This window comes from Camellia sinensis, chromosome 7, assembly GCF_055761805.1.
Source record: "Camellia sinensis isolate YWXY chromosome 7, ASM5576180v1, whole genome shotgun sequence".
Classification (NCBI taxonomy): domain Eukaryota; kingdom Viridiplantae; phylum Streptophyta; class Magnoliopsida; order Ericales; family Theaceae; genus Camellia; species Camellia sinensis.
This window is the reverse complement of record NC_138967.1, coordinates 69,850,458-69,922,546: the sequence shown is the minus strand read 5'-3', so window position 1 is coordinate 69,922,546 and position 72,089 is coordinate 69,850,458. Positions and strand designations below refer to the sequence as shown.

General features: G+C 38.4%; 2 protein-coding genes and 1 pseudogene across 3 annotated transcripts in view; 2 read left to right on the top strand and 1 right to left on the bottom strand.

Moving 5' to 3' along the window:
- LOC114299443 (uncharacterized) overlaps positions 1-438 on the top strand; it is a 12,110-nt pseudogene extending 11,672 nt beyond the window's left edge. Inside the window, exon 3 of the transcript XR_014335470.1 lies at positions 114-438. The product of XR_014335470.1 is annotated as an uncharacterized LOC114299443 (transcript). The remainder of the gene's footprint in view (positions 1-113) is intronic.
- Positions 439-33,949: 33,511 nt separating this feature from the next.
- On the top strand, positions 33,950-54,580 carry LOC145795878 (UDP-N-acetylglucosamine transporter UGNT1-like). Its single transcript, XM_082880805.1, is given in 7 exon segments — positions 33,950-34,040; positions 34,286-34,362; positions 45,597-45,758; positions 45,866-45,927; positions 52,593-52,665; positions 54,238-54,384; positions 54,473-54,580. Coding segments are annotated over 7 exon segments (720 nt in total).
- LOC114299447 (chloroplast stem-loop binding protein of 41 kDa b, chloroplastic-like) lies at positions 48,326-50,406 on the bottom strand. Its single transcript, XM_028244179.2, has 5 exons — positions 50,276-50,406; positions 50,000-50,086; positions 49,761-49,898; positions 49,440-49,505; positions 48,326-48,421 (listed from the first exon to the last, which is right to left on the bottom strand). The coding sequence occupies exons 1-5, from the start codon at positions 50,336-50,338 to the stop codon at positions 48,326-48,328; spliced, it is 450 nt and encodes a 149-aa protein (XP_028099980.2). The 5' UTR covers positions 50,339-50,406.
- Positions 54,581-72,089: the final 17,509 nt, after the last annotated feature.

The following is a 72,089-nucleotide window of genomic DNA, read 5'->3' as shown; positions in this document are numbered from 1 at the left end:
AATTTATTTCATTCATTATATGATGATTTATGATCCAAGAAGTTGGACAGTATCCTTCTTCTCTTTTTTTTTTTCCTTTTTTTAATGTTCATTTGCAACTCTTGATTTCAAAGGTGGAATAAAAGAAGGGTTCATAAGGAGAAGATTCAGACATCAAGACTTCAATCCAAGTACATTCAATAATGTCCTAAACGTTGCATTTGAGAGCTTTAACGTTTCCAATTTGGACCAGTCGTCTACTTCTCTGGCGGCTAGCTTGCATATTGTGCTCATTCTATTTTTAAGTGGGAGTGGCTTCAAAGGTTTAAAAGGGATTAGCAACTGAGATTGAATATTTATTGGGTTCTTTTTGTAGAGTTGTTCCCCCAAATAATTTATTAGTATATAGTGGATGGCATTTGTTCTATTGATCTTCTATTTACACGGGTCATTTTTTTTCTTTAGATGTTCTAGTGCATTGTGCACTCAAATTATTGAAAATAAAGAATAATATTTTCTACAAAAATGTTATGTGCGGCTGCTTGTTTATTACGATTTTGTATCACCGTTTACATAACCACTCATGATTAGTTACCTTATTTGCAAATAATTATTAACAAATTAATAAAGAAAAATGATATCTTGCCACATATTCTGATAATATAAAAAAACGAAAATAAATGTTAATATATAGCAATTCTCTACTTTTCTAATGTTGTTGAAAATATAAATAATAAGAGTAGTGCTACTTGAATCTAAAAATTAGATAAATTTTTTCAAACTTAATGATATGATAGTCTATTAGAATATCTAAGGTAATACTCTATTTCATATCTTCTCATTAGCTAATCATTCTTTCACACATCACTAGGTATTAAAAATAAATCTAGAAAGTAGACTTCTATATATCATTTTCCAAATAATAAAGACACTCATCTCTTTAATGATAAGATTACCGAGTCATCATCAATTGCATATGATCAAAAGGCACAGCAGAGCTTATGCAGATGAGTACACAGCATATCAAAGCTTCCATTAGTTAATATAACCATATTTGTTATATCAATTGAGTTTGTCATAATATGTTAGATATAGAATAGATATAGTTGGTTAGGTTCTACTGATGTATAAATATAGATGTGGTGTAACAGATTCATTCATTTGAATAAGATTTTGAGAGATTCATATCTTCTTTATGGTATCAGAGCATCAGCTCTAATGAGCTTCAGTTCTGGAAGTATCTTTAATAGCGTTTGTGGAGGAGTCTGTACCTGCTCTTCCTCCTTATCTCACACTTTTGATTTCAAATGTGAACTCGTTTGTTATTGTCAAATTGGATTTTTCAAATTACATCATTTGGAAAAAAATCAATTCCAGAGCATACTCCGTGCTACAAATCTCTTGAGTTTTGTTGATGGCTCTAGTGATTGTCCCTCTGAATTTGTGCTTGATCTACATGGTAACAATGCAATCAACTCAGAATTTCTAAAATGGAAGCAGATCGATTCTCATTTGCTTAGTTGCATCACAGAATCTCTCACATCTTCTGTGTTTACCTCTGTCTTTGAATGTACAAATTATAGAAAGGTTTGGTCACTTATTGCTAAGAGATTTACTTCTCTCTCTCTCGTTCACATATTCATCAACTCAAGAATCAGTTGAATAACATAGCAAAGAAAACTTCAACAATGGAAGCATATCTTAGTCAACTTAAGACCATCTCCGATCAGTTGGCTCTTGCCTTTTCACCTATACCAGATGAAGATCTTGTTCTCATTGCTCTCAATGGCCTTCTTGCTGAATATAATGCCTTGAAGACTACCATTCGTTCTCGAGTTGAACCTATCTCTATGGCAGATCTTTTTTCTTTATTATGTTCTGAGGCTTTACATATGAAAGGTGTGTCTTCAGTAGTCTCTTCTTCCTCAGATCTTACAGTAGCATATGCAGCCATCACAGATCAAAATGCTTTTAAATCTCATTCATGTGGTTTTCGAGGAAATCGAACCTCTTATTCACGAGGAGGTGGTCACAGAGGTAGTAGATCTTTTTGTGGTTCTCCTAATAGAAGAGGTGGTCACGGAGGTGGTAATGGCAGCCAGTAATATAGCCAGCACTTTTCTCAACAGTTTTCTCAACCCTCCTATCATTCGCCTTCATCTTTAGTTTGTCAAATTTGTGGCATGCCTAATCATATTGCCCTTACCTGATGGTATAGATTGGACATTTCATTTCAGCCTTCATCTTCTTCCTCTAAACCTGCTTTTGTTGCTTCTTCCACCTCCAATTCCTCATCTCCATCAGCACATTGGTATGTGGATTCTGCTACATCATCTTATGTGAGTTCTGATTTGAACACTTGCCAAAAAGATCAACCTTACTATGGTCAAGATCATGTCACCATTGGCAATGGTCAATCCCTTCCAATTCAACACACAGGTCAAGGTATCCTTCCTACTCTTTCCTTTCCTTTCAAACTAACTAATATTCTTCATGTTCCCTCTATTACTTCTAATCTCTTGTTTGTCCATCAATTAACTTCTGATAATAATTGCACTATCACATTTGATAATCAATCTTTTGTGATTCAGGACAAGATCACCAAGAAATTTCTCTATAAAGGTGTTCATCGTCATGGTCTCTATCAGTTGCCTTCTAGTTTTCCATTATCTCCATAACTTGCTTCATCTATTTCTCCTGCTTTTGCTGCTACACATTCTGTCTCTCCTGATACATGGCATAGCAGACTTGGCCATCTTTCATCTTAAAAGATGCAAGTCCTGCTGAAGAAATTTAGTTTACATGTTTCTTCTACTTGTAATAAAACTCAATTGTGTATTCATTGTGTTGTGGCCAACAGTCATCGTTTACCTTTTTATTTGTCTACTAATACTGTTAATACACCATTGTACCCCATCCACAGTGATGTTTAGGGTCCTTTCTCTTCTTCTACCTCTCGTATTAAGTACTATGTTCTTTTTATAGATGATTTTAGCAAATTCACCTGGATTTATCCTTTTCTTTACAAAAGTGAAGTTTTCTCTAAATTTCAAGAATTTAAGGTGTTTGTTGAAAATCAATTTGATACTCGACTTAAAATTTTTCGCACCGATGGTGGTGGTGAATTTACCAATACTCAGTTTGAATTGTTTCTTAAAAACCATGGTATTTTGCATCAACTTTCTTGTCTGCATACTCCTCAAAATGGAGTCGCAGAAAGAAAGCACAGACATCTCATTAGCACCACCATTGCTCTTCTTCATCAGTTAAGTCTTTCACTGTCCCACTGGTTTGATGCTTTAGCCACATCTTTTTTTCTTATCAATCGTTTACCTAGTTCCAAATTGCATAATAAAGCTCCTTTTGAAATATTGTTTCATCAAGCTCTAGATTCTGGTTTTCTCAAAAGCTTTGGATGTCAGTGTTTTCCTTGGATTAAACCCTATAATTCTCACAAACTGCAACCTCCTTCCTTGCCTTGTATCTTTATTTGTTATCATCCTTCCATAAAAGGCTATAGATATCTCGATCCTCTTATAGGTCACATTTATGTGTCAAGACATGTTGTGTTTGATGAATCTCTATTTCCTTTGGTCACTTCTGATACACCATCTCTTTTCTCTGGTTTTGTTCCTTCTTTTGCTCAGCTTTATTTTTTCTTTTGGTCTACTCTGCCATCTACTCCAATAGACCAATCTACTCTCTCTGCTTCTCTGTCTTCGACATCTATAGCGATCCCGGTTGTCCCTTTACTGTTCAGTTGTATTCCGGACTCGGTTCCGTGGAGTTGGTAGTTGTAGCTATCTTGTTGTCATCCTTTAAATCCATTTGTTTGAGCTTTAGGATGTGTTGGGCTTGGTTGTTACAGGTTGGTAGAGCTTTGACTCCCATTATTGTTGCCCAGTTTTTGAATAGTCCGCTCGAGCGGGTCATTTTGCGCTCGAGCGGGGTTTATACTCTTCCAGCATTTCGTGTCCCTGCAAAACTTCTGCAGGTGTGTTTTCTATGCTCGAACGGGTTTATTGCGCTCGAGTGGGTTGCGCTTGAGCGGGCTTGTTGGCACTCGAGTGGGTAGTACCCTTTTGGTGAAAGTTCTAGGAGATGAAAATCTACGCTCGAGCGGACTGGTCTTACACGCTCGAGTGGGTGTACTTTGTCTTTGTGTCTTGGAGCTCATGCGGGCATTCTTATGCTCGAGCGGACCCAGTTTTCTGTTCCTAACACTCGAGCGTCCTGTTATCTGCTCGAGCGGGAGTCTCGTATATCAGTTGGCAACTAGGCATTTTAAAATCACTTTTTACATTCTCTCTCTCTCTGTCTTACTTTCTAAAAACATCTTTGAGAGCCTCTCTCTCTAGGATCTCCCTTCTCTCTAAGGTTTGATCTAGTTAGAGTGTTCCCCTATCCTTCGGCCTTTGAAAAAAGTGTGTTGATCGTCGAGGGTTTCGTTTTGATCCGTGGATCTTCGTATTTGGAGCATTTTGGTTTTCTTCAACTTCCCCGTTTGAGCTCTAACTTCGAGGTAGGGATACCCTACTCCTCTTTATGAGCTTTGTCTTTGAGTTTTAGCATTTTGATATGTTGGGGGTTGTTGGGTAATTTTGAGAAAGTTTGGATCTTTGTGCAATTTTAAAAAAGATGGGGTTTTATTTATAATTAAACCTATATGCATGTTTGGCATAGAGAAATGATATAGATGATGAGCTTTGGATAAAAGTGGAACCTTGGGGTTTCTTATGTCAATTATGGGGAAATGCCCTAATTAGTTGGATAAATTAATTTATATAATTAATTTTGAGAAATGAGAAATTGAATAGGAAATGTTCAAATTAGAATGGTATGGAATTAAAGGGGTGTAGTTGGATCATTTATCACTCACCTAGTCGAAATGTTGATATTTTATCCATTTGGTGCATTTATTTTCTGTTTAGAAATAACTACTTTGGGCTATCGGTGGAGGATAGTCTTGATTGTTGTAGACAATGCATGATGATTAGGCAAACTAAAACTAATCAATTGAGTAAGCCATTGAATATGGTGGTTGGTACAATACAGCACTAAAATGTGTATTGATTGATAGAATTTGTATATGATAATTGTTTCTATACGTTGTATTGTGTGGGAGAAGATAGGGGATGTACTCCACGGTTTATTGGAAGATGGGGGACGGACCTCTAAACCGGATTGTGTGTGTGACATTGATACAGCACTACAATGTGTATCAAGTGTTGATTATGGAAGTGTTTGAATTGATTTGACATAGCACTAAAATGTATATCGTTATCAATTGTGAAGTATAGAAGTATTTCTATGTTATATTGATACAGTACCAAAATATGTATCGTTCATAAAGTATGAAAGTGGTTTGTGTGTTATTGATACAGCATCAAAATGTGTATCCATCATGAATTTCGAAAGTGTTTTAAAGATGAGTCTCAATCTCATTAAGCTGTTTGGCCAGGTTCTGAGCCTTGTTTTCAAACTCAAAGTTGGAAAAAAAGTGGGAAATGAAATGTAACATGGACTTGAATGTCATGAAACTGTAATGTGATAAGTGGGAATATAAGTGTGGACCATCTATCAAATGCTGTCCTTTTAGTCATTGTTCATAGCTGGTTTAGTGTATTTCTGCTGGGCTGTGGCTCACCCTTTATGGGACATCATTTTCAGGTACTGGTAACATGCCACCTCCAAGGACATAGCTTGGGAGGCTATAGGCAGACAGGCTTCTTTTGTTGTTTGCTTTTTTTTGTTGTATTACATGTAAATTCAAGCCAAGGGCTTAATATGTATTGAGTTAGCACTCTTCTTTTTGTGAGCAAGTGTTAACTTTGAAAGCTGTAAGCCCGTAGGGCATTTGCTTTTGTTGTTAACATGTAATACTTTTGTAGGGACTACTCTGATTAATGGAAAGATGTTTATTTCTCTTATATCATTGCATGTCTAAAATGATAGGTTTTATGTTTTATTTTGAGGGCGTTACAACTTGGTATCAGAGCGTACTAGGTTCGAATACTTTGGGTATGTGGGAAGTGATTAGTATCACAATGGGTTTGTCTCGCTTGTTAGAGACTTATGTGTGACATTATGTGCCTATTTGATAACATGTTTATGTGACTACTTGGGTATGGGATTTAGTTTCTAGGATGTTGATTGGATCCTTGGGTTTCTGTGAGTCTTGTTGGAAAAGCACTTGATCAATGCTGTTTCTAACCGGAACTCTAGTAACGCCTCGGGACTATCATTATCCAGAAACGAAATTTGTAAGTGCTTATGTGTTTATGTGCTTTCATGGAGTGAATTACAGTTGTCCATGTATTAGGACGCGAGTGTTTAGTTTTGGCACATTTATGAATATGCTAATGTTCTCCGTTACCTTTATTAGGATGTCAGGACGAGGCAGACGTGGCAGACGTGGTAGGCAGGAGATGCCTTTACCGGATGATATTCCGGCACAGCAGGAGGGTGTTGGCCAGGCCAACGTGGCCGAGCCAGCAGGTCAGGAGGCTATGGGCGCCTTAGCCCGAGGAATAGCCGATGCTTTGAGGGAGTCAATGGGAATTCTCAGAGCTGAGAATCCAGTTCAGGCTCCAGTGCAGGCCCAGGTTGTTGAGGCAGGGCCTTCCTTCTTGAAAAGGGAGTTCTTCCGGTCTAACTCGGACGAGTTTATTGGGGATTCGAAGGAGCCACTGAAGGCTGACGAGTGGCTAGAACAAATGAGTAAGGCGTTCAAGATGCTTGGCATTGAGGATGGAGCATTGAAAGTGACCTCGACATCCTTCCAGCTTAAAGGGGGTGCGGGTCAGTGGTGGAAATACATGAGGGGCCGTATTGCTGGCACGTGGAAGGCTTTTGTGGAGGCTTTTCAGGAGAAGTATTTGTCTCCAGCAGTTAGGGAGAAGCTTAGAGACCAGTTTTGTCAGCTTTTGCAGTTGAGTTCTTCAGTGGCCGAGTATGAGGCTGCTTTTACTAGTTTGTCCAGGTTCGCACCTGAACTTGTGGCGTCCGAGGAGCACCACTATATCGAGTTCGAGAAGAGGTTGAGGCGCGGCCTCAAGATGAGAGTTTGAGGTTCCATGATCCGAGACTATGGGCATTTGGTTGATGTGGCAACCCATATGGAGATCATGATGCAGGAGGAGGAGGGATAGAGAGGCTCCAAGAGGAGCCAGGATAGTCAGAGTGATGGCAGGAGACAGAGGGGTGCTAACCCTCAGCAGTCTCGGGGGGGTGTTGTTAGATCGACCTTTCCAGTGCCGAGTGCAGGCTCGGGGAGAGCAATCAGGGAGATTTCACCTGTTACAAGTGTGGTCAGTAGGGCCACAAGGCTTTGGTTTGCCCACAGAAGGGAGGAGGTCAGAGAGCTGCGTCGTCTTCAGCTAGACCGCAAAGCCAGAGTCAGGGTAGGGGCCAACCCTTGTCTTGTTATCAGTGTGGTCAGCCTGGGCACCTGAAGAGGTTTTGCCCACAGTTGAGTGCCACTTCGGGCGCGTCTGGTTCTAGGCAGACGCAGGGTTTTCAGCCAGCTCAGTCTGTGCAGGCCTCAAGGGCCAATCCGGGGGCTTCGTCGTCCCATTCAGTGCAGCAGTCGTTTGCTCCGAGGGGTGAGCAACTGGATCAGGGGCCTACAGGGCGTGTGTATGCTGTTACCGCGCAGGATCTTGCACCTGCTCCATCAGTTGTGAGAGGTACCTTCTTGTTTTGCAACTCAGTTACTAGTGTACTGATTGATACGGGTGCATCTCATTCTTTCGTATCTGCTGCATTTGCATCTGTTTTGGAGTTGGAGTTGGCACTATTAGCATCTCCTATTTGTGTAGTATCACCTGTTGGGGGTGAATTGATTTTGAGGCACGGATGTAGAGGTTGTGATATAGAGGTCGCCGACCGTAGGCTTCCGTTTCCATTTATGGTTATGCCCATGAAGGGCTTTGATGTTATTTTGGGTATGGACTGGTTATCGTCATACCGGGCAGTTATCGATTGCTACCGCCAAAGGGTCACTGTATGTACCTTGAGCGAGGAGTGTTTCCATTTCTTAGAGGACCGGGTTGGTAGTGTGTTGCCACCGGTGTATGATCCGCGAGGGCGGAGTGAGCTTAGTGTTCTTCTCGCTGGCTTTATGAGTGGTGAGTGTGATGAGACCCAGATTATATTGCTGAGGGTGGTGTGCGAGTATTCGGATGTCTTTCCTAAGGATCTTGTTAGTTTGCCACCTCACCGAGAGATAGAGTTCTCTATTGATTTAGTGCCCGGCACGGCGCCAATTTCTATGGCACCTTACCGTTTTGCCCCAGCCAAGTTGGTTGAGTTGAAGGTTCAACTCCAGGAATTACTGGATAAGGGCCTTATTCGCCCTAGTGTTTTGCCGTGGGGAGCACTGGCCCTCTTTGCTAAAAAGAAAGATGGTGCCTTAAGACTTTGTATAGATTATCGAAAGTTGAATCGGGCTACGGTCAAGAATAAGTACCCTATGCCCCATATAGATGATCTGTTTGATCAGTTGAAGGGTTCCCGTTGTTTCTCTAAGATAGACTTGAGATCGGGTTACCACCAGTTGAGGGTCAGGGAGGAGGATATTCCGAAGACGACATTCCGTACGTGGTATGGCCACTATGAGTTTCTGGTGATGCCGTTTGGGCTCACCAATGCACCGACAGTCTTTATGGATTTGATAAATCGGATATTTCGGGAATTCTTAGATCGCTTTGTGTTCGTTTTTGTGGACGACATTCTCATCTATTCACCTTCAGAGGAGGAGCACGAGGAACACTTGAGAGTAGTGCTCGAGTTACTTAGAAATCATAGGTTGTATGCCAAGTTTGGGAAGTCTGAGTTCTGGCTAGGAGAAGTCAAGTTCTTAGGCCATGTGGTATCCGGGAAAGAGGTGTCTGTTGATACATCCAAGATTGAGGCGGTACAGGATTGGGCACAGCCTAAGAGTGTGTTTGAGATCCGCAGTTTTCTAGGATTAGCTGGGTATTACCGCCGGTTTGTGAAGGATTTCTCCAGGTTAGCTTCACCATTGACTAGATTGACTCAGAAGGGAGTCAAATTTGTATGGAGTGAGATTTGTGAAAAGTCGTTCCAGGAATTGAAGGTTAGATTGACCACCGCTCCGGTTTTGATTATTCTAGAGAGAAGGTTGGGTTATGCAGTCTATTGTGATGCCTTACGAGAGGGTTTGGGTTGTGTGTTGATGCAAGAGGGGAAAGTGGTAGCCTATGGCTCACGTCAGTTGAAAATACACTAGAAATATTACCCTACACATGATCTAGAGGTGGCAGCAGTGATCTTTGCCTTGAAAATCTGGAGGCATTACCTTTACGTTGAGAGATTTGAGGTGTTCTCGGATCATAAGAGTCTGAAATATCTGTTTACACAGAAAGACTTGAACTTGAGGCAGAGGAGGTGGATAGAATTTATTGAGGATTACGACTTCGAGTTGCACTGTCATCCAGGGAAGGCCAATGTGGTGGCCGATGCCCTTAGCAAGAAATCCATTAGTGATGTAGCTTGTATAGCCATCTGGGAGTGGGAGATGTTGGGTGCTCTTGGTGAGTTTGATTTGCTTCTGGGCGAATCTGCTGAGGCTGCTGCCTTGTTTTCTGTTGTTGCGCAGCCTACACTTGTGACTCGAGTGTTAGAGGCACAGGGAGGTGATCTTGGGGCAGAATCCCTCTGAGAGAAGATCTCCAGTAGGAGGGTTGAGAAGGGTTTGACGGTGTATCCCGACCAGAGTGTGAGATACCGAGACCGTTTATTTGTGCCGGAGTCTTGCCGAGATGAGATACTCCGAGAGTTCCACCATTCACGCCTTGCGATGCATCCGGGAGGCACTAAGATGTATCAAGATTTGGGTCGTCAGTTTTGGTGGCGGGGTATGAAGAGAGATGTGGCGGTTTTCGTGTCTAAGTGCCTTACTTGTCAGCAAGTAAAGGCCGAGCATCAGAGGCCAGCGGGTTTGTTGCAACCCTTGCCTATTGCCAAGTGGAAGTGGGAGCATGTCACTATGGACTTCGTTGTAGGTCTTCCGAGGACTCAGCGGGGTAGTGATGCTATTTGGGTGGTTGTGGACCGGTTGACTAAGTCGGCGCACTTTATTCCTATGCAAGTGAGAGATTCAGTAGATCATCTTGCCGACTTGTATATTCGGGACATAGTGAGGTTGCATGGGTCCCAGTGACGATCGTCTCAGATAGAGATCCTCATTTTACTGCCAGGTTGAGTTTGCAGAGTGCCTTGGGCATTAAGTTGACCTTTAGTATGGCTTATCATCCTCAGACTGACGGGCAGTCCGAACGTACTATTCAGGTCCTTGAGGATATGCTTCGAGGTTGTGTCCTTGACTTTAGCGAGACGTGGGAGAGGCACTTGCCATTGGTAGAATTTGCCTACAACAACAGCTTTCAGTCTAGTATCGGTATGGCACCGTTTGAGGCCTTGTATAGCCGACTGTGTAGGTCTCCAGTTTGTTGGGCCGAGGTGGATGATGCATCTTTGTTGGGTCCGGAGTTGGTGAGGGAAACGACGGAGAAAGTTGAGCTTATCCGTAGGAGGTTTGGTACAACCCAGAGTCGTCAGAAATCTTATGTCGACCGTAGGAGGCGACCTTTGGTATTTGAGATGGGTGATCATGTCTTTCTAAAGATATCACCAAGGCGGGGATTGATGAGGTTTGGGAAGAGTGGGAAGTTGTCCCCTCGGTTTATTGGCCCTTTTGAGATCCTTAAGAGGATTGGCGAGGTTGCCTATCGTTTAGCTTTACCGCCGCAATTGTCCAGAGTACATGGTGTGTTTCAAGTGAGTATGCTTTGGAAGTACGAGCCGGATCCATCGCATGTGCTGGATTCGACCGACTTGGAGATAGATGAGGATGCCTCGTATGAGGAGAGACCGGTTCGGGTCTTGGATAGGCGGGATCAAGTCTTGCGAGGCAAGACCATTCCCTTGGTAAAATTTTTGTGGAAACATCACGGAGTGGAGAAAGCCACTTGGGAACGTGAGTTGGAAGTCCTTGAGAAATATCCGGACACGTTTATTGATGTGTAATCATGTATTTGGATTTTGTAATATTGTTGAACTTAAGTTGTGAAACATTGAAAATGTTTTGGTTTATTGGAAGAATTTTGAAACTTGCCTCGAAATGGAAGTTTAGTGTAACATTGTATATGTTGAATATATTGTAGAAATGGAAATGTATCATGAACATTAGTTATGATATGAGATTGATGGAATTGGAAGGAAAATGCATAATGTTAATGCAGGTTGAAATATATGTTGTTTTGCATATTGTGAAATGCCTCTTGATAAAAAATGAGATTGACCGGTAATGGGTTGGGTTGTTTAATATTATGTAATAATATTGTTGGGAATTGAGGAAAATTTGTTTTTGAAAACTTGTATTTAATTTCGGGGATGAAATTCTTTAAGGGAGGGAGGTTATAGCGATCCCGGTTGTCCCTTTACTGTTCAGTTGTATTCCGGACTCGGTTCCGTGGAGTTGGTTGTTGTAGCTATCTTGTTGTCATTCTTTAAATCCATTTGTTTGAGCTTTAGGATGCGTTGGGCTTGGTTGTTACAGGTTGGTAGAGCTTTGACTCCCATTGTTGTTGCCCAGTTTTTGAATGGTTCGCTCGAGTGGGTCATTTTGCGCTCGAGCGGGGTTTATACCCTTCCAACATTTCGTGTCCCTACAAAACTTCTGCAGGTGTGTTTTCTACGCTCGAGCGGGTTTATTGCGCTCGAGCGGGCTTGTTGGCGCTCGAGCGGGTAGTACCCTTTTGGTGAAAGTTCTGGGAGATGAAAATCTACGCTCGAGCGGACTGGTCTTATACACTCGAGCGGATGTACTTTGTCTTTGTGTCTTGGAGCTCATGCGGGCATTATTACGCTCGAGCGGACCCAGTTTTCTGTTCCTGACGCTCGAGCGTCCTGTTATCCGCTCGAGCGGGAGTGTCGTATATCAGTTGGAAGCTGGGCATTTTAAAATCACTTTTTACATTCTCTCTCTCTGTCTTACTTTCTAAAAACATCTTTGAGAGCCTCTCTCTCTAGGATCTCCCTTCTCTCTAAGATTTGATCTAGTTAGAGTGTTCCCCTATCCTTCGGCCTTTGAAAAAAGTGTGTTGATCGTCGAGGGCTTCGTTTTGATCCGTGGATCTTGGTATTTGGAGCATTTTGGTTTTCTTCAACTTTCTCGTTTGAGCTCTAACTTTGAGGTAGGGATACCCTACTACCCTTTATGAGCTTTGTCTTTGAGTTTTAGCATTTTGATATGTTGGGGGTTGTTGGGTAATTTTGAGAAAGTTTGGATCTTTGTGCAATTTTACAAAAGATGGGATTTTATTTATAATTAAACCTATATGCATGTTTGGCATAGAGAAATGATATAGATGATGAGCTTTGGATAAAAGTGGAACCTTGGGGTTTGTTATGTCAATTATGGGGAAATGCCCTAATTAGTTGGATAAATTAATTTATATAATTAATTTTGAGAAATGAGAAATTGAATAGGAAATGTTCAAATTAGAATGGTATGGAATTAAAGGGGTGTAGTTGGATCATTTATCACTCACCTAGTCGAAATGTTGATATTTTATCCATTTGGTGCATTTATTTTCTGTTTAGAAATAACTACTTTGGGCTATCGGTGGAGGATAGTCTTGATTGTTGTAGACAATGCATGATGATTAGGCAAACTAAAACTAATCAATTGAGTAAGTCATTGAATATGGTGGTTGGTACAATACAGCACTAAAATGTGTATTGATTGATAGAATTTGTATATGATAATTGTTTCTATACGTTGTATTGTGTGGGAGGAGATAAGGGATGTACTCCACGGTTTATTGGAAGATAGGGGATGGACCTCTAAACCGGATTGTGTGTGTAACATTGATACAGCACTACAATGTGTATCAAGTGTTGATTATGGAAGTGCTTGAATTGATTTGACATAGCACTAAAATGTATATCATTTTCAATTGTGAAGTATAGAAGTATTTCTATGTTATATTGATACAGTACCAAAATGTGTATCGTTCATAAAGTATGGAAGTGGTTTGTGTGTTATTGATACAACATCAAAATGTGTATCCATCATGAATTTCGAAAGTGTTTTAAAGATGAGTCTCAATCTCATTAAGCTGTTTGGCCAGGTTCTGAGCCTTGTTTTCAAACTCAAAGTTGAAAAAGAAATGGGAAATGAAATGTAACATGGACTTGAATGTCATGAAACTGTAATGTGATAAGTGGGAATATAAGTGTGGACCATCTATCAAATGCTGTCCTTTTAGCCATCGTTCATAGCTTGTTTAGTGTATTTCTGCTGGGCTGTGGCTCACCCTTTATGGGACATCATTTTCAGGTACAGGTAACATGCCACCTCCAAGGACATAGCTTAGGAGGCTATAGGCAGACAAGCTTCTTTTGTTGTTTGCTTTCTTTTGTTGTATTACATGTAAATTCAAGCCAAGGGCTTAATATGTATTAAGTTAGCACTCTTCTTTTTGTAACCAAGTGTTAACTTGGAAAGCTGTAAGCCTGTACGGCATTTGCTTTTGTTGTTAACATGTAATACTTTTGTAAGGACTACTCTGATTAATGGAAAGATGTTTATTTCTCTTATATCATTGCATGTCTAAAATGATGGGTTTTATGTTTTATTTTGAGGGCGTTACAACATCTCTGCCTCCATCAGGTTCTATTGCCACAGTTCCCTCTACTACTGCACCTATTCTGTGTCCTACTACTGTAACAGTTCCTTCTACTACTACACCTGTTATGTGTCCTACTACTATCCCTCAAACTGTGGCTTCTACCAGCCCTGTTTTAGCTACTCCATCATCTTCTACTATTCCTATTGGCTCTCTTACTGTTGATCTCAGTCCTTATTCCGGTTCAGCTCCTCCTTCAACTCATCTTCCTCCTCCTTGTCTAGCTCCACCTCCTACTTAAGCTCCTCTTAACTCTTATCCCATGGTTACTAGGTCCAAGGCCTCTCATTTCTCTTTTCTTACTTCTACTTCTTTTTCTCCTGATATTTTGTTGTACCTCATTCTCATCATGAAGCTCTTCAAAACCCAGCCTGGACTTAAGCCATGAATGAAGAATTTCAAGCTTTGTAAAGGCAGGAAACGTAGACTTTGGCTCCTCTTCCCACTCATAAACACTCTATTAACTATAAATGGGTTTTCTGTCTTAAGAAAAACTCTGATAGAACTATTGCTCGACATAAAGCCCACCTGGTTGCTAAGGGTTATTTGCAAGAGAAAGGGATTGATTATCATGAAACCTTCAGTCTTGTTACCAAACAACCTACTATTCTAGTGTTTCTCAGTCTTACTCTTCATTTCAATTGGTCCATCAAGCAGTTGGATATTTCTAATGCTTTTTTGCATGGTGTGCTTGATGAAGAGGTTTATATGGTTCAATCTCCAGGGTTTGAAGACTCTAATTTCCCTTCTCATGTGTGCAAATTAAGTAAAGCCTTATATGCTCTTAAACAAGCTCCCCGAGCTTGGTATTCCACTTTCTCTTCTTTCTTTCTCTCTTCTGGTTTTGTTAACAGTAAATGTGACTCCTCTCTCTTTATTCATCATACTCCTCAATCTATCATTTTGTTTTTGGTTTATGTGGATGACATCCTGATTACTGGCAATGACTCTCAGCAAATTGCTACTTTGATCAAGCACATGCATTCAACATTTTCTATGAAGGAATTGGGTCATATTTGTTACTTTCTTGGCATCTTTTTTCACTCCACTATTGATGGCTTCTTTTTATCTTAGCACAAGTACGCAATTGAGATTGTTGACAAGGCTGGTATGACTAATTGCAATTCATATTCTTCTCCCATGGTCACCAAGTCTTCTCCTTCTCATGACACTCTAGTTCCTTTCTCTCAACCCAATCTTTACAGAAGTTTTGTTTGAGCTTTACAGTATCTCACCATTACTCGGCCTGAGCTCTCCTTTGTTGTGAATCATGCGTGCCAATTCATGCATTGGCTTGAAATCGGCCGATTTCGTGCCTACAGCCCAGGTGATTCGGGCATATGACAATACAAGCAAAGAGGTGATGGAAACAGTGCAAATCAGAGTTCAAGTGGGCCCATCTCAACAAGATATTGAGTTTCATGTCCTGGATGTTCCAGCCACTTTCAACTTACTACTTAGGCGACCTTGGCTGCACCAAGTGAAAGCTATCTCTTCCACTCTTCACCTAATACTGAAGTACCCCCACGGAAAAGGGGTGGCCATAGTCTTTGGGAATTCATCTATTCATCATCCGCCAGAGGTCACTACTCCTGTGCTAGAGATTATACATGGCGAAGATGATGTTTTCCTTTCAGGGTTTACCTTGGCTGAGGCTCGGGTAGTGCAGAATATCTTAGTTGTTGATGAGGGCTTGTATGTTAGTGCCTAATTTGTATACTTCATGAACAAACTCCAACATATGCCAGGAATGGGGTTGGGAAGGAGTGGCCGGAAAGGCGTTACTGCATTGGCCGATGTGCCACATAACCTGCATGCTTTTGGTCTTGGCTATATGCCCACCAAAGAGGATTGGATTAGGAAAGGGAAGGAAATGGCAGGAAGAGCCAGAGCTAAACAGGCCGGCAAGCGCTATAAACTTGTGCATAGACCAATCCGGGGAACCCTGAATGGTTATTTTGTTCGGGAGGGTGAAGACTTCCCATTCTGTGGTTTCCCTGAACCCTGGTTCAACTCTGAATGGCAGCTAGATCCTGGCTTTGAGATTTTCTTTGACTTGCAGCTGCAAGACAATGATATAGAGAAACAGACTGAACTAGCTGCTAAAGCTAAAAAGAGCACAGAAAGTGATTCCAACAACAGCGAGCTTGAAGTAGGAGCAGCACTAGCATGTCTCTTTTCGGATCCTCTAATCAACTTAGAGAGCTTGGGGGATAACCTGACTATTTCCATGATCGAGAACCAACCGCGTGTGAACCCTTCTAGCAGCATCTTGGACGCATCTAACACACCATCCCTCATTTGGCAGCTAGAGAAAGGCTATCTATCTAGTAGTTCTGAGTCAGGTAGTGAACCAGAATCAGATTTCACAGTGTCAGTGGAGTCAGAATCAGATTTTGGTTCTTCTAAGTTTAGGTCCGGTATTTCTTGGGGTTGATAACCCGGATGCCAAGGTTTTGTCCAGCTCGTCTTTTTCTTTTTCCTTTAAGTCGATTGTAACCAAGGAATTGGATGAGATTGACCTTGTGAATGAGAATGCCACTGCAGATTCTGAGTATTTCTCTGTCTCTCTTATTTATTGCATTGGTCATGACTTTCAAAATTTTGATGAAAATAATGAGGAAGGAATTCCTCTGGTTTTCAAAATTTTCATTAATCGAGAGGAGGAAATGTTTGCAAAACCCCTCGCTGATGAAATCATTGCTCTTAATGTGGGTACTAAGAAGGATCCGCGTCTGTTCCAAATTAGGTCCACGTTGTCTTCGAATGAGCGCAAGTGCTTAGTCGCTTTATTAAAAGATTTCAAAGATGTTTTCGCGTGGTCCTACGAAGACATGCCTGTAATTTATCTTGAGATTGTATAGCATTGGATCCCTCTTGACCCCGAGACCCAACCCATCAAACAGAAGTTAGGGAGAATACGTCCGGATTAGGCTTTGAAGATTAAAGAAGAGGTCACCAAGCAGATAGATGCAGGGTTCTTACTAGTATCTGAGTACCCAACTTGGTTGGCCAACATTGTTCCAGTGTCAAAGAAAGATGGCAGAATTCGAGTGTGTGTGGACTTCAGAGATCTAAACAGAGCCAGTCCGAAGGATGACTTTCCTCTACCGCACATCGATGAATTAGTGAACTTCACCGCAGGTCATGCATTGCCTTCCTTCATGGATGGATTTTTCAGGTATAACCAGATTCTGATGGCACCCGAGGACAGAGAGAAAATCGCCTTCATTATGCCGTGGGGAACCTACTGCTACAGAGTGATGCTGTTTGGGTTGAAGAATGCCGGGGCTACCTATCAAAGGGCTACAACCACAATTCTGCATGATATGATCCATAAAGAGGTCGACGTGTACGTGGACGACATGATTGTCAAGTCCAAAGAAAGAGAGGGCCACTACACCGCTTTGAAGAAGTTCTTTCAACGGATCAGGGAATACAGAATGAGGTTGAATCTACAGAAGTGTACTTTTGGCGTAACAGTAGGGAAAATGCTAAGTTTCTTGATCACATAGAGAGGCATTGAGGTAGATCCCTCTAAAATCAAGGCTATCCTAGAAATGCCACCACCAAGGACTAAAAAGAAGATACGAGGCTTTCTGGGTAAAGTGCAATTCATAAGACGGTTTATTTCAAAATTAACCTTGACTTGTGAACCACTTTTTGGTCTCCTGAAGAAAGGAAAGAAGTTCTGATAAGATGATCGATGTCAATTCGCTTTTGAGCAAATCAAACAGTACCTTTAGAATCCGCCTGTGTTGTCGCTGCTAGAACCGGAGAAGCCTTTGATTTTGTATCTGTTAGTAATAGAGACAACGATAGGATACATGCTTGCTCAGGAATCTGAGGATATGGTGGAGAAAGCCATCTATACTTGAGCAAGAAAACGCTGGATTACAAGACTCATTACACTCCCCTTGAAAAAACTTGCTTAGCCTTGGTATGGGCTACCAGGAAGTTGAGACACTACCTCTTAACTCACTCTGTAATTATGGTTTTGAGATTAGATCCCATCAAATATCTCTTTGAGAAACCAGCGCTTGCGGGTAGGCTAGCTTGATAGTTGCTTCTCCTTTCCGAATTTGATCTGAAGTATATTACTCGCAAGTTGGTTAAGGGGAGAGCGGTAGCGGAGTTCCTGGCAGACCACCCAATAGAAGGGGATGAAGCGATAGAATACATGTTCCCAAATGAATCTATTCTGTAAGTCGAAGAAGAGATTTGGACAATGTACTTTGACGAAGCGTCTAATCAATACGGTTATGGGATAGGAGTATTGCTGATAGCACCCAACAATTCCCATATACCCTTAGCCTTCAAACTCCGGTTCAAGGTATCTAATAATGAGGCAGAATACGAGGCATATATCGTTGGTTTGAAAGCCACCCTAAAACTAGAGGCAAAAAAGTTAGACATAATCGGGGACTCGAACCTAGTTGTGTCTCAAGCAAAAGGAGATTGAAAGGTCAAAGAAGAAAAGATAAAGATCTATCACCAAACCCTAGATATTTTGATTCCTAGGTTTGAGAAGCTGACTTTTACGCATCTACTGAGGGAGAATAACAGGTTTGCTGACGCCTTATCAACTTTATCTTCCATCATAGACATCCTATTTGGGATCCGGAAGCGTCTGATCATCATTGAGCAGAGGTATACGCCGACCTACAAGTCTATCGCCGCAATAGATGAAGTTCAAGATCAAAACCCTTGGTTCTATAATATCTGGAACTTCTTGGAAAATGAGGTTTATCCACCAGAGGTAAATACCAAAGATAAAAGGGCAATATGGTAGATAGCTGTTCAATTTATCATCTGCGGAGGTAAACTGTACAAGAGGGGTCATCTAGGAATGCACAAGTTGTGTGTCGACGTAGAGGAATCAAAGCGTCCAATAGAGGCCATCCATGGAGGGGAGTGCGGAGCGCACATGAATGGAGTAATGTTAGCCCGAAAAATTCTCAAGCAAGGTTACTACTGGTCTACTATGGAGGAGGATTGTATTGGTTTTGTTCAGCGATGCCACAAATGCCAAATTCATGCTAATCGTATGAACATCCCGTCGTGGAAGCTATACAACATGACTTCACCATGGCATTTCTCGGTCTGGTGAATCGACGTCATCGGCGCAGTCACACTGAAAGGGTCAAATGGGCATGAATACATTCTGGTGGCAATTGATTATTTCACAAAATGGGTGGAAGCTCAGTCTTATGCAGTGTTGAAAGTAGCGCATGTGGCTAAGTTCATCCGAAACAATATCAGTTGCCGTTATGGAGTCCCAAACGAGATCATTTCAGATAATGGCTCCCATTTTAAGAAAGAAGTGATCGACTTATTGGAGAAATACAATGTGGCTTTCCAAAAGTCATTTATTTATCGGCCGCAAACCAACGAAGCTGTTGAGGCCGCCAACAAGAACATTACGCATATTTTATAGAAAATGGTTGAGACCTATAGGGATTGGCCAGACAAATTGCCATTTGCACTCTGGGGCTATAGAACTTCAATCCTGACGTCTACTGGGGCAACTCCTTATTCTCTTGTCTATGGAATGGAGGCTATTCTGCCAATCGAAATAGAAGTGTCGTTGTTGCGGGTTATGACTGAGTGTCAGATAGCAAAGGCGGACTGGCAACAGAGCAGGTTTGAAGTACTGATGTTGTTTGATGGAGTATGTTGAAAGCACTGTACCATGTTTAGGGTTATCAACGTCGGATTGTTAGGGCTTTTAACAAGAAAGTTAAGTCCTAGAATCTCAAAGAAGGGGATCTGGTACTCAAAGACAACCGAGCTTCCATCCATGACCCTAGGGGCAAGTTCAGACCCAATTGGACTGATCCTTACTGTAGACACCCCATTTTTTACCGTCCTCAAGACTTGGACGTCACCGTTTGAACACTCGGTGATTATCCATGTTTGTGTTCGTTTGGAGTTCCCGGAGGTCTCGGCTCGCGCGCCATGCCTCAGGATCCCCGAATTCGACCGTTTAGTGTCTGGTTTTGCACCAAACACTTGCATCTTGCCTTTGAGAGGCAGGGTGGGGCTTGTAGACCATCCCCACCCATCACCGGCAGTGGCTAGATGCCACCGGCTGGTTTTTGCTGCCACCGGCAATATAGTTTGCCGGCCGGCACTCTTTGTTGCCGGTCGGCACTATTTGTTGCCGACCGGCACTCTTTTTGGCCAAGATGACATTTTTGGCCGGCCGATTGCTGTTCATCTGCTTTTGCAGATATTTTTAGACAGCTGTATTGCTTTTGCTCCCCTCCATACACGTGTATGGAGGGATCTCCCTCTTGCAAAAGCTTGTCTTGTAAGCTTTACAAGAGGCATATAGAGAGAAACTCTCTCAAAGGAAAGGAGGGCTTTTAGACATTTTTGAAAGAGAAAAAACACAGACCAAGCTCTGGTTTTTCTAGGGTTAGGGTTAGATATACACTTTCTATCTCTATTTCCCTCTCATTTTGTTCACTAGGTGTTTTGTGCCTTACTATTGCACACAAACACCTAGTGTTTCACCTTCCTCTTGGAGCTGAGGTTCCAAAGAGTGTGTTTTGAGATTTTGGTGTTAGATTCAAGCTCAAGAAGGCCATTGGAGCACCATTGTTGAAGAGGACTACAAGGGTAAGAAACTAGTCCTTTTTCCCCCCATTTTTGCTTTGATTTTATACCTATCTTAGAGCTGTTTTTGTGCTTGTTGTATAACATAAAAAAGTTCTGTTTTTAGGCCCTCTTTATTTTTTATTAAGAGTGTTTTGTTGTTTGAGGGTTGTTGACCACCCTTAGGCCTTGAAAGGCCTCATTTTGAGCCATTTTGTGTTAGCTCCGGGATTTTGGTGTTGAGGTCTCTTCACCACTGAAATCTTGAGGGATTTCAGTGGTGAAGATGATGCTTTGAAGTCCTAAGAAGGAGAGGGCCACCCCCTCTCCTTGTTGTCCTTGAAAAGGGCATGTTTTGGCCTCTCAAGGAAGCCTATGCTTGAGTGTGTGTTGAGCATGTTTGGTTTGTTTTTCATGCTTATATATCCATAATATAACATGATTTCAAGTTGGTTTTGGAACTCCATGCATGTTTAGCATAGTTGCCATGTAATGCCTTGTTTATGCCTTAATGTGCCTTAGGTTGTTAGCCTTTGTTGGAGCATGTTTTAGGCTTAGTCTTGTGAAGATTATGTGCTTATTTTGCCATGTTCTAGGTCTGTCCATAAGTATTTGGGTCGATTTTGGCATGTTTGATATAGCTCCTTTGTATTTAGGCTTGTTGGCCTTGAGTATGTGCATGTGTAGCATGCCATCTTTGCATTGTTTTGGTGATTTGGGGTCACTTTATATGTTATTTCAGTCCCATTTCCATGCTTGCTTGGTTGCCTTGCATGCATCTTTAATGCCTCATAAGCATGTGTTGCGTGCTCCATGTTTTGATGCCTTTGCATGCCTTTGAATTTGGGCCACTTAGATGCCATCTAAGGAGTCCTTTGGCCTTGTTTTAACATGCTAAAAACCTGTTTTAGGTTGCTTAATGCATGCCATGTTTGTTGTGATAAAACATGCTTCAAAGCTTCATGATTTGCCTCAAGTATTTAGACCATGTTTGGTGCATGCTTGGCTTGATTTGTTGCTTGGTTTGACGCCATGTATTGGCATGATTTCAAAGCTTATAATGCATGCTAATTGTCCATGATTCCCTCTTTCAAGTGTGCTTGAATGTTGTTTGATTTATGCTTAAGTGTTGATCCTTATGTGCATGTGTGTGTGCATGCCATTTAGCCCTCACTTTTTAGCACATTGGCCACTGTTTTAGGCCTATTTTAGAGCCGCCTAATTCATGCTTAAGTCCATCTTTGCACCCATTTGTATTGCCATATGCATGCTTGTATGCTTGCATAAGTTAATTGCCATGCCATGTTGCATCCTTAGCTTGTATGCCTAGGTTGCATTGCATCTTGCATGCATGCCTTGTTCCTTGAAATGGTGATAGGAATTAGGCCTAATTTGTTTGATTGGTTTGCACACATTTGAAATCAAAGTTGCATACTTGGTTCCTTGGGTCATCATGCATGGAAATGCGTGATTGGTGGTCCGAGAACCAAGGCACGTGTCCCTTTGAGTCATCACAATGATAAGAGACATGGTTGGTGCATACATGCCTTGAATTGTGCTGCCATGCATTGTTTTGCCCTCTGTTGCTGTGAGTTGCAGGTCCAACAGACTTTCTTTGCCGACCGGCAGTGTAAGGTGCCGGCCGGCAACCTTTTCTCTGCCGACAGACTCAATTTTGTGCCGATGGACACATACCAGTGCCGGTGATGATTCCACTCAGCCGGTGGTACTCCCCAGTGCCTAAAGATGCAACCCTGAGGTTTTGACAGCCTCCAGAGGAGCATAAGAGAGAAAACAGAGGCAGCTTGCGCATGGCGGCGCGCTTCCCGAGTCGTTTTCCTGTTTTAATTAGTCTATTTAATTTGTTAATTAAATTAGGCAATTTGTAATATTAATTAGCCGGTGTAGTTAATTAATTTGTAATATTTATTCGGTCCCTCCGAGTGAGGGCAAATCTGTAATAAGTGTGCGTGGGTGGTGTGTATGTCTTCCAACCTCACTTCTTTCTTCCCTTTTACTTACCCGCTTTAATGGTTAGTATTAGGACACGTTTAAATTAGCATACCTCATGCTATGCATGCGTGCATCCATGCATTTGTATTACATGCATTGAGCTCGGTACATCATGCTAACTGCATATGTATTTTCAAATTCCAAACTGAATATGTGTTAATTGTGCATTTTCACATGACATGTCTAGGTTAGCCGAGCCTATCTTAGCAACACTTTGTATGCGATGCATTAGGCACTTAACATGGACTTGGATCATGCATGTTTGCTAACGAGTTCTTTGTTTTGGCACGGAGTACGATGTAAGTATTTCCGCTTTAACATGTCGCATGAGTGTGAATGTTGCCATGTCAGCATGCTTAACATGTGGCTAGATGCTTATGTGTTATAAACTGCTTGAATGCCTGTGGGTGAAGGTTGGATTGTTTGAGTTGGAAAAACTCGTTGAAATCCGTGTTTTAGCCTACTTGCGAGTAGCAAATCCCAAAGCATTTTCAAACCGAACGGATATGCAATGTTTATTTCCAAGTTAGGCAATCTAGTCTATACTTGTTTGCTGTGCGCATAACATAGTAATTCTAAGCTGATAAACGGAATAAGAACACATAAAGTTTTCAAATACGGATATCACGGTTAGTAGAGGCCGGTCTTCGGACCGGGCGAAAGGGGGTGCTCATAGCTGACCTTCCCCGATCGTACCCAAGCTCCCGAGCCGAGACAACTCCGGTGATGACGGACATGTGGCCTTCGGCACCGAGTCAGGGTTTCCTAAATTCCCCTATTTTAAAATATTTAGGTGGCGACTCTGTATCTGGCAAAGCAGTCCATGTTTGGCACTACTTTTTCAAAAATCTGTTTCTCAAAATGATTTGCCAGATTTGGACTCTTTGGTTCAGATTAAGAACCGTGACACAAGTCGAGTCCGAACTGTAGTAACCCCAAATGAACAGAACGGGACTCATCCTCCCGGGGCGTTCGGGGACGTCTACACTTACATTATCAAAACTATTTGGTCGGGTGGAGCTATTATTCTCATGGACTTAGAATTTTCCCAACCGATCAACATGGACAAGTTGAAGAAATGCTATTCCTAAGAGGCTCGCTAGGCCAAAAACCTGAAAGGGCGACCTAGGTAAAAGTTAGAGCACAAAAAATTAGAAATAAAGAAAAACTGAGCTCGCAAGGTTGAAAACCCTAAAGGGCGGCCTTGGCAAACGTTAGAGTGCAAAAGGAGAGCATTAATACTCGAGTGAACTCGAACTAAACTACGTAAGGCCTGATTCCCATCTTTGGGATACGTAGGCAACTTCATCCTAAAGTTCGGCCATAAACACCTCCAAATCAACTATTCTGTCCATATGTTGATCAGGTCATCATTTTCTGTGCTTTACCCAAAAAAGTTCGGTTGTGATCCTTATTCTGAGAGCTGGTTACAGTGTTACGCAGCATTGTTCAATCAAGGGGAAATTTGTGATCTTCGAATTTGGGGTTATACATCTCGAGGATAGATTCTGTGCGTGTCAAGTGGTGATCCTTATCGAAAATGGTTTTGAAAAGTTTTGATAAAAGTTGATTTTTTCTCAAATTTTACCTTTTACAACTTAGACCATTTTTGGACCAAGAAAGTAAGATCAAAGCAATAAATTAGGAGCATAGATGAGTCAGGTGGTCCTGCATCTCCTGCTCGGGCTTGTGGAAGCTTCTGATGCTAAAATGGGCCCATTTTGTGCTTCCTCTTCAAGCCAAGTTAGGCACTCACCAGAAAGGGCGCAGCTGAAACTAGGGGCAAGAGCCAGAAGCTCTCTCGTCCTCCAAGCAGTGAGATACCTAGCCAAATGTGAACCTCGGATTGGGAATGAAACCGGGTACTCTACCCCATCCTCTGGGAAAGTCTGATCATGTCCAAACTGACGCCTAAACCGGAATGGAAAGTAGAATACACAGTGTGTAAGGCCAAGCAGTTCAATGCCAAGTTGTTGAGTCATGTTGTAGCTCATTTCGGTCAGATTAAGCTAGGGGCAACGCCAAGCAATATCAACAGCAGGCCTGTTGCACATCCAGTGGCACCACCATCCCTCATTCGGGAAATTCACTAGCTATTGGCGGAAAAAGTATGCTCGAGTTGAGTATGCAGGGCAAGAGTCGATGTCCTTTAGCTTGTCCATTAGCCATATCTGGGGAAGGGATGAAAGAAAAAAGAGATTAAAGAATAGAGAGATGTACGTCGAGAGAAAAGTGAGAAAAGGGCTTTGAGAGAAAAATAGAGCATGAGTGCCGAGAGATGTGAGAAACACATATTAGAAAGGATGGGAAACATTACCTGAAGAAGTAGTGGACTCCCTGCGAATTTGTTTGTCCATCGCCGATGGAAGCCGTCTAAACCCATCAAAGTCTCGGCTAATGCTAAGCCAATGCAGCTCTTGCCCTCTTTCAAACCTTAGGACACTTCAATTAGCCGAATGCTAGACCCTCTAAAACTGGGGACAAGAAGGAAATGAGGCAACATGCACAAGCAGAGGGCGTGTTGACGAAAACCCCGCCAAAGAAGATTACCTCGGTCGCCAACTTCAGAAAATTGATGAATTAAACTGGGAATATCTAGCTCTCCATTGTGAACCAAGGATCGAGCCTCGTGTAAAGTAAGTCCACACATCCTTCTCAAAGCTTGGATATGGCCAAAACGGGGCTGAGGTATGATTTCCTCGTGGCGCCAAGATTCCATCAGCATTTGGAATTCCACGATTGTCAGGCATATCTCTTGTCCCTCAAAACTAAAGACGTATGTAATCGGGTTCCAACATCTAGCCACTGCATGTAGGAACGGAAAACAAAGCGGAGAATGGCTCAGCGGGAATAGTGCATTTATGCCGAAACCACGGAAGTTCACCTTTTCCGAGCCATCCAAAGTCGCAATCCAATTTGAGAGTTTTTGGGCGAAAAATGGCTCCATTTGTAAAGAATTTGCAGCTAAAATGAAAAAACTATGAGGTCTAACCTTTTGTACAAGATAAGGCAGTGAGTGGAAGCCAGGTGTCAACATTTTGGAGGACCTACACATTGATGGCCGGCAAGCCACATTGATGCCCGGCAAAGGCCACCTCACATGGCCAACACATGGCCGGCAATCACCACTCATGGTTGGCAGTCTCCCACTCTAGCCTGTTGTCCTTATTTGTGCTGGAAAGTTGTTGAAAGCATGTGTTATGTTTTGTTCTGTTCTTTGTGTGTCTTAAAGTCTTGTTTTGAGTCTTTTCGGGCTTTAGCATGTTTTTTGAGTTCTATTTGTTTTGTTTTGCTTATCGAGTTGTATTTGTGTTGTTTTTGTTTATCGAGTTGTTGTTGTGTTGTTTATCGAGTTGTATATTGCTTTCATTTCAGTTGTCGATCGGTTCATTACCCAATTAAGACTATTGTGGTAATACAAATATTCAGTTTTTAGTATCGAGTTCAACCTCATATTTATGCAATATTGTGCTCATGATGCAAAATACAACATCTTTTCAAAAAAAAATTAGTTTCCTTTCCGATCATGGTTATTTTTACAAAAAGTGCAGCATAAGTTTTTAAAGCAAAAAAATAAAACTTGTCTGAAGCTGTACAATGTGCCAAAACTATAAGAAAAAAGAAACTAATCAAAAATACAAATCAGCACTAGTCGCCTCAGGCTCGAGAAACACTCTTCGTCCTCTTCCTCAGAGGAAAGGACTCAGGGGCACTGTCTCCGTTGATGCCGCTGTTTGAATTTGGACCAGAGTTTGAACCGGAGCCATCTCCGCTCTTCGCCTCAGAGCTCGCCTCAGCATCACCCCCGCTCTCGAAACCTGAGCCAGCATCATCATCTCTACTCTCGGATGACTCTGAATGTTGACTAGCTGCCTTATCAGAGTCGCTCGTTTCAACATCATCATCACTCAAAATGGGCTCTGAAGAGTCGCTTCCGTCTCGAGTACCTCTAGCTTTGCCTCGGCCCTGAGCTGGAATCTACTCTCTTGCCTCCCTACTGCTGGAGGAGGAACTACTGGTGCAGGTGCTGCAGCTCCCGCTGGCGCCATCAGCATGGGTGGGATCTGAAAAGAATAGTAGTTGCGTGTCAGTTATAGCATGGGTATCAGATGCAAGTATAACATGCAGAAGGAGTATATACAGAAGTCAGATGCAGTGTATGAATACAGTACAAGTGCAGTGTATTAGACGTGGTCTATTGATGCAACGTATCAGTGCAGTTTGAGAAGTTTTCAATGTTAGTGTCAATGTGTCAATGGAAAGTTGATGCCTGGAATGCAAAACTAAATAAATTACTTGAACACCGTAGAAGCTAAGCAACGTCTCTCTCCTCTGTATCATCTCTATCAGTGAGGCTATCAGCTCGAGGGTGCCTCTTGTATACTCGATCGATGCCTGCAAAGGTATTTGAATGATTAGTATCTGCCATAGATATATCTGAAATGAAATATGGAGTGTAAGTGCTAAAGTGTGGTTCATACTAGAGTCGGGCCTCAGACCTCGACAAGCTCATGACCAGCCGCTGCGGGCTAAATCGGGACCTGGTAAGCCTCCCCTGTGTATCGCCAACAAGTCAGTATAGTGGGGAGCTCTGGCCAATCAGCCCTCTGCCCCGTCCGAGAAGCCCCTCTACCACGGGCCCTGCTCGCCTAGGTCACTCTACACCTCGCTCTCGCAGTAGAAGCCCCCGCCTTCTCATCTCCACGAACACCCGTCAAGGGTGGCATCAAATGTGTCAAAATGAAATCTGCGTAGTCGCCTTTTGCTCGAAAAAAATCGAGGTCGAGGCCCACCATGAACTAGATGGCCTCCTCAACAGATAGGCTCTCTGTGGACCGCATGGACTCTGGTGGAGCCATCGGGACAACTAGGTCCAGCACACCCATAATCTGGTGCAGGAAGCGCTCACCCAAGAACCAGGCCCGGCAGACCAGACCCTCAAGCAGAATGTGGTAGCGAGAGACAGCCCAAGCGCCGGCAAACTGGCCCCGCACCCCCTTGGCATCAAGGTCTATGGCTACCACGTGATCTATAAATAGAAGTTTTATAGATTATTAGCTGCTGTCAGTTGCTAAATGAACAATTTCAAGGCAGAAATGAAATGATTGTGTTTCGGAGTACCTCATAAGCGCCTACTATGTCGAAGTACCACTTGAAGAATGTGAAAGGCTCACGAGTTCTATAGCGAAGCTGACTGTCATATGTCTGCGAATAGGGTACCATCAACGAAAGCTCCACTACAGGCTCTGGGGCGAGAGTTGAAAAGTATGCGTATACCCATAGCTATAGGGAAAATGAAGCGGTATGTGATCAGTACAGTATCGAGTAGAAACCAAAATGCAAAGCAGAAAGCATGTATTGAGATAGATGTACAACAGAAACTGTAAAGTAAATGTAAAGTGCAGAGTGGGAACTGAGATGTGTACCTCCCCGGCTCGCTAGTAGCCTCCAATCAGGTCTCCATGCAGGCAGGAGGTAGAGCTCATATATCCGTACAGTGTGGTCGGGCCAGCTCCGCCCCAATCGTATAAACGAACCCGAGGAAAGGTCACCAGGGCACTCAGCAAATACAGGCCAACGATATTCTATCTCTTCGAAAACAAGGTGGTATTGAAGATAAACATCAGCCTCAAATGTTGAAAAATAGCCCCGAAACAATCCCAAATCAGCCTCAAAGTGGTTGTTAAGCATGTCTCTTTTGTTGATCAAATTGCTGACATTCTTACTAAGCCCTTGTCCATTGATCGGTTTACTACTTTACAAGCCAAGCTCATGGTTCGTCCCTCTCCCCTTTGCTTGAGGGGGCCTGATAAGATTACTAAGTCACCATCAGTTGTATGTGATCAAGAGGCACAATAGAGCTTATACAGATAAGTACACAGCATATCAAAGCTTCTATTAGTTAATATAACCATATTTGTTATATCAGTTCAGTTTGTTATAATATGTTAGATATAGAATAGATATAGTTGGTAGGTTCTACTGATGTATAAATGTAGATGTGGTGTAACAGATTTATTCATTTGAATAATATTTTGAGAGATTCATATCTTCTTCATTTAACAATTTAAATTTTTAAATACGTTGATGATTAACAATTCAATATAATATTAAAAGTAGATAATTTATTATGTTTTTGAATCTTACCACTAAACTAATAATTAAAATACTTGTACATGCTTGCTCTAAGAAGAATCTACCCATACATAAATAGCATCTTAATAATATATAAATAATAAAATTAGTCCTCTGTAACAATTTAATCTTTTGCCATTGAAGATCTCTTCTCTCTCTATATATGTGTGTGTTTGTAATTTCAATTGTATTATTAAATCCTTTCGCACAAGCATAGAGCTAGGACTCTAACAATAAAGGGTCAGGAATAAGGCATGGGAAAGGTCATGCCAGACAAATGATTAGTTGGGCCAAGTTTAAGCAATTTAAATAATTATTAAACTATTATTTAATATAAGCTAATTAGATCAATCAAAAACTATAAGAGATTAGTGATTGTCTCAACAAAAGCATGTGATATCTAGTTGTACAAGTGCAGAGATTAGTGATTGTCTCAACTAAAGCATGTGATACCTAGTTGTACAAGTGCTTGTGAATCGGGTTAAGTCAGATGTCTTCCTATTCGCCATTTGTTAGAATTTAGGAAAATTTTAAATAAAAAAAAAATTTATTCTGCCTCTCTAATCTCTCAGTTAGCAAATGCGAATTGAGTGGGCCATACGGGTTGTTTGGTGAATGATAATCGATTTAACAGTTTGAGACTTATTATTTTGTGCCTTTTTCCATACTATTTTTAATAGGTTTTTAACTGTTTTGGGTCTTATTTGGGCCTAAAATTTTTATTCTTCATTTTTTATAGTAAAAATAAATGTCAAGCTTTCATATTTCATACATAGCTATAGGCTCCAAACTTTTGAGTAATGCTAGAGGCTCCAAAAGTTCTACTAAAATTTTTACCGAATGTCTCACATGGGTATGGGACCCACACCATGTGGGTTCCACATCCATGTGAGACATTTGGTAGAAATTTTGGTAGAACTTTTAGGATCTCTAGCATTTTTGTAAATTTTTTTTTTTAACACAGCATAATTTTCTAGAATGCTAACAAAACAAACAAATTGTCGTGCTTTAAAATAAATAAAAATACACAATTGTCAATACATTGCCATTTGTTTTCTTGGCTAAAATTTTATCAACACATCTCTACCAATCAACAGATGCTCAAACTTAGGCAGATTGAGAAAATACATCTGCATATGTTTGAGTGGACTGAATAGTCTATTCTATGGCAAATCGATTCAAGCCATTCGATTTTAGCAGATTGAATAGATGCTTGCCAACCCTACCTAGTTCCTACCTAATAATTAACATATGTGCACATGTTCGACCTACTTATGAAGAATAGTCTATGTGGACACGGGGTTTTGAGGTTGCCATTTCCACGACAAAGGAACAAACAACGTCCCGAAGGCATCCTAGGGTTGAGAGGGGTTGATTGATTTAGGAGTCATCACCGGGTAAATATGCCCTAGGAAACCATATATATGAGTCTCCAAGGATAGACACCAACCCCATTATTTACCAAGAGATAATGAGCTCATGGGCTAAGTTACTAAGTGAGAAGGTGTTAAGCACCCACGTAGTCTAACTATGTGGTTAGTCTCTATTAAGCAGGATTTTATCTCCTTAATTAAACTAAAAATAAATTCAACACATGTATATATAAGATATGACCAAATAACTAAAGAAGTAAAACTATTTATTACACGATGAAAAAAAGAAGGAAATAAAACAACATGATAAGTTCAATTATGAAGTAAGAATCATAAATCTCATGGCACATCATAGATAAGGTGAATATAGCATAAAATTCTAAACTTAAGATAAATCCTGTCATGTTCCCAAAAGGTTATGACTGTCGTGGGGTTCCTAGGGGGGTGATTTGAGTAAAAACATAAAGTTTATACGTAGAGAAGCATGATTTGAATAATACAAAGCGCTCAGCCTTGTTCCTCCAATGAGATCCCCTCGGTTGTGAATGATCATCTTGAGTAAGCTTGCTTGATGAATGCTTGAACAACTCTAAGAACTCTAACTAAGAGGATATATGATTGGGATGTTCGTATGTATAAGTATCAAAAGTTCAACCTCTTATCAATTCGGCTCAAAAGAATAAAGATCTTCTCTCTTTAAGTTTTCCCTCTCAAAAAATGTGAATAATGATCTTATTTATAAAGAAAATGGCATAAAAGGGTTGAGCCAAAGTCAACTAGACGAGATCAAGTCTGGTAGGAAAAGTATAGCAGCTTTTTGGGAGAAGATGGCGTGTGAGGCCTCTCAGTGGCACACTCCATAGTAAGACCTCCAATGCCACAATGCATTATACCGTGCCACTTCCACATGGCGCGCATTATGTCGGCTTAGGGTGCACTACTATGTTCCTAGTTCATATTGTTTTTCTTTTTTGCAATGTGGCACACCCTGTTTCATTTTGGCGGGCACCAAGCTACATAGATGCTCGTCAATAGGCTTCTGGTGGTTTATTTTTTGGGAAAAACACTTTATTTTTATCTTGGGATGGTCTGAATAGAGTCTAAAAGTCTCATACAAGTCTTTTTCCAATCTAGCACACTTTCTAAGGAGTATTTCTTTTTCTTTCTTCCTCATTAGGGATATCACGAAGGTATCTAAATCTTATAGTCTAACCAAATGGGGTGCCTACAGTCTAACCACATGTGAGGGGTGTGTTAAGCATATAATTAATAAAGTTACCCTCTCTCTCTCTCCCTCTCTCTCTCTCTCTCTCTCTAATAACTTAATCTTTTGCAACTGAAGTCCTCTTCTCTCCTTGTGATTGTGTCAAAATTACCATGTACCCCAAAAATTCAATTAACCAAATTAACCTTATTATATGTCAAGTTACCAAAATACCCATGTGTGTTAAAATGACCATCTTGCCCTTAAAGCTCAAAATTACCATCTTATCCCTAGTATCCCAAAATCAATTATTAAACTAAGAGAAATATTTTACATAATCTCATTGTGTACCTCCCTTTCTCATTCTTAGACACAAGCAATAGGTTCCACATTCATAAATGCATGTGGGACCGACTTGTGTCCTAGAGTAAGAAAATGATGTAACAAATAGGAAATGCATGTAGGGTCCAAGAAAGTCACTGAAAAACTCGCCAGAAACTTCGAACATCCGCTGAAAAATTTGTATGTCACCGGAAACTTTGAATGGAAAATTTGAATATTGCCGGAAACTTCAAACTCTCTAGAAATATATGGTGAGACTTAGATTCTTCAATGGTAGAAACTATGAACACAATAGGAAAAGAGATGATGGAGATAAGAGATTGGGTAAAAAAGAAGGCAAAGTACTTAGAAAGAGAATAATGTCAAGGCTCTCCCATGGATCTCCCACTTTTAATCTTAAAGAGAAGCAATCAAGAGTTGGATATTAATTCTGTCCAAGTAAACTCTCCAAAGTCCCTTGTAAAGCTATGGGTGAATGTTATATATAGGGAACTCGTGATGTAGGACTAAGTTCATGTGTAAGTCACATGGAAGAACATGGGGAATATTCCCTCAAACTACTTCGTCCGAGAAGGTGACCTTTCCGAGGATGAGGGAAATCCCGAAGAGGAGATCAACATCTTGGTGAACCTTTCTTCTTAGCCACACCTAACCAATGACCCCCAATCATCCAAAAAGGATCAGGGGTAGTCCTAGAGGACGCCTTGCTGTAAAAAGGGCTAGGGATAGTTCAAGAGAACTCCCTGTAGCAAATATCGCTGAGTCTCATAGACCCCCTAGGTCATGTCACGTTAACTCGGGTATATGCTAGTTTAACCGAAGCGTAAATTTATCTCCACTCAGCGTCCTTGGGATCGGGCCCTGACTACAATAATTTACACTTTTGGCAACCAAATTTGGCGACTAAAAGACTTTGTCACCAAAAGTGCAATTTTTGGCAACTAAAAATTATTTTGGTCGGCATTGGTTTAGGGTTTAGCTACTAAATTTTTTTAGTCGAGGTATGTTATCTATTGGCAACTAAAAAAAAATTAGTCACTAAATATGTCACAATAGGCGACTAAAAAAAATATTAGTCGATATTAGTGTAGTTTTAGACTATTAAAGTTTGTTTTAATCGTGGTATACTAATTTTTGCCAACTAAAAAACATTTAGTCGCCAAATAATGGCCATAATTTTACTGTTACTCTTTGGCTACCAAAAAATTAGTTGCCAAATTGCTGCTTTTGGTGACTAAAAAAATATTTAGTCGCCGTTAGTTAAGGTTTTGGCTACTAAATAATTCAGTCGGTATAAATTAACATTTTCTAACAAAAAACCAATTTAGTCGCCAAATGGTTTATAAAATTTTAGTGGGAAAAAATGAGATTGGTGCCCAAATTTTAGATCATTCTCTCTCTCTCTCTCTCTCTCTCTCACACACACACACACACACATAGAGAATCAGTCGCCACCAAACCTCACCTCACCTCACCATAGTCACTGACCACCGTTGCTCACCGTAAGTAGCACACCACCACTGACACCACCACTGTCGTTGCCGCAATATAAACAGGTTCTTTCTCTTTGTTCCCTCTCTCTCTCTCTCTCTCCCTTCCTCTATTTCTCTATTTCTCACTCTTGCTCTAGGGTTTTATATGATTTATTGTTTTAGTAATCTACTTCCTCAATATCGACATCGATTCCAATGCAGATGACAACAAAGATTTCATTCTTAGTCAAAATTTCTTTTGGTAACTCCCAATTCATTATTCCTCAATTCTGATTTCAAACCCTAAGGTTCTGATATATATTATGCTGACGTTTTTGGGTTCCGATCGATTAGTCAAATACATGTTTGTGCATATGCTATACGCAACAATTTTTCATTGTTGATTTGATTTTATGTTATCTCAAATGACCTAATGTACATTCAATTGAATTTATTAACTATCTCTTGGAATGGTTTGTTTTGAATGGTACTCCTGACTGTATCGCTCCAAATGGTCAACATATCTCCAATTTGGATTGTGACAAGGTATTCGTTGAATAAGTGCCATTATTCTTATTTGAATGTTGGATTTTGTGTTTGATTCACTCACGCCTTTTTTTATGCAAGAAAATATTTCTTGTCCCATGTCACCAGAGAAACTAAAAACTGTCAAAAACAGAAGGCAAAGATAGGTTAAGGTTAATTGTTATGTTGTGCTTGAGCTTTAATGTGTATCATGGGGGCTACTCCAATTTCATGTCGTAATTGGGATTGATTGGTAGAATGCCATTTGCTATGTATGAGTTGAATCAAATTAAGACTTGGATTTTAAAAATATAGTAATTTTATTGCTTGGGGATCTTGATCATATTATGGATATGATGAGGGTTAATGGTGTACCTATCTTAAATTAGTTCTTCTCATTTAGAATGAGCAATGTGTTCATAATAGAAGTTATTAATGCCATTTCTGTTATTGGATTTTATAAGAAACAATAACATGATATTATAAGCATTTGTACTAAAGAATCCTTTGAGATTCAGTTCCTACAGTGCACAAAACAAATGCCATTTCTGTTCATAATAGAAAACAGTTGCTTTACGTTGTCGATTTATGCCTCCTCCATTCATAAAGAATCCATACATTAAAGATGCTTCACAAATTGAAATAGATCCTTTCAACAGTAGAAGATCAAAGTGTGTAGGTATAAGCTCAGTAGGTTCTTTTAAAATTTTCTCTAGCATCTTGGAAACCTCTTTTTCTTGAAATAGGATCACAAAGCAGTCAAAATTTTGATGTCATGATATTATGACTCGAGAATGATAGGACACCTATATGATTATGAGTCAAGATTTCGATACTACTCTTAACATGTTCTTATTAATAGTGGCACGGGGCTGCTAGTTCTCTTTTAACTGCTATGATCACACTTTGACATCTGTTATGTAGTTCTCTTGGTAATGTTCAACAAATCAGCCATTTTCTCTTATCGTTTCCCATATGCGAATGTTATCACGCTCTTTCAGGTGACTTCTTTCGTTAAATTAGTTGAATGGACCAGATTGCACATTATTGAGTTAGAAACTCTACTTGTATTACTGGTGATTGATTGTCATCATTACTTATGCACATGACTTGGTAGCTGTGTACATATTAATCTCATATATAGTTGAATATTAATAAAGAAAAGGTCGTATACAGAACACACTTTGCTGCACAATTCCCCTTTGTAAGAATAGAAAGATAAATGGACAAGTAAGGGTTGCTTTGTAATAGGCTCATGAAGCCTACTGTTTTTGAGGGAGAAATTGAAGAATCAAAAAGATAATACATTAAATTGAGCTCCTATGGGCCATTACCCAATTGGGGTTCCACAAATTCGAGGTCCTATAAGGAATGGATTGGGTACAAAATTACTAACCAGAGTGGCTTCCCTAGTACTCGACTTCATGTTCACATACTTATTGGACAAAGTTTTTCCATTTTCTCATAATGTTCTCATTCATAACATATATGAATCATTTGTAACATGCTGGAATTTCTAAAAAGTATGCATAAAATTTCTTTTGTGCACTTCATGGTTGGTGTCCCTTTATTAGTGAGCCAAATCACCACACATAATTTATTTAAATTAAAATAAATCATGTAAGAAAACCCAAATATCATGTTTCTCTAAAGGGACTGCATCAATCACCAAAATAATCTGGCAATCAAACATGACCTATAAAATTTTGAATCAAACTTTGCTTGTTTAGGAACCATCGATCACCAATATGATCCTTGGGTTGTTTCAAATTTAACATGGTTAAAAGCTATCGTGATACCTTGGAAGATGCTATTTATGTTTTTTATTTTTCTTCTTAAAGAAGGATATGGTAAAGGCTTCAATCTGGAAATTGGATGGAGATTTTTGTTTCCAAATATCCTATATTTATATGTAAAATTAATGCCATCCCTAACCCCTAATTATTAAATAGTTGATTGATCTATCTGTCTATTGCAATTCAGTTTGCCCATTCTTTCTTCACACCCTGCCAATCATGGAGTTCATAATGGTTGAGGTACTCATGATATTGGTTGTTGATGTACAACTTTTTTTTTTTTTGATCGGCAAAAATGAAATCTTTATTGATGAAACATACAGGGTGCAATATTACATCAATAAAGAGGAGCTCGGTGCTAAAAAAGCACCAAGCGCCAGCTGGTGAGGAACCAGCAAGAGAGAGCAAGAAGGAAGAGCTAGCTAAAGGATAGACTAAATTAAAATGGAACAAAGAAACCAACTGATATACACAACTGATATACCAGTGACCAACCAACACTAGCAGAGTATGAGCCACCCAGTGACCAACCAACAATAGTGTCCACCCAGACCAGCAGACCCCATAGCCAAGCAGCATGTACCCACTACCTATGCACCAAAGCATAATACCACAGATGCATAATACCGCAGATGCATACCCAACCATCTGTGTTGTTAATAACACAGAGACGACCACTTACCAAAAAGACCCATTAAATTACGATAAATGTATCCTACATGAATTAAGTAATGTAAACTTACCTTTCATATAGCGATCCCGGGTTTACCCTTGTTGTATAGTGATCCGGACATGTGTCCGTGGATGTTGGTAGTTGCTTATTATCTTGTTTACATCCTTTCTTACTTTGTATTTGAGTTATAGGATGTGTTGAGCGGGTTTGTTACAGGTTGGTTGAGTTTAGAAACCAAAACTAGTTGCCCAGATTTTTGGCCTGTACGCTCGAGCGGAGGTGTTGGCGCTCGAGCGTAGATTACATCCATCCAGTATCTTGTTGTGCAGTGTTGTGAGCTCGAGCGTAGGGATTGGGAGCTCGAGCGGAGGCCTGGCTCTGCAAAAGTGCTGGGCGAGTGCATTCTGCGCTCGAGCGGGAGGTTGGCCGCTCGAGCGGAAGTCTGTGAGTGTACGCTCGAGCGGGGTGTTTTACGCTCGAGCGGAAGACTGGGTTTAAGTCCCGAAATTGTGACTTTTCAAATCACTTTTTCACTTTCTCTTCTCTCTCTTACTTTTCCAAAATCACCATTGTTGAGCCTCTCACTCTAGACTCTACCTTCTCTCTAGGTTTTGATCTTGTAGGAGTGATTTACTCACCTTTGGCCTTTACAAAAAAGTTGTTGATCGTCGAGGGCTTCATTTTAATCTGAAAATCTCGGGTTTTGGAGCACGTTGGGTTTTGTTGTCTTCTCCTTTGGAACTCCGAATTTGAGGTAGGGATAACCTACTCCTCTCTATGGGCTTTGTCTTTAAATTTTGGTATTTTGAGATGTTGGGGTTGGTTTGGTAATTTTGTGAAAGTTTGGGGCTTTGTGTAATTTTACAAAGGTTGGGGTTTCATTCATAATGAACCTAGATGCATGTTTGGCATGAAGAAAATGGAATGATTGTTGAATCATTGATGAAAATGGGACCTAAGGGTTGAAATGGTAATTATGGAAAATGGCCTAATTACAGTGTTTAATTAATTGGGATAATTAATTGATGAGAAATGAGGAAATGAAATGTTGATTGAATATCCATTTGTGCATTTATTTTCTGTTTTAGAAATAACTGCTTTGGGCTATCGGTGGAGGATAGTCGTGATTGTGGTAGACAATGTATGTTGATTAGGCAAACTGAGACTAATCAATGGAATGTGTTATGGAACTTGACAGTTGCTAGAATACATTAATTGTTTGTATTGTGTGATTGTATATAGAACCAATGTGTTTATATGCGTTATGTGTAGAGGAGGAGATAGGGGATGTACTCCGCGGTTTAGGGGAAGATAGGGGATGTACCTCTAAACCGGATAGGTATTTGGAGGAGATAGGGGATGTACTCCGTAGACAGAGCTCATATGCTTGTCTAGAGAAGTGAAGATAGAGCTCATATGCTTATCTTTGTGAAGTGAAGTGTGGATACAGCTTGTATGCTTATCTGTGGATATTGTTGATATAAATATCTGTTGAGAATGTGGATATAGCTTTTATGCTTATCTGAATGTGAGATATAGTTTTTATACATATCTGTGGAAATGATGATAGAGCTAGCATGCTTATCTGTTGAAAAAGGGAAAATGAAAAGTAATTGGGACTTGTAAGTCGTTGACATAAATATGTAATTTATGTGATTGAATCAGTGTTGACCAACTATCAATTGCTAATGTTTTAGTCATTGTCCATGGTTGGTTTAGTGTATTTCTACTGGGCTGTGGCTCACCCTATATGGGAATATCATTTTCAGGTACAGGAAGCATGCCACCTCCAAGGACATAGCTGGGAGGCTAGTGGCGGGCATAGTTTTGTCGTTTTACTTTTGATGTATTACATGTAATTTCAAGCCAAGGGCTTAATGTGTAAACGAGTTAGAACTCTTTGTTGTAACCAAGTGTTAACTTGGAAAGCTGTAAGCCCGTAGGGCATTTTGTTATGGGATTAACATGTAATACCTATGTATATGGAGCTCTAATGAATAAAGGAATGTGGATAGTTTGTATATAAATGCGTGTCTTGTCTAATGGGTTTAAATGCTTATTTTTGAGGGCGTTACAACTTGGTATCAGAGCGTACCGGGTTCGAATACTTTGGGTACGTGGGAAGTGATTAGTATCACAATGGGTTTGTCTCGCTTGGTAGAGACTTAGATGTAGTATCATATGCTATGTGCTTAATTGATAACATGCTTATGTGACTATGTGGGTATGGGATTTAATTTCTAGGATATTGATTGGATCCTTGAGTTTCTGGGAGTCTTGTTGGAAAAGCACTTGATCAATGCTGTTTCTAACCGGAACTCTAGTGACGTCTCGGGACTATCATTATCCGGAAATGAAATTCGTAAGTGCTTATGTGTTTATGTGCTTATGTGGAGTGAATTACACTTGTCCATGCATTAGGACGTGAGTGTTTAGTTTCGGCACACCTATGAATGTGCTAACGTTCTGTGTTGCCTTTATTAGGATGTCAGGACGAGGAAGAGGTGCTAGGCGTGGTAGACCTGCGAGGCAGGAAGTACCGTTACAGGGTGAGATTCCGGCAGTGCAGGAGGGAGTTGGTCAGGCCAATGTGGCTGAACCAGTGGGTCAGCAGGCTATGGGTGCCTTGGCCAGAGAGTTAGCAGGAGCTTTGGGTATTCTTAGGGCTGAGAATCAGGCAGCTGAGGCAGGGCCTTCCTTCTTGAAGAGGGAGTTCTTTCGGTGTAATCCGGACGAGTTTATCGGGGATCCTAAAGAGCCGCTTAAGGCAGATGAATGGCTCGAACAGACAACGAAGACGTTTGAGATGCTTGGCATCGAGGACGGAGCACTGAAAGTGACCTTGGCATCCTTCCAACTGAAGGGAGATGCGGGTCAATGGTGGAAGTACGAGAAAGCTCGTGTTGGTGGTACTTGGGAGGCGTTTGTGAATGCTTTTCAGGAGAGGTTTTTATCAGCAGCAGCTAGGGAGAAGCTGAGGGATCAGTTTAGCCGGCTTAATCAGCAGGGCTTGTCAGTGGCCGAGTTTGAGGCTACTTTTACCAGTCTGTCTAGGTTTGCACCTGAACTGGTGGCGTCTGAGGAACGCCGTTGCTATGAGTTTGAGCGGAAGTTGAGGCGGGGCCTCAAGTTGAGAATTGGTGGGTCTTACATTCGAGAGTATAGACACCTGGTAGATGCTGCAGCTCATATGGAGCTTATGATGCAGGAGGAGGATGAGGGTCAGAGAGGCTCCAAGAGGAGCCAGGATAGTCAGAGTGATGGTAGGAGGCAGAGGGGTTATAACCCTCAGCAGTCTCAGGGTGCAGTCTCTAGATCGACCTTTCCAGTGCCTAGTGTAGGCTCGGGGAGAGGCAGTCAGGGAGAATTCACCTGTTACAAGTGTGGCCAGCTGGGTCACAAGGTATCTGTTTGCCCGCAGAAGGGTGGGGGTCAGAAAGCTGCTTCTTCTTCAGCTAGACCGCAGAGTCAGAGTTTAGGCAGGGGGCAGCTCTTGACTTGTTTTCAGTGTGGACAACCTGGGCACATGAAGAGGTTTTGCCCACAGTTGAGTGCCACTTCGGGAGCGTCTGGTTCTAGGCAGACGCAGGGTTTTCAGCCAGCTCAGTCTGTGCAGGCCTCGAGGGCCAATCCGGGAGCTTCGTCATCCCAGTCTGTGCAGCAGTCTTTTGCTCCGAGAGGTGAGCAGGTAGACCAGGGGCCTACGGGGCGCGTGTATGCTGTTACCGCGCAGGATTTAGTACCGGCTCCATCAGTAGTGAGAGGTACTTTTCTGTTTTGCAACTCAGTTGCTAATGTGTTGATAGACACGGGTGCATCTCATTCTTTTGTATCTGCTGCATTTGCATCTGTTTTGGAATTGGAGTTAGCACAGTTAGCATCTCCTATTTGTGTGGTATCGCCTTTGGGTGGTGAGTTGATTCTGAAACAGGGTGTTAGAGGATGTGATATAGAGGTCGCCGATTATAGGCTTCCTTTTCCGTTTGTTGTCATGCCCATGAAGGGTTTTGATGTTATTTTGGGTATGGACTGGCTATCGTCATACCGGGCTGTTATTGATTGCTACCGCCAGAGGGTTACATTGTGTACCTTGAGCGGGGAGTGGTTCCATTTCTTGGGAGACCGGGTTGGTAGTGTTTTGCCACCGGGGTATGATTCGCGAGGGCGAAGTGAGCTTAGTGGTCTACTTGCTAGCTTTGAGAGTAGTAAGTGTGATGAGACACTGATTGTATTGCCGAGGGTGGTTTGTGAGTATTCGGATGTTTTTCCCGAAAATCTTGTTAGTTTGCCACCTCACTGAGAGATAGAGTTCTCTATTGATTTAGTGCCTGGTACGGCGCCGATTTCTATGGCACCTTACCGTTTTGCTCCAGCAGAGTTGGTTGAGTTGAAAGTTCAGCTCCAGGAATTGCTCGATAAGGGCTTTGTTCGCCCTAGTGTTTCACCGTGGGGAGCACCGGCACTCTTTGTTAAAAAGAAAGATGGTGCCTTGAGATTGTGTATTGACTATCGGAAGTTGAATCGGGCTACGGTTAAGAATAAGTATCCTATGCCCCGTATAGATGATTTGTTTGACCAGTTGAAGGGTTCCCGTTGTTTCTCTAAGATAGACTTGAGATCGGGTTACCATCAGTTGAGGGTCAGGGAGGAAGATATTCCTAAGACGGCATTCCGTACGCGGTATGGCCATTATGAGTTTCTGGTGATGCCATTTGGGCTTACCAATGCACCGGCAGTCTTTATGGACTTGATGAACCGGATTTTCCGGGAGTTCTTAGACCGATTTGTGGTTGTTTTCGTGGACGATATCCTTATCTATTCGTCTTCTGAGGAGGAGCACGAGGCACACTTGAGAGTGGTGCTTGAGTTACTTAGAGCCCATAGGCTGTATGCCAAGTTTGGGAAGTGTGAGTTCTGGCTGAGGGAAGTCAAATTCTTAGGCCACGTGGTATCCGGGGAGGGGGTGTCTGTTGATACATCCAAGGTTGAGGCAGTGCAAGATTGGGCACAGCCTAAGAGTGTGTTTGAGATCCGCAGTTTTTTGGGATTAGCTGGGTATTACCGTCGGTTTGTGAAAGATTTCTCCAGGTTAGCGTCACCGTTGACTAGACTGACTCGGAAGGGAGTCAAGTTTGTGTGGAGTGAGACTTGTGAAAAGTCGTTCCAAGAGCTGAAAGTTAGATTGACCACCGCTCCGGTATTGATTATTCCGGAGAGAGGGTTGGGTTATGCAGTTTATTGTGATGCCTCACGAGAGGGTTTGGGTTGTGTGTTGATGCAAGAGGGAAAGGTGGTAGCTTATGGCTCACGTCAATTGAAAATACACGAGAAGAATTACCCCACACACGACCTAGAGTTAGCAGCTGTGATCTTTGCCTTGAAAATCTGGAGGCACTACCTTTATGGTGAGAGGTTCGAGGTATTCTCGGATCATAAGAGTTTGAAGTATCTGTTTACACAGAGAGACTTGAATCTGAGGCAGAGGAGATGGATGGAGTTCATCGAGGATTATGATTTTGAGTTGCATTATCATCCGGGAAAGGCCAATGTTGTGGCCGATGCCCTTAGTAGGAAAACCATTAGTGATGTAGCTTGTATAGCCATCCGGGAATGGGTGATGTTAGGAGCACTTGGCGAGTTTGATTTGCTACTGGGCGAATCTGTTGAGGCTGCGGCCTTGTTTTCTGTAGTTGCGCAGCCTACACTTGTGATTAGAGTGTTAGAGGCACAAAGAGGTGACCTTGAGGTAGAATCCCTCTGAGAGAAGATCTCCAGTGGGAAAGTTGAGAAGGGTTTGACGGTGTATCCCGACCTGAGTGTGAGATACCGAAACCGTTTGTTTGTACCGGAGTCTTGCCGAGAGGAAGTACTCCGAGAGTTTCACCATTCGCGCCTTGCGGTGCATCCGGGAGGTACTAAGATGTATCAGGATTTGGGTCGCCAGTTTTGGTGGCGGGGTATGAAAAGAGATGTGGCTGTTTTCGTATCGAAATGCCTTACTTGCCAGCAAGTGAAGGCCGAGCATCAGAGGCCAGCGGGTTTGTTGCAACCCTTGCCTATTGCCGAGTGGAAGTGGGAGCATGTCACTATGGACTTCGTTGTAGGCCTTCCGAGGACTCAGCGGGGTAGTGATGCTGTTTGGGTGGTTGTAGACCGGTTGACTAAGTCGGCGCACTTTATTCCTATGCGCGTGAGAGATTCGGTAGATCATCTTGCCGATTTGTATATTCGGGACGTAGTGAGATTGCACGGGGTCCCAGTGACGATCGTCTCAGATAGAGATCCTCGTTTTACTGCTAGGTTGTGGCAGAGTTTGCAGAGTGCCTTGGGCACTAAGTTGACCTTTAGTACGGCTTATCATCCTCAGACTGACGGGCAGTCCGAGCGTACTATTCAGATCCTCGAGGATATGCTTCGGGGTTGTGTCCTGGACTTCTGTGGGACGTGGGAGAGGCACTTGCCATTGGTAGAGTTTGCCTACAACAACAGTTTTCAGTCTAGCATCGGTATGGCACCGTTTGAGGCCTTGTATGGCCGACCGTGTAGGTCTCCAGTTTGTTGGGCCGAGGTGGGTGATGCACCTTTGTTGGGTCCGGAGTTGGTTAGGGAGACGACGGAGAAAGTTGAGCTTATCCGTAAGAGGCTTGTTACAGCCCAGAGTCGACAAAAGAGTTATGCCGACCGTAGGAGGAGACCTTTGGCGTTTGAAGTAGGTGATCATGTCTTTCTGAAGATATCACCTAGGCGAGGTCTGATGAGGTTTGGAAAGAGTGGGAAGTTATCCCCTCGGTTTATTGGTCCTTTTGAGATCCTTGAGAAGATAGGCGAGGTTGCTTATCGGTTAGCCTTACCGCCGCAATTATCCGGAGTGCATGACGTGTTTCATGTGAGTATGCTTCGGAAGTATGAGCCAGATCCATCACATGTGTTGGATTGGACTGATTTAGAGGTAGATGAGGATGCCTCGTATGAAGAGAGACCGGTTCGGGTCTTGGATAGGCGGGATCAGGTCCTGCGTGGCAAGACCATTCCTTTGGTGAAAATCTTGTGGAAACATCACGGAGTGGAGGAAGCCACTTGGGAACGTGAGTTGGAAGTCCGAGAGAAATATCCGGACTTGTTTGTTGATATGTAATCTTGTATTTAAAAATTTTACATTTTGTTGAACTTAAGAGCTTTTATATATGTCTTAAGTTGTGAAACATTGAGAATGTTTTGGTTATTGGAAGTATGTTTTGGGACTTGCCTCATATGGAAGTTGAATGTAACACTATATATGTTGAATATATTGTTGACATTGGAAAGTTAGTGCATAATGTTGGTGCATGTTAATAATACATATGTTGTTTACATATTGTGATATGTCTCTTGTTAAAGGGATGGGATGACCGGTAATGGGTCGAATTGTTGAATGTTAAAATGTAACATTGTTTAAAATGGAAGAGAACTTGTTTTTTTGAAAACTTGTGTTTAATTTCGGGGACGAAATTCTTTAAGGGGGGGAGGTTATAGCGATCCCGGGTTTACCCTTGTTGTATAGTGATCCGGACATGTGTCCGTGGATGTTGGTAGTTGCTTATTATCTTGTTTACATCCTTTCTTACTTTGTATTTGAGTTATAGGATGTGTTGAGCGGGTTTGTTACAGGTTGGTTGAGTTTAGAAACCAAAACTAGTTGCCCAGATTTTTGGCCTGTACGCTCGAGCGGAGGTGTTGGCGCTCGAGCGTAGATTACATCCATCCAGTATCTTGTTGTGCAGTGTTGTGAGCTCGAGCGTAGGGATTGGGAGCTCGAGCGGAGGCCTGGCTCTGCAAAAGTGCTGGGCGAGTGCATTCTGCGCTCGAGCGGGAGGTTGGCCGCTCGAGCGGAAGTCTGTGAGTGTACGCTCGAGCGGGGTGTTTTACGCTCGAGCGGAAGACTGGGTTTAAGTCCCGAAATTGTGACTTTTCAAATCACTTTTTCACTTTCTCTTCTCTCTCTTACTTTTCCAAAATCACCATTGTTGAGCCTCTCACTCTAGACTCTACCTTCTCTCTAGGTTTTGATCTTGTAGGAGTGATTTACTCACCTTTGGCCTTTACAAAAAAGTTGTTGATCGTCGAGGGCTTCATTTTAATCTGAAAATCTCGGGTTTTGGAGCACGTTGGGTTTTGTTGTCTTCTCCTTTGGAACTCCGAATTTGAGGTAGGGATAACCTACTCCTCTCTATGGGCTTTGTCTTTAAATTTTGGTATTTTGAGATGTTGGGGTTGGTTTGGTAATTTTGTGAAAGTTTGGGGCTTTGTGTAATTTTACAAAGGTTGGGGTTTCATTCATAATGAACCTAGATGCATGTTTGGCATGAAGAAAATGGAATGATTGTTGAATCATTGATGAAAATGGGACCTAAGGGTTGAAATGGTAATTATGGAAAATGGCCTAATTACAGTGTTTAATTAATTGGGATAATTAATTGATGAGAAATGAGGAAATGAAATGTTGATTGAATATCCATTTGTGCATTTATTTTCTGTTTTAGAAATAACTGCTTTGGGCTATCGGTGGAGGATAGTCGTGATTGTGGTAGACAATGTATGTTGATTAGGCAAACTGAGACTAATCAATGGAATGTGTTATGGAACTTGACAGTTGCTAGAATACATTAATTGTTTGTATTGTGTGATTGTATATAGAACCAATGTGTTTATATGCGTTATGTGTAGAGGAGGAGATAGGGGATGTACTCCGCGGTTTAGGGGAAGATAGGGGATGTACCTCTAAACCGGATAGGTATTTGGAGGAGATAGGGGATGTACTCCGTAGACAGAGCTCATATGCTTGTCTAGAGAAGTGAAGATAGAGCTCATATGCTTATCTTTGTGAAGTGAAGTGTGGATACAGCTTGTATGCTTATCTGTGGATATTGTTGATATAAATATCTGTTGAGAATGTGGATATAGCTTTTATGCTTATCTGAATGTGAGATATAGTTTTTATACATATCTGTGGAAATGATGATAGAGCTAGCATGCTTATCTGTTGAAAAAGGGAAAATGAAAAGTAATTGGGACTTGTAAGTCGTTGACATAAATATGTAATTTATGTGATTGAATCAGTGTTGACCAACTATCAATTGCTAATGTTTTAGTCATTGTCCATGGTTGGTTTAGTGTATTTCTACTGGGCTGTGGCTCACCCTATATGGGAATATCATTTTCAGGTACAGGAAGCATGCCACCTCCAAGGACATAGCTGGGAGGCTAGTGGCGGGCATAGTTTTGTCGTTTTACTTTTGATGTATTACATGTAATTTCAAGCCAAGGGCTTAATGTGTAAACGAGTTAGAACTCTTTGTTGTAACCAAGTGTTAACTTGGAAAGCTGTAAGCCCGTAGGGCATTTTGTTATGGGATTAACATGTAATACCTATGTATATGGAGCTCTAATGAATAAAGGAATGTGGATAGTTTGTATATAAATGCGTGTCTTGTCTAATGGGTTTAAATGCTTATTTTTGAGGGCGTTACATTTCACAATTTAGATATTTGTGAATTATAATATCAAATTTATGAGTTTTATAATGATGCAATCTGATTTTTCACCCATATATTTCCTTATGTTTATAATATTTTTTCCCAACTACTCATTCAAAACTCTTTGATTCCTAAGTGGTCTAACAGTTTTGACGCCACACGGAGAATTGTTTGCTAAATTGAAGATGTAAGTTTGATCATTTCTTATTAGCTAATTGAGGAATTATTTTATTTTATATTTATTTTTTTGGCAGATGGTGTGTTCATGTATATTTCTATATGCAATGAAATAGTAAAAGATCATATCTTTCACGGATGATGAATTAGAGGGTATCACTACCAATCGGGCAACTCTTGTACCATTGAAGACATTGTGTCACACCATTCCTCTTGTAATATCATATTTGCTTTACATGGTATGAGTTTGATGGCACAAAATCTTCTTTTTTTTTTTTTTTTTTTTGTGGGTAGATATTAGAATTTTCCTTCTAGATATACTTATGTCCTTCTCTTTTGGTGAAAGCTGGCATCAATCGAATCTATGCATGTCATAAGTGTTCCTATGTACAGGCCACTACAAGAAATGTCACTTTTGGCGACTAAAATATTGGTCACCAAAAGCTCAATTTTTGGTCGCCGAAACGCATTAGCGACTAAATTTTTTTGTCGCCAAGGTCGTCGCTTATACCTTGTCGGCGATAGTATTGGCGACTAAATTATTTTTGGTCACCAAAAGTGAACGTTTGGCTACTAAACCTTGGTTAGTCGGCAAAGGTTATATTTTTGGCGACTAAAACATTAGTCGCCGAAAGTGAATGTTTGGCTACTAAACTTTAGTTGTCGACAAAGGTTATCTTTTGGCGACTACAATATTAGTCGCCAAAAGTTCTCAAAAGCCTACAATAATACAATTTGTGACAAAACATTTTAGTCAGGTAATATAATACATACATTTAGCGACCAAATTTTTTAGTCGTTGTTACTTTTACCGACTACAAACTTTAGTCACCAAAAGCCTCTTAATTTTCATTTCATTAGTTTTTACCACCAAACATTTTAGTCGCCAAAGGATTCTGGGTTTTTCGTAACTAAAATATTTAGTCGGCAATAGTTTGCTTGCATTTTTAGCTACCAACATATTTAGTCGCCAAATACTATATTAAATTTATATTTAGTCAGCAATAATTTTTACAACCAAAACATTTGCTTGCATTTTTAGCTACCAACATATTTACTCACCAAATACTACATTAATTTTTTTTTTTAATTTTTGAACCACCTGTATCCATTATTAGTGCAACCTGTGCCCTGTATAAACATTATAATCCTTCAATACTGAATATATTATCAACCATTCGACAACGTGCACACATTTCACTTTCAACCATCCAAAAAATTAATATTGAACACCCAATTCTAAATGTAATACAAATTCCATACGAACCAAGTACAATCCAACCTCAATAATTTAATTTCATACATAACAGAGGGTTAATCAAATTTAATATCCAAAAGGAAATTTGTGTCACACCAAAAATTTAATCTGTACTGAACCTTAAACTAATTTGTACCACGTCCAATGCTAATTTGTACGAAGCCAAATTTTAGATATTTACCACGCCAAAAAAGTAATTTGTATGAACCATTATATATAAGGACGGAGGTATAAAAACAATGCCCTTCCGTACTTGTCAAAAAAAGTCATATCCACATTTCTACTTCAAAAACCATCTGCAAAAATAAAATTAATCATTAGTATTGACTAAATTGTAATCCGAAATAATACCTGTATACATTAAGCATGTCCAAAAAGATCAATGAAATTTGAGATAAGAAATATGTTCCAAGTGAACTGGCAACACTTGTATTTGTCTACCAAGCAAAACAAAATGACTTCCATGAATCATGCTTCAGCATGAAGTGACAGTGATATGCATAAGAAAGCCTATCAAGGTTAAGAATCTTGTATACAGATCCATAATCTACCATCTAAAAAGCTAGGGAAACATAGAACAAAATACTTTTTAAGAAAGGTACAAAAAGAAATAATCTTGAAGAAGGTGACCTAAAAAGAAAGCAAAAAGATTTAGCAGCAAAAAATATCCAATGTGTTTCACTAAATATATTACCAATGATAAACCATGAGTCACGGTTGATGAGTTTTACTCATTCAATGGATAAGTTCTTTAATTTATCACAAAGTTCAATCCACAAAGTGAACCTTTATTCACATTATTAAGTTAATAACAAAAACAACCATTTGATCTAAATGATACAAAGAACAGAACCCATTAATAGCAAATTACAATAAATCTCTCACAATATGTAATATTAACCAACTCCCTGCCATAGCCAACGCAGGGGGAAAGAAAGAAAAAAGTACATAACAAGGACACTTACATTTCTTCTTGTCAATTTGAAGCATGTCTACAATTCTTTGTAATGACACCATTATTATGTTCGATAACAAAAAAATAATAATACCATTATTATGTTCAAATATCTCCCTAAAACAATAAATAAAATTAAAAAATTGTGCATTCTGTTGCAGTAAAACAAAGTCAAATAACAAAGCATGGGTTGCCAAAGCCTCCCTAAGTGGTTCCAATTTCACATCAACTCACACACAGAATACCCACCCTATCTCCAAAGAAAATAACTAAATAGATAAATGAAGAAGAAGAAGAAGCAGCAACTTAGAAAAAATAATGCACCATGAGAGAACCAAGTTCTGGAAATACAGCAAATAATGTAATTTCATTGACTCAAGAAAAATTGTCTTAGTCGTAAAACATACCTGCAATATATTAAGGACAGTCTTGATTACATCTTGATCTTTCAAGAAATCCACACTATGGCATTTCTATCCTATAATTTCAATCCATTTTTGCACAGAAAAATGAAACCATAAGCCACTAGCTACCACAAAGACTAGCATGGGCTTGAACACATGCACATGCATTCCTGGAAGTAGTAGCATTTTTTATGTAAAGCTTGCTTGATTTGGAAGCTCCATTAGCCTCTTCAAATATTCATCGCTCTTCTGAGGATTAGACTTTGCTTGAATCATATTGCCGACCTGAAACAGTAGAACAACAATTGTTACTTCACAACCACCCTTTATACAGTCTAATATTAGGGCACCAGACAAAGATACTATTTATCAAAAAATCAGACAAACATACTGATTCATAAAATGAATGAATCTGATGGGCCTCAAGATCAGCTATAATTGCAGGAAGGCTTATTAGTGGTGAGATAATATCAGCTACACAAGCAGAATAAACAGACGAGGCTCAAGCATTGTAATTCATTAGATACTATGTTCTATTTGTGGATGAGTTTAGCAAGTTTACTTTTGTTGCTAAGAAGCACAGTGCTGTCTCTCGTTCCTCCACTGAAGTCAAATACAGGGCTCTCACCCAGGCTACCTCTGAACTGACTTGGCTTCAGATGCTCCTTACTGAATTACGTCTTCCTTCTGGTGTGCCTACGCTTTGGTGTGATAATCTCTCTGCTATTAGCTTGGCCTCGAATCCTGTTTTCCATGCCCGCACAAAACATATTGTTGTGGATTATCATTATGTGTGTGAACAGGTTGTATCAAAGAAACTTGTTGTCAAACATGTTGGCTCTTCTGACCAACTTGCTAATATCTTCACTAAGACTCTTTCTTCTACTCGCTTTGCTTACCTTCAGCACAAGCTCATGGTTCGTGCCTCACCTCTTCACTTGCGGGGGCCTAATGAGATAATATCAGCTACACAAGCAAAACAAACAGACGAGGCTCAAGCATTATAATTCATTAGATATTAAGCTCAGTTGTATCAAGTCTGTTACAACTACTTTTAGTTACATAGTTAGATATAGTATAGCTACATAAAAAAACTCTAATATTGTATAAATAGGAAACTCTGTACTCAAGATCTATTATCAAAGATATTTTCATTTCCTATACAACTTCTACAGTTAGAAGTTCAGATACAAATGGTTTGCTTTCTCCAAGCAGGAAACAATAGAAGAAAAGCATGACACATTCAAAGTTATATCCAATATGAAAAATTGACATTTGACCAACAAGATTAAAATAATGTTACCTGTACAATAACAAATTTATGCTTGCACTTCTGAACAATTTTCAAGAATGTGTCGCAAGCCATATCCTGAAAGAATTATCGCACACAAATTTTAACTTTAGCAATTTACTTTTCTAAGATTAAAAGGTAAAAGGCTAGCCATAGATCATGAACTAGACAGGAAGGACAATACCCAATTAATGTAACACAAACTCCATGTATGCTATTAAGAAGGCTATCAAAGTAATTAACTAGAACAATTAAAACAATATAAACACTCCAAATTTTATAACAAAAACTAGAACATAATTAACAAGTCTACAATAAACACATAGATAGGACACATTGTGTGGATTGCATAAGGAGCAAAAATTTATTGCAATGCATACCATTAATATCATAAACAACATCAAAGCCTTCGGCTGAGAGACTGGCTTTCACGAATTCAAAGTCCTTCCCGTCTCCTTTCAAGTGCAAGATCTACACTTAGAATACAATATTTCATTCATCAACAAAGAAAAATATGAAATTGATCAAAAAGGTCAATAGAATTTTCCACTGTATATATCATAATTAATAACCTTGGAAGAAAAATCAACATAATCCTTCTCTGATTCACCAGGCAATTGTTGGGTGATGGGAGCTTTTCCTCTTGTGAATAGAGTCACCTGCATTATTATATAAAACTTTTTTATTAAAAAGTCGAAGACATCATCTAATATAAATCTGTGTAGTAATTTGTCAATCCAATTTTAATTGCACGCCATAAGTGGAAAAGATTGTTAAGAAAAAAAAAACAATTGGGAAAAGAAAATCAGTACATATAAATGTTAAAATGTAAAGAGAAGGGTTCATACCTGGTGGCCTTCTTTTACAAGAAGTCTTGACAAAAACACACCAATAAACTGAGTCCCTCCCATTATCAGGATTTTCTTGGCACTTGATGCTGAGACGTGTAACGCTCTTTTTGGTTGCCATACCTTTCTTCTATACTACATGAGATATGGATATTAATAAATTAAGAAATACATAAACTGTTTGAAACACTGAGTAAGACATGTGCAGTGTGTGTGATTCTCAACTCCTATAACAAAAATAAGCCAGAGCTTGCTTTCAAAAGTAGAAAATTTTTCTTCCAAAACCATGTGACAAATGATGCCTAAATAAACCAACTAATTTGTTTGCTAATGAAACTGATGAGAGGCATTAACTTCATTAAGTTTTGAATAAATGCACACTTCACATAGAACAAACTCATTGTGCTCTTGATAGTCAAAATTATGTATCACTGTCAGTCACCAATCTTAGATCATGATAGGTTTTGCTTTTCTCCTAAATCAAACCAAACCAAATTAAGCCTTATTTCTCAATCCAGTGGGGTATTTGAATATTTTTTCGTCATTTTTCTTTGTCAAAGGCTATATTCTCAGTTAGATTAAACAAGTTCATATCTTTTTTTATTATCGCATTTAATTTCATATGTGGTGATCACATCCACCTTCCTTATGGTTACATCTATAGGTTTTCATTGTGCATGACCAAACCATCTGTCCTATTATGCTAATTTTAGTGTCTTTTTTTTTCTTTTCTTTTTTAAAGTGCTAAGGTGCTATACTCAATTGCCTGAAGTTGAACTCAACATGTGAAAGAGTGTAGTAATGGTTCAATTGGCTAATATAAGATGCTTACAATTTGAGCCAATTAACCCCACCTGGTGATTTACCCAAGCATTTCAGTTAAACTCATTTGGGTTCAACAGTTGAAACATTAAATAAAAACACAGAGAGGCATACACAATAGTTCTACCAAACTAGATTGGGAGGAGAGAAGGGTACCTGAATAGAGGTATTCAATCTGATGCCATTGAAATCGGAGAGAGAAAAAGAAAGAAGAGAGAGAGAAGGTTGTTATTTTTCTTAGGGTCAATACCATAAAAATGTTGGTATTGATCTGAGGGAAGGGAGTAGTTTTTGTAGGTGATTCAATGAACGGAACCCAATGGGAATCGATGCTATGTTTGTGGTCATGACCAACATCCTCATAGATGGAGTATGGAAAAGAATGTTGGGGCTGGGTCGATTATTAAACTCCAATCGATTCAGCGAGGTCTATTCATCATCACCAAATGACAATGCTTCAAAAACTAATGGTTTTTTTTATAGGTGTAGTGTGGTTTTGCAGTGAATTAGATGGATAATGCACAAGATCTCTGTGATGAAGAGGTCGATGGAAATAGAAGGAACAATTCTTGTCCCACTTCTTCAACATCTGGTGCCTCACAGTTCCGAATGGAGGCAAACAGAGAGAGGAAGACACAGAGACAAATAGAGAGAGATAGAGAGAGGGCGAAATAGAGGAGATATACCTGGAAGCGACTGTGGTGCTCATGTAACCCTTGTGGTGGTGCTCGTGTAACAGACGGAGACAAATCGACAGAAAGGAGGACAGAGGCGAGAGAGAGAGAGAGAGAGAGAGAGAGAAAGAGAGAGAAAGTCACAGAGGGGTGAGGCAAGAGTGAGAGACAGTGACACAGAGGCATGAATGAGAGTGAGACAGATCGACCTTGGACTTTTAATTTCTTAGGTTTAGTTTTTTCCCGACCAGTGTCTATTAGTCACCAAAACGAAATAAAACCAGTTTTTCCCGACGAACTGAATAATTCAGTCGCTAATTGTTTTAGGAATCCCTCTAAAATTGGAAATCCTCCATCCAAAACTTAATTACAATTGTTTAGTCGGTAGAAGTAAGATAAATAGCGACTAAATTATTCTTAGTAGATGAAGATTGTACATTTAGGGACCAAAATTTATTTTGTAGCCTAAAATCCTATTTTCAACGACTAAACTTAAATTAGTTGCCAAAAGTAACATCTTTAGCTACTAAATTATTCTTAGTAGCTAAAGATTGTACATGTAGGGACCAAGATTTTTTTTTTGCAGCCCAAAATCCTATTTTCAACGACTAAACTTAAATTAGTCACCAAAAGTAACATCAATACCGACTAAATTATTCTTAGTTGCTGAAAATAGAACCTTTCCCGACCAAATTTCTTTTAGTAGCTAAAGTGCCTATCTTTGGCGACTAAATTTAGTATGGTAGCTAAAGTGTGTATCTTTGGAGACTAAATTTGCTTTAGTCGCCATTTTTAGTCGCCGAATGTGTAAATTCCTATAGTGGGCGGACAACGATAGCGTTTACAATGGTCACGAAGTACCTTTTGGTAGGACAGAAACATTCACCTTTTGTGGTTTGTAGGTAGGCTCCATGTTCTCATTGTTGCTTTCTTCCAATACATCATTCATTGATTTTTCTTGAAGTACGAAAATATTTATATGCTACTTAGTGTTGATAGTGCTTTGTACATCATTAATGTTTATGATTTTTTTTTTCCCTTTATATTTTTAGTAAACCTTTACAATTCTTGAGTTATTTTGGTTTTTGAACTTATCCTAGCTACAAATGTTAGTTAGTAACAAACCAAATTTAAATGGTGCAAGATTTCTTGAATAAAATACCAAAGGCCTGATGTATGTGTAATAACAACATTTGATTAGGCTTTTTACAAGCTTCAAAGTGAAAAACATATGAAACTTTATACAAGCATGACAAACTTGTTATTCAGATTGTTTTATCCTTGCAATTTTTATTTGATAGGAATTGACCTGTAAAATTTAATATTTCTGACATCTTTCTTGGTTGAAACTTCCAAGTGTCTCATCAGTGTAGCGATAATTATTGTTAAGTTTTTGTTATTGGCAATCCCATTTAACAAAACTCCTTTCAGTTATAATTTGATTCGATCTTTTTATTTCAGTGACGCTATGAGTATTTAGATGCAAATCTAACCCAAATTGTGCCTATGCAGAGGAGTTTGTGATCTTCATCCTTTCATGTTTGCCACATCGCTGACTAAGTACAGAGATCTAGGGGGCAACGCCCCATGACGGGTCCGGGGCAAAGCCACAGTTGGGTCAAAGGGTAGCACCCCCAAAGCAAAAGGCAACAATGTAGTCGAAGTTATTTGACTGCTCGAGCGGTCATTTGTACGCTCGAGCGAAGAAAAGGATCATCTAGTATATTTACAGAATGCCTGAACTTCTGGGAAGAAAGTTTCACTACTTGAGCGGTGACAGTTGCGCTCGAGCAGTCAACATATATGTTTCACACCGCCTTTAGTTACATCGCTCGAGCAATGAAATGTGCGCTCGAGCAATCTGCGCGATCCTATTTTCTATAAAGTGCGTTGTTCACTGTTTTTAGGGTTTAAGTCGTCCAGATTTTCAGAGAAGAAGAACAAACAAAGTGTTTTATATTGGAGGATAGTTTATATGAGTTTCCTTGGTGCATAGAAGGTGATCGATTGATCAACGAACTTCAGATTATCAAATATCAAGGGTTGGTATTATTGTTTCGTTTACAATAGAAAAAGTTGTTCTTCGGTGGATTCCGAGGAACTTGAGCCTGAAGCTTTGGTGGATTTCGGAGTGGCTCATTGTCGTAGATTCAACATCAGCATTGTGGATTCAATGTTGGACAAGACAATTTCGAAGTGAAGACAGTGGTGGAAGAGGCACATTGGGGTCAATTCAATTCAGGCATGGATTCGATATGTAATTGAGAGTACACTTGTGTAATTCTTTTTTGTCTTCTAAGTGGATTGTTTTGTGGCTTTGGCCCATAATTTTTTTTATCACAATTGAAGGCGCTCCAATTGTGGTTTTTTCACGTTAAATCGTTGTGTCGATATGTCTTTGATTGTTTGATTAGGATTGTTATTCGTAGTTTAAAATTGAAACATAATCACAAATCAATATCTTAGGAATTTTTAGATTTTTCAATTATACTTGGTGCATTGGTAGTAGGAGCTCGGGACATGTCATTTGACTCCTACAGCTATGTTATTGTTTTCATATCGAATATCTACACAGCAATATATCTTGCTTCTGTAGCTCGCATTAGTACATTTGTTTATTTTTAAAAACGTCTTTCCATTTCTCATTGATATGTGAGGCATTGCATATCTTGTGCTGATATGTTTTCTCAATTTTCTCGAGAAGTCGAGTGGCCTCAATAGCTTTGGCCTCATGTGGTGCAATGGTAAGATGATAGGTCTCCAACAGAATCACATCTTTCGAGTTCTAAATCTTTCTACAAAAAAATGATATTTACTAGCCTCCTTAAGCTCAAATAAAACTATATGTTTAATTGAATTTTTTGAAGGATTCCTCTGTGGACGGATCTTCCTATTCTTGACTTTCATCAAAAGTGACTTCGAAGTGACTATGAACTTTAATAATTTGTACTATGCCAAATGGCCATTTCGCATGCTAGTGAATATATTTTTTTGTGTATGGAGGACATGATTTTTGTATGATTCTCTATTTTGTATGGAAGTAATATTTTAGGTTGGACATGATTTGTATGGAATTTGACATTAAAAGTTATTCATTTTTGGATGGTTGTAAGTGAAATGGATGCAGATTATGAAATGGTTGATAATATATGTATTGTTTTGTTTATATACATGGTATAGGTTGCACGAAATACATACAGGTTGTGGACAAATTATTAAAAAATAAATAAATAAATAAATAAATAAAATGATGTTTTTGGCGACTAAGCAATTGGTAGCCAAAAAGGAAGTAATATTTTTAGCAACTAAATAGTTAGTAACTAAAAAAAGTAAAATGAAAACAAATTTTTTGACGACTAAATATTTAGTAACCATAAAAAATAAAAATAAAAATTAAGATTAAAAAAAAAAAGAAAAAAGAAAAAGTAGACTTTAGGTGACTAAGAATTTAGTAGCTAAAAATTAAAAAAAAAAATTTGTTGACTAAAACTTTAGTATCCGAAGAAAAAAAAAACGAAAAAACACTTTTGACGATTAAAACTTTGGTAGCTAAAAACAAATTAGACTTTAGGCAACTAAAACATTTAGTAACTAAAAAATAAACAAAAACAAAAACAAAAACCAAAACAAAAAAATTGGCGACTAAAACTTTAGTCGTCCTAAATAATTAAAGTTTTTAGCAAGAAAAAGTTTTAGTCGTTGAAAATGCGATATTAATTTTATTTTAAACCTTTTGGTGACTAAAAGTCGCCAATTGAGGGTTTTCAGTGACTAAACATTTTTTAGTCTCTAATTACCTTTCCCGTCAATTATTTTACGACTAATCCAGCAACCAAAAAATTTAGTCGATAAAAGTTTTTGACAAGAAAAAAGTGACTTTCGGTGACTAAAAATTTATTCGAACAAGATGATAGCTATGACAAGTTATCCGAACAAAAATTGGAGAAGTTGCTTCAGCAATAAAAAAAAAAAAAAAAAAATTGACTATGGATCAAGTTAATGTCAATGAGCTTTATTAAGAAGTTATGAAGATGGAAGGATATGATGAATTTATGCTTGCCTCATAATTTGAAAAATGTGGTTGGAAAGTTTCTTTGAAAAAAATGCTAGAAATTAGTTGTTTAAACTTGTACTAGATTATGAATTAAGACTTATTATTACTTTGAATCATGTTACATAAAGTAGAACTTGGATTGAATTATTTTGGATATGGAAGCATTCTAAATGTTAGTTTGGTATTTTATGTTTAATATTTTTTTATGTTCTTTTTGATTGGTAGTGATTCAACATATATTTCTATTGCGTTTGAGATTAGTAAATTTTTTTCGTTGGATTTGTGATTATTATGTGATTGATTAACATAGTTTAGTTAAAGTAGTGGAATTTATGAAAAATAAATCATTTCTGGGTGAACCAAACAATGGAAAATGTTTTTCCGGAAAACATTTTTAGGTCCAACCAAACACAAGAAAACAAATTAATTTTCTGGAAAAGGTTTTCTACAGAAAATGTTTTCCTTTCTGTCAAAACAAACGAAACGTAAGTTAATCCTTATTCTTGGGTTAATTACAATTTACAACCTTAAACTATATTGGATATTATTTTATTCCTTAATTCGTAGACTTCTCCACTATATATATATATATATATCGTACAAAAATTGTTTTTACTTTCACTCCTTAACTTTAAAACAATATAAAAAATTCATAAATTAATTTTCTGTAGTTTTTTTAGTCGAGAAGGCTAAATGTACAATTTTAAAGTTAGAGGATAAACATATTTAATGATAGTTGAAGGCTAAAAATGTAATTAACTTTATATTTTGGACACAAATGGCCTTGTTTGGCAACTAAAGATTTTAGTAAAAAAGTCACTACAAGTTGTAATATCACTCTTTTTATTTTTCTGTATGATTCAAAAAGTCACTACAAATTAAAGGGTAAAAGCCACTAACAATTTCAGGATTCATATATCAACTAATGAACAAAAAAACCCCATAGTTTGGCCTTTAGTTCAGTACTTGATATTTGAATTGTGCCTCCGTTTGGGAAGTGGGTTGGCTTTTTGGCTTTTTAGCTTTTTTGGCTATTTTAGCCTGGGCTAAAAAGCTTGGTTTGGGAAGGGCTTTTTGGCTTTTTGGCTTTTTTGACTTTTTTTGTGAGAGAAGAATGTAATGATTATAGGTTGGATGTGATATTTTGTTTGTTATGGCTAAAATAGTCTATTTTGTTTTTTGTGGCTAAAATAGCCAAAAAAACCTGAAAAAGCCCTTGCCAAACACTTCGATATATTTTTCATATCTGAATCTTGAATTTTTATTAGATAATTAATTTTTGAATGAAATTTGATAATTGATATTTGAGAAGAATTATGGTGTCAAAAAAAAAAAATTGCCTCCCAAGTTTCTCTGGTACAACATTTTGAGTGTGTTTGGTTTGTGTTTTAAGACAAATTTTCAAAAAAAAAAAAAATAGGGAGAGAGTTTAGGAATTTTTTTGATTTGTTTGGTTGTATATTTTGAAAATAGTTTTGAAGTTTGGGAGTTTGAGATGATTTGATATTTTGTTGTAATTGAGTATATGTGTGTGAGAGAAAAAGTGATGGATTGATGTGTAGGAGAGAGAAAGTGATTTTGAAATTGTTTTTCAAAAAATTTGAACAAAACAAAATTTTGAAAATTTTTCTCAAAAATTGTATGTTGAGATATAAACCAAACAATATAATTTTATCTAAATTTCACTTTAATCTTCATAATTTTAAATTAAATAATTTGGTGATTATATTTTAAGTCCAGATTGGTTATTCTATTTAAATTTTTGTTAATTTTGTCCGTATGTACAACTTAGAAAATTGACGAGTGTCACAAAATTATTAATTTTAGCCTCTAATTTAGAGGGAATAACCAACTTAAAATTATTTTTAAAATATAGGGATCAAATTATTTAATTTAAAACTATAGAAATTAAAGTAAAATTTAAATCATAAATAAAAAATGTAAGGATAAATTACAAATACACCCCTTGAGATTTACTTAAAATACAGATTGCCTCATATGGTTTGGAAATTAGAAGTACTCCATTGTCAGAATTTTTTAATTTTACAAAATTAACTGAAAAATAAAACTTCTAACTGTTCTTTTATATAATGATAAAATTATTTGAATTACTAATAAATTTCTAACATCGTTAAAAACTGTTAATTGACTTTATAATTTATTAATAAAGAGTCATTTGTTATGCAATTAGAAACTTCAAGTAGCGAGATGTAATTTTTTAGAGTCACATATGATAAACCGTATTTTAAATAAATCTCATGAGGTCAAAATGGGTAATACCAAAACATTGAGAACAAACTCACTTTGTCCTTCGGATAAAAAAATAAATAAATAAATAAAACAACTCACTTTTTTGTGGGAAATTCTATTTCCACATGCTTAATTAACTTAGTACACATCTTTTCTCAATACACACACTTATTAATTTGATTATTAATTAATTTTTTCAATCCACATACTTAAAGTTACAATTACATCCTTACTCATAATCATTGTATGCATACCACTTAACTCTCCTTTCCACGCACTTTTGATTGACCCTACTTCCACATTTGTAGACCCACCCACGCCCTTGAAGAAAGACCAAAGTCTGAAGTGATGCTTCCTCAATTGAACCTCCATTGAAAACCCTCTAAAATAGTGCTGAAATAAGGCAACTTTCCATTTTATTGTTACATTTATCATTTTATTATTGCATTTATCATTTTCAAATCTTTGTGCACTCTATTGGCATAAAACCCTCAATTTTGTTCTTAAGATTTACGGTTTGGGCTTTCGGCACTGGGTTTCCAAAACTATAGATTTATTTTGGAACTTAACTTCCGAATAAAATGTATTATTTTGACCAATTAGTTCCGAACGGTTGCAATATTTTCGACATTTAAGTTTCGAAAATTATGTGTTTCTTCGGCACTAAAGTTTCGAATGGAATTTTTTTTTTTCACTTGTCATTGCACGATCTCACTCATAAGCTAGATGGTTCCACTTGTACATTGAAATCAGGAACTTGAAATCAGTTTTTCCACTTGTAAACAAGCACTGAAGTTCTGAATGAAATCAAAAGCGAGATGAGAGTATTGCTTTGTAAGTAATAGAGGAGGATAGAGTGTGTAACAAATAAAGTGACAACAACAAAAAAAAAAATTAGGGTTTAATTTTTTTTTAACTCAAAAGATGTACATTGAGATTTTTTTTGGTTCTTAAAATATGTGTATAGAGAATTTTTTCATATAATGTTGTGGGTGTTGTTAGATGTCTATTATGATCATTTTCATATAGGATATAATTGTCATAAAATTAATATTTCATTAAGTGTGTACTCTGAGTTAATTAGGTGTGTGGAAATAGATTTGAGTGCTACTATTAGCACCCCATAAATTATTTTGTACCTCTCAGTTTTTAAATTTTTTTTATTACAATAATAACCTCAAATAAATTACTATAAAGGACATCATTAATTTTGGGATACCCCATCTCACAATTAAACTTACACACCCACTACATTATGAATTAGGGTTTATGAGAGTATCCACCTCCATGACCACCCATCCATCTTCCCCAAATCCCACCTTCAAAACCTACCCACCCTCAAAACCTTGAAACCCCTTTGACGGCAATATTCCAGCGATAATAGTGGCAACCATTCGACTATATACACTTCTTTGGCAATCACAATGAGTGGAAATTTTTCTAGTAACCACAACTCTATAAGACGAGAGGAAGACAACAATAAAAGCTTAGAGGAGGTTCATAGCTTTGATGTTGTTTTTAACTCAGAGGAGATTGGCCTTGTAAGGGTAAGTGTTTTGAAAAAAAAATGACAAAAATAATAAAATTTGTTCGTCATTTTTTCGGGACTGAACTCCCAAACATATAATCGAAATTTGGGAACACAGACCCGAACATTGTTTATTTGTTCGGGAAAGCATTCCCAATCAAATAAATAATGTTCAAGAATGCAGGTCCAAACATGGAAATTTCTTAACACATTGAACGATCAAAATTGTTAATGCTTGCAGAAATTGTCAGTTTTTCAAGTTCAGGAATATAGGCCCGAACATTGCTTATTTGTTCGGGAAGGCATTTCCGAACACAAAAGTAATGTTTGGAAAAGCAAGTCCGAACAAGAAAATTTCTTAACACATTGAACAGCCAAAATTGTTAACGCTTGCTGAAGTTTTCATTTTTTCAAGTTCAAGAATACAGGCCCGAGCATGGAAATTTCTTAACACATTAAATGGTCAAAAATTTTAACACTTGCAGAAGTTATCAGAAGTAGCCCAAATCTATTATCAAGTTGAAAAGTTATTCCTTCATCGTGTAGCTTTGATAATATTGCTGCGCAGTTCTCTGCTGAACTCACAATTTTATATTATCTACCAAAAAAACCAACCAACCCAATTATTATAATTTTTTCCCTACAAGAGAAGAAATTATTACGAGAAAACTAAGAAATTATGCATGCATATATATATATATATATATATATAGAGAGAGAGAGAGAATATACCAACTATGGCAATGGTGAATGAGACAGCAGAGACAGTAATCACATTGGCTCTTCTTCTTCTTGATGGGTTTTGTTAGGGTTTTTTGGAAGAGGGTTTTTTTTTTTGGATGTGGGGGGTGTGCATTTAATGGGTGAAATGTTTTCACAAGGATAATTTTGGTATAATTTAAGGGGGGAAAAAGAAATTTTGAGGGTTTCAAAATTTATAAGTGGGGGCCCAAAGAAATGAGGAGTCCAAAATAATTCATGGGGTACTAATAGCACCACTCATAGATTTTTCCCTTTTTTGTCTCTTTTGGCAAGATTTTTCCCTTTTTTTGTCTCTTTTGGCAACATCTAAAAACTACGGTTATGTTTGGTTTGATTTTGAAATCTATTTTAAAATATAGGTTTTGAAAAGAGTTTTTAAATTTTTAAATTTTTTTGATTATATATTTTGAAAACAGTTTTTTCAAAATTGAAGTTTTGTAGTTTGGGATGATTTGTTTTTTTTTTTTTTGTAATTGAATAAATGAGCATGAAAAAAAAAAAAAAAAGGAAAGAAGGAAAAATTGGTCTAAGATTCCTCCCCAACTTTAGATAAGAGGAGAGGTCCACAATAATATGTTTTGATGGCTAAGGTCCCTCAACCTTATTTTAGGTTATAAAATACCAAATTTACCCTTCTTTATAACATAAGTTTGTTTGGATTTTGGCAAACTGAATATTCTATTGCTGACTTCACAGTGGAGATTTTGGAAACTGACTTCGCGGTGGAGATTTCGTAGGGATTTGGCAAGTGTTGCTGTGGACTTGACGATAGAGATTGCTACGATCGTGTAGGTGTTACAGTGTGTTGATCGTGTAGGTTTTTCGGTGGAGTTGAATCAGGTATGTTTTCGCTGGAGATTCCATATGGGTTTTGATTTTTGTTTTGAATTTTATGTAAGGATTCTGATTTAATATTAGTTTTTCAAGTGTATTTTTGTATTAGGTTTTTGTTTTCAGTTTTGATCAATTTAAAAGAGAGGCTAGCTCAGTGAAGTTGTTTATGATTTATGGAGTTGATTTTTCATTCTCTGTTATTGATCAATTTTAGAGAGAGGCCAGCTTGATACAGTTAATTTTGATTTTGGAATTCATTTTTCATTCTCTATTTTTTGATCAATTTCAAAGATAGTTGCCAGTGTAGTTGATTTTGATGTTTAGAGTTCATTTCTCGTGCTCTATTTTTCATCAACATGTTGATCAATGATAAGTTTTGTTCTCTATTTTTTCAAACCAGAGAAATTTCTTTAAACCAGAGAAATTTCATTCTGTGCACTTTTGTTGGTATAGTCTAGAGAAAATTGTAAGTTTGTTATTATAATCCAACGAAAATCATAGAGAAAATTATAAGTTCATATGGACATATTATTAGAAGTTTCTAATGCAGATAGAATCTTAGATAAAATTGTAAGTTTGTAGTTCAGTGAAAATCACAGAGAAAATTGTAAGTTTGTAATCTAGTGAAAATCACAGAGAAAATTGTAATTTGTTGTGGACATGTTATTATAAGTTTGTTATTTTTTATTTCTTATTTTTCCCAATTGAATGTTTTGCGAGCATAACAAATCTTCTCTATGAGTTTCTCTGCATTTGTGTGGAATAGTTAGCATTTTTGTCAACTTGAAGTTAATGTATTTTTGTTTTTGTGATCTTGAAAGTGAATATAGGTTCTTAAATTTCTTTGGATTTTTATTTGTAGTTCAGAGAAAATTATAAGTTTGTAGTTCAAAGTAAATATAAGTTTTTGTTTCCTTGAGCAAAAGTTATTTTTTGTATTTTTTCTTTCAGTTTAGATGGACAGTGCAGTGTTTTTTGTTATCTTGAAGGTGTATATAAGTTTGTAAATTTCTCTGGATTTTGATATGAGTGCAATATTGCAGAATAACGCAAAGAAAATTGTAAGCTTGTAGTTCTGTGAAAATCACAGAAAAACTTATAATTTCACAACAAATCTTCTGTGTGATTTTTATCTATGATTGTGTTTAATAGTTAGCAGTAAATTTCTCTGTAATTCTCTCTGGATTCATTAAGTTTTCTGTGATTTTGTTTTTGTTATCTTGAAGGAGAATATAAGTTTGTAAATGTCTCTGGACTTTTATTTGAGTCCAGAGAAAATTATAAGCTTGTTATTATAATCCAGAGAAAATTACAATTATTAGAAATTTCTCTGAACTTTTATGTTGTTCTTGTGAAGTGTTTTTATATTGAACAAATTATTTTTTTTGTTTTTTCTTTTAGTTTCGATGGACAATGCAGTGCAAATATGAGAATGATACTATTGTCATTAATGTTTCATGCGAATCGAATTTTGAAGAATTGGTTGGCATTTTGTGTAAAACATGGGAGAATTTGAAACCTGAAACGATGTGTATTTCATATTCTATTTTGGGCCATTCGAATTGTATGGTTCAAAATAATATTGATTTTCTAAATATGTTAAGGGTTATTTGTGCACGTGGTGTTGATATAGTTGATGTTTCAGTTATTAGGTGTAGTACTTCTAATCAAGAGGATGAAGTGGGGTCTAATTGGGTAGATGTTGTGCATGGTAAATGTGATAGGCTGGTGGATATTGAAAGGAATTCACTCTCTAAGTTTTGTTCTCACCAAGAAGAGGTGTTATTGTCAGCTGGTTGGCGAAATAATATTATGAGTGTTGGACAAAAGTTTGAGGGTGGTGTAGTTGAGTTCCATACTGTTTTATGCAAGTATGCTATTGAGGTTAGTTTTCAGTTTACATATGTTAAAAATAACAAGCTGGGGTAACGGCAAAATGTGTATATAAGGAATCAAGGGGATATATGTGGCGTGTACATGCTTTAGTTGAAAAAACAAATGGGTTCTTTTACATAAGAACTTTGAACAATGAACATACGTGTGGTGTGGTGGTTCGTACTAGTAAACATGCTAGGATGACTTCTAGCTTAGTTCCTGGGCTGATACTTGAAGAGCTAAGTGCAAAACCTTTAACTCGTCCAGTGGATGTTGCCAAAGAAATGAAAGACAAGTATGGGGTCTCAATCAATTGTAACTGTGGTTGGTTGGGGGTTGAAAAAGCAAAATGTAGTACATATGGGGATTCTTATTTGTCATTCGATCAATTACGGTGGTATTTTGATGAGGCATTAAAGAACAATCCAAGTAGTCGTTTTGAATTAGATTTTGAAGATAACAAGCATTTCAAAACAGTGTTTGTGGCTTTTCATGCATGCATTGCTGGTTTCAAATATTGTCAGTCATTGCTAGTTTTTGATGGAACATTTTTGAAAGGACGATACAAAGGAGTTACGCTTGCTGTGACAAAGAAAGATGGGAATGAAGGTAATTGTAAATATATCTAATTTTATCTAAGTTTGTGAATTTTCTATACATGTAGGAATTGAGTGAATGTGATTTTTCTCTAAAACTTTGAAGTTTCTCTAGTTTTGGCCACTGTGTGAATTTTCTATAGTTATGGCCAAAGTTTGAATTTTCTCTGGATTTTGGTCAGTGTTTGAATTTTCTCTAGATGTTGTCGTTGTGTGAATTTTATCTGTAGTTGGTCACTAAATAAATTTTTTCTGGATATTGTCATTGTGTGAATTTTCTCTGTAGTTGGTCACTAAGTGAATTTTCTCTGGATGTTGCCAATGTGTGAATTTGCTCTGGAGTTGGTCAGTAAGTCAATTTTCTCTAGAGGGTGCCATTGTGTGAATTTTCTTTAGATTTGGCCACTGTGTGAAGTTTCTTTGGATGTTGGCAATGTCAAATTTCTCTGGTTATTTATTGTTCTAATTTTCTCTACATGTGTATATCTAATATGCTTGTTCCTATTTGTTTTGTAGGTTTTTTTCTTATAACTTTTGCTATTGTTGATGCTGAGAGTAAAGACAATTGGTGTTGGTTCCTTGAACATTTATGTGAAGTATTGGGATTGGAGAGGGTGATAAGTTTCATATCAGATCGACATTGTGGTATTGTGGAAGGAATTGCTAGGTTTTTCCCTAATTGCTTTCATGGATTTTGTCTTGAACATCTAAAGAGAAATTTGAGGGATAGGTTGTCATGTGGAAACACGAACTTGGTTAGGGAGACGATTGTGTCCAAGTTTTCAGAATGTGTGTAGACACCCCATTTTTTACTGCCCTTAAGATTTGGGCGCCTCAGGTTGATCACTCGATGATGAAAAGTTACGCTGTCCAATCGCTCGATTTCTTCAGCAAGAAGAGCTCTAAATCCCAACCTTACACCCCATTTTAGACCAAAACTATTTTGACTAAAACTTTTTTTTAGACCTCAAAACCCTCTTTTTCAAAACATTTTTTCCAAAAGTTTCTACGATATTCTAAGGCTTGCATTTCATTAAAAATTACACTTTTCAGTAAACCGAGCAAGGACAAAGTGGAAATAAATGGAAGAGAGGTGAACTCTTTGAAAAATATTTAAAAACATCTTATTTATAGGTTTGGAGTTGAAGAAAATTGGACGAGAGGGAAGAAAACTAGTTGGGGAAGAAGTTAGGCATGAAACCATTGAGAGAGAACTAGGCAGCCTCACTAAATCCGGCCTATCTCTTTGTGCACTTAGACTTTAGTTGTGAGGTCACACCATTGGAAAGTGGAATTTCGGGGCTTCAATTTACACTCAAGAATCTCCTAAAGCCGATCCGGATGAGGGAGATATGGCTATTTGAAGTTAGGCATCAATCCGGTTAAGATCGAAATGAGCAACCTTCACTAAAAAAGGAATATCTCTTTTCCAACTTAGAATTTAGATGTGAGGCTACCACTATTGGAAAATAGACTTCCAGGGCTTCAATTTAGACTCAAGAATGACCTAAAACCGAGTCCGGATAAAGGAGATATGTCCATTTGAAGTTGGGCCTGGAAGCAGATTTTTGATGGCCGACCGGCCACCATTGATGGCCGACAATGCACACTTCTGGCCAGTCGGCCACTGGTGAAAAACCTAGATATTTACTGCCAGTTGTCCCCCAAAAGCTCCAGCTATTCCGGGCTTGATATTTTCGACCTAAGGGGTTGTTTTTCTATATATAGGGGACCTTCTTTCATTGTTTAAGGTTCAAAAAAATTGCCAAAAGTTCCAAAACTTGAAATTTTCTCTCTATCTCTATCTTTCAACCTATACACCCTCTCTCTACACTTCCTAAACCAATATTGGAGCTCTCTTTGTTGAGATTATTGAGTCCAAATTTCATCCCGTGAGAGTGAGAACTTGTTGGTTTGTGAACAGAAGTGTTATTCCTCTTCAAGAGGTATAATTTTGAGCAGCTTTGCACTACTCCTTATCTATATTTTCTTACTGTTTTTAGATCATTTTTGGGCTATTTCTATGGGCTGAAGCTTGTGATTTAAAGCTACCAAAGGTGGAGGGGTTAACCACCCTTCCTTGTGTTGGAACAATCTTCTGTGTACAATAAATAAATTGAAACAAATCAAAGAAATAAAATAAATTACGTACTGAATTTAATTTTATTTTTTTACCAAACCGAATGAATATTTAAAAGTTCAAGTCGAGTGTATGACACTCTATCATTAAGACAGATTCGCCCTGCTATGGTGCTTACAGTTAAGTGACATCTATCTCCCAGGATATAATGATCTTCACAAATTATAGTAGCACTCCAAACAATTTATTCGGCGAACAAAAACCTGTGTTCTTACTCTCTGAATTTTTCCTAAAATTAATATGAAGATTATATCATGCAAGAGAGCAAAAGTAGAAAGAAAATGAAGAATTTTGGATTTAGAAAAATGCTGGAACAGAACTGGTTTTATAGACCCAAACAGGTGTTAAATTTAAACTAGAACAGATATGGAACAGGTGCACGGTTTCGAACAGATATAGTTTGAATTTCAAACAGATAACTGCTGGAACCGTTGCAGTTAAATAACCTGTCCAGATTTTTAATCTGTTCGAGTTCCAACAGGTCAGAAAACTGTTTGAATCTGTTCGGCAAATTCGGTAGGGAATTCAAACTGAAGGAGGCAACTTTTGAATAGAAAATTAATTTCAATTTTGGCACAAAATTGGAATTTAATTTCATTAAGAATTTCTAGAAAAAAAATTCAAAAAAAATTTGTCCAAAAAATTAATATTAGAACTGACCCGACCCATAACCCACACTCGCGCCCAGCACGGCCGGCAGGTCAGACGGATGGTGGCTGCGGGGCGTGCGCATGTGTGTTGTGGTTTGAGCCGAGGTTCCATTTGTCCATAACTCCTCCCTTCTACAAACTTGGGGTGCCCCTTAGGGCCCAACCCAACTATTACCACCTAGAACTTATATACACACGTAAGTTCTCTTCAAGTTTCAATGTGGGACAAGCCTTACAAGGAACCCACATTTAATTCTTTAAATGTCCAATTCCACGAACCCGAAAACGACGTCAACTTCACATTCACTCATAAATGGTTTTGACGAACCGTCTTCACCGTGTGACTTGCCATGCAGCAAAGAACACGTCTCCTCTTTGGACCCACCCCAAAAAATGTTTGGGGCCCACTCAATTTTGGGCTCAAAGTTGGCCCAAAATAAGCCTTATAAAACCAATTTTTCTAACAATCCCCCACATGAATGGAATTTGACGGAGAGAAAATGCAACAACATGATCTAAATATAGAGAGTACAGAAATTGGAAATATTCTTCAAAGGATAGGTAGTTTTTAGCTTTAAACCTTCCCTTGTGAGACACTATCGGATTTACTAGCTAACCAGTGAACATGATGTCTTGAACTGTTCAACCGTTTGGGTAAACCAAGACAATAGAACTCACACAGTATATCCCCAGACACAGTTTAGTTCTCACTATACTGTTCATTTTGGCCCTGAACAACCTGGTCTTTCATGAGTGCTCTAAAGACTTGTAGCCCTTCACAAATCTCATATAACCGGCCCAGTTCATACTCACATAAGTGATTCTTATGAAGAGTATCCTACCATGCTCCACTGGGTTTACCTAGATATAAGAATCATTAAAATTTTACTTAACCTAAAACGTTGCAGACATCACTATTTCATCCTAGAAATGGGTAGGAGTTTGACTCCCCAGTGATCCTTTTGAGTCATACACAACTCAGTTGTCCCTTTGAACCTAGATCTTGGGAACTCCAGTCAACTACGTTGGGTTGCCGTTATGGTAACTCTTATTTAATAAGCTTAAGTCTCATTCCTCTCGATGAATTCTCAACTAGCTCTCTTGCTAACCCTTTTGGTTAGTGGATCCGCTATGTTATCTTTAGACTTCACATATTCAATGGAAATAATTCTATTAGAGAGTAGTTGTCTCACGGTGTTATGTCGACGATGAATGTGTCGGGACTTACCGTTATACATATGACTCTGTACTCTACCTATTGCTGATTGACTATCGCAATGTATGCATATAGCAGGCACCGGTTTTGGCCATTTTAGAATATCTTCAAGGAAGTGACGAAGCCATTCTGCTTCTTCCCCAGCTTTATCTAAAGCTATGAATTCTGATTCCATAGTAGACCTAGCTATGCAAGTCTGTTTGGAAGATTTCCGTGATACAGCCACAACACCAAGAGTAAAGACATACCCACTAGTGGATTTTGAGTCTCTAGTATCCGATATCCAGTTTGCATCACAATATCCTTCAAGTACTGCTGGACATCTAGTATAATTAAGCCTAACGTTACGAGTAAATCGGAGATATCTAAGAACCCTTATAATAACTTTCCAGTGTTCTACTCCTGGATTACTCATATATCTACTTAATTTACTTACTACATAAGCTATATCTAGGCCAGTGCAGTTCATCAAGTACATTAAGCTTCCAATAATTTGGCCATACTCTAACTAAGAAATACTTTCATGTACATTCTTAGAAAGGATCAAATTAACATCCACAGTTGTTCTAGCAAGATGATCATCATCTTTGCTAAATTTGTTAAGTATTTTCTCAATATAATGAGATTGTGACAAAGCATATCCTTCTGATGTTTTGGTAATTTTCATACCAAGAATTACATCAACAATCCCCATGTCCTTCATGTCAAAATGTTTATTCAACATTTTCTTGATAGTTTTAATCATGTCGTTATTACTACCTATGATGAGCATATCATCCACATAAAGACACACAATGACATAACCTTTGTCTGTGTTTTTAATATAAACACATTTGTCACATTTAACATCATTGCCTTGTCAAATTTGTTCATGCCATTGTTTTGGCGCTTATTTTAAACCATATAATGATTTAACCTATTTACACACTTTCTTTTCTTTTCCTGGAACAGAAAAACCTTATGGTTGTTCCATGTAAATTTCTTCATCTAACTCACCATTTAAGAAAGCGGTTTTCACATCCATTTGATGAATTTCTAGATTATACAACGATGCAATAGCAATTAGCATTCTAATGGATGCTATTCTAGTAACTGGTGAGTATGTGTCAAAATAATCAAGACCTTCTTTTTGTCTAAATCCTTTGACCACAAGCCTTGCCTTGTATTTGCCAATTGATCCATCCGCTTTCATTTTTCTCTTGAAAATCCACTTGTACCCAAGAGGTTTACAACCTAGTGGCAAATCCACCAATTCCCAAGTGTGATTTTGCAAGATAGATTCAACTTCGCTGTTTACAGCTTCTTTACATAAAGGAGCCTCAAGACTGGACATAGCTTCTTTAAAGGTTGGAGGTTCATTTTCTAACAAAAATGTTAGATAATCTGGACGAAAAGATTTTGAGGTTCTAGCACGTTTACTAAGCCTAGGTTCTTCTTCCTCAATTTGATCTACCACTTGCTCTTATTCTTGATCTTGACTAGTAATAGCATCAAAAGATCTTTTATTATTACTAGTCACTTGTCCAATTTTATTTGGAAATACATGTTCAAAGAATGATGCATTCCGAGATTCAATAATAGTATTTACATGCATTTCGGAATGTTCTGACTTATGAATCAAAAACCGATATGCACTACTGTTCTTGGCATAACCAATGAAAATGCAATCAACTGTTTTAGGACCTATCTTAGTCTTTTTAGGACTAGAAATAGCCACTTTAGCCAAACACCCCCACACTTTTAAGTATTTGTAGGATGGTACTCTCTCATGCCATATTTCATATGGTGTTTGATTCACTTTCTTTCGGGGTACTTTATTAAGTATATGATTAGCAGAAAGTATTGCTTGCCCCCACAAGTTCTAAGGTAATCCAGAACTTATTAACATGGCATTCATCATTTCTTTTAAAGTCCTATTTTTCCTTTCAGCAATTCCATTTTGCAGAGGTGAGTAAGGAGCGGTGGTTTGATGTATTATTCCATGTTCTTTACAAAACTCACCAAAAGGTGATTCATATTCACCACCTCTATCACTTCTAAGTTTTTTAATTTTCTTACCAAGTTGAATTTCAACTTCATTCTTATATTGAATGAAAGTTTCCAAAGCTTCATCCTTGGTTCGAATTAAATAAACATGACTATATCTAGTATAGTCATCTATAAAGTGATAAAATACTTTTTCCCACCTTTAGTTTGAATTAATTTAAAATCACAAATGTCACTATGAATTAATTCAAATGGTTCTGTACTTCTTTCAATTGAATGAAAAGGAGTTTTGGATAATTTTGCCTCAACGCAAATTTCACATTTATGATTTGAATCAATGTCAAATTTACGTAAACATTCCATATTAATTAATCTACGCAAAGATCCATAATTAACATGTCCAAGTCTACCATGCCATAAATTTGAAGACTCAAGCAAGTAAGAAGAAAATGTATTTTTATTAATAACAGAGGGTACAACAGTCATTACATTCTTCTTGAAAATGTCATCAGACATGTAACCTTTTCCTATATACATCACATTCTTAGTAAATACAAATTTATCACTCTCAAACACTAGTCTAAACCCATTCTTACTAAACAAAGATCCGGAAACAAGATTCTTGCGAATGTCCGGTACATGCAGCACATTATTGAGAGTGAGTTCCTTTCCAGATGTCATCTTAAGTACAATCTTTCCTTGTCCTTCAACTTTAGAAGTCGAAGAGTTGCCCATAAAAAGTTGTTCACCATTGTCTACTGTAGAATAAGATGTGAACATCTTTTTGTCAGCACAGATATGGCGAGTAGCTCCAGTGTCCACCCACCATTCTTTAGGATTTTTGACAAGATTTGCCTCAGAAACAACTGCAGAAAGATTTATCTCATTAACACCATTGGAAATATTGTCCACTTCAGTCATATGGGCTTGAGTAGGCTTCTTGCTTGTTCTTCTTTTGTTTTTGCCTTTGCTACAACAATCTTTGGCCCGATGTCCCTCTTTGTCACAGATGTAACATTTTCCATTAAACTTGTACTTTTTATTTTCCCCTACTTTAGAGCCTTGTGAGGAACTTTATCCTAAAAACTTCCGTTTCTTTGCTTTTAGAGCATGTTCCACTGCATTTGCCTTAGACTCCATTGGATGCTTACCAGCCCGCTTCTCTGAATTGCGGTTGTCCTCCTCAATCCTCAAACGCACAATTAATTCTTCCAAAGACATTTCTTTGCGCTTGTGTTTGAGGTAGTTCTTGAATTCCTTCCAGCCTTGTGGTAATTTTTCAATTAAGGTAGCAACTTGAAAGAATTCACTGAGGGACATGCCTTCTGTGTGAATGTCATGCAGAATGAGTTGGAGATCTTGAACTTGGCTGATCACAGTCTTAGAATCAACCATCACAAAGTCCAGGAATTTTCCAACCACAACTTTCTTTAAGCCGGCATCTTCCGTTTTGTACTTTTTCTCCAAAGACTCCCAAAGTTCCTTTGTTGTCTTGATAGAACTATAGACATTGTATAATGTGTTGTCAAGTTCGTTCAAGAAGTAGTTCTGACAAAGAAAATCAGCATGTTTCCAGGCATCGACCGCAGCAACCACTTGCCGGTAAATTTCATCCTCGTTCAAAGTAGAAGCATTCTTACAGAGAAAACGAGCCAGGTTCAGAGTTATAAGATAGAACAACATTTTCTGTTGCCATCTTTTAAAATCAATTCCTGAGAACTTCTCTGGCTTCTCACTGTGATTGACTGGCACAGTCACAACAGGAGGGTTGGAGAAATTGCAGCCACCACACTAGTACTTGTTTGGGCATTAGTTTGACCAGTTTCAGTAGCCATGAATTCTAATTTATAAAACAAAATTATAATTAGAATTTTATACTACACAGAAAACGTAAACCAAAACCACAAAATTAAATTCTGTAAAAATAAACAACAAAAGTAACTTTTATTTTTCAATTAATTTGAAAATAGAATAAAATTATTTAACCAAATCAATTCCACACAGAAAATTAAATTTTTGTAACACTTCAATAATTAAAATACTGAAACAGAATTTTAATTAATGAACAGTAAGAAATAATTTTTGACAACCAAAATTAATTTCTGACAAAATTCCACAAATAAATATTCTGAATTGTTAATGACACCAGTATATTACTACTAGTTGTCAAAGAAAATAGACAGTATATTACTACCATCTGTCAAACAGTATATTACTACTATTTATTTTTCAACTAGAATATTATTTTTTAAAACCACAGAAAATAATTTCTGTAAGAAGAAGAAAAAGAAAATGAAACAAATGAAAAATTCTGTATAAACGGAATAATTCGAATATGTCTTAAGATTGTTGGAACAATCTTCTGTGTACAATAAATAAATTGAAACAAACCAAACAAATAAAATAAATGACGTACCAAATTTTTTT

Excerpts from the sequence above, each read along its gene's own strand:
- LOC114299447 (XM_028244179.2), bottom strand. The coding sequence starts at position 50,338 with ATGGGAGGGACTCAGTTTATTGGTGTGTTTTTGTCAAGACTTCTTGTA. Across the intron at positions 49,899-49,999 it reads ATGTTGATTTTTCTTCCAAG|ATCTTGCACTTGAAAGGAGA; the intron begins GTTATTAATTAT and ends TTCTAAGTGTAG. Across the intron at positions 49,506-49,760 it reads TTATGCAATCCACACAATGT|GATATGGCTTGCGACACATT; the intron begins GTCCTATCTATG and ends TAATTCTTTCAG.